The sequence below is a fragment of the Pelobates fuscus genome, chromosome 3 (assembly GCF_036172605.1).
Source record: "Pelobates fuscus isolate aPelFus1 chromosome 3, aPelFus1.pri, whole genome shotgun sequence".
Classification (NCBI taxonomy): Eukaryota; Metazoa; Chordata; class Amphibia; order Anura; family Pelobatidae; genus Pelobates; species Pelobates fuscus.
This window is the reverse complement of record NC_086319.1, coordinates 422,883,545-422,937,988: the sequence shown is the minus strand read 5'-3', so window position 1 is coordinate 422,937,988 and position 54,444 is coordinate 422,883,545. Positions and strand designations below refer to the sequence as shown.

General features: G+C 45.7%; 1 protein-coding gene across 1 annotated transcript; it reads right to left on the bottom strand.

Annotated features, from left to right (window-relative positions):
* Positions 1-16,867: 16,867 nt before the first annotated feature.
* On the bottom strand, positions 16,868-34,096 carry TMEM256 (transmembrane protein 256). The gene is made up of 4 exons (XM_063446084.1): positions 33,992-34,096; positions 28,108-28,145; positions 25,665-25,745; positions 16,868-17,203 (listed from the first exon to the last, which is right to left on the bottom strand). The coding sequence occupies exons 1-4, from the start codon at positions 34,071-34,073 to the stop codon at positions 17,060-17,062; spliced, it is 345 nt and encodes a 114-aa protein (XP_063302154.1). The 5' UTR covers positions 34,074-34,096; the 3' UTR covers positions 16,868-17,059.
* Positions 34,097-54,444: the final 20,348 nt, after the last annotated feature.

The following is a 54,444-nucleotide window of genomic DNA, read 5'->3' as shown; positions in this document are numbered from 1 at the left end:
TCTGCGGAGGGAGACCGACTGTCTCTCCTCCCAGCACAGAGTCCTGCTGTGGGGGAAAGGGGGCTGGGCTCTCTATTCCCTGCTGGATACTCTGCCGCTGGGGAATGGAGACCGGGCTCCCAATTCCCAACAAATCACACTGCCGCTGGGGAGGGAGGACGGCTCCTTCAGCTCCCTGTAACTTGGGCGCAGAGACCACGGTCCCATCTGCGCTGGTGTGGGGCTTACTGTCTCCCCTTGGTGGGTTAGGCTGCCGTGGGAGAGAGGGTATAACAAGCTCCTCTCTCTGGACGGTGAACTGCTGCTGGGGAGAGGGGTTAGCAGGCTCCTCTCCCTGCCACTCTCTCTGCTGGGGAAAAGGGAGACCAGCTGTTTCCCCTTTCATTCCCTTGTCCTGCGGTTGGGGTGCGAGACTGACTGTCTCTGCTCCCTGCAGGACACACTGCCGCTGGGGAGGAAGGACGGCACCTTCAGCTCCCTGGGGTACACACTGCCGCTGGGGAGGGAGGACGCTGCTCTCCTCTCCCTTCACTTCACACTGCCTTCCTGGCACATCACTTTGCTGCTGGGGGGCAGGAACAACAACCTCTGCCCCCTGTAACTCAGCCTGCCGCTGGGGAGGATAGACGACACCATCAGCTCCCGGAGACACACACTGCCGCTGGGGAGGGAGGACGCTGCTCTCCTCTCCCTTTACTTCACACTGCCTTCCTGGCATATCACTTTGCTGCTGGGGGGCAGGAACAACAACCTCTGCCCCCTGTAACTCAGCCTGCCGCTGGGGAGGATGGACGACACCATCAGCTCCCGGAGACACACACTGCCGCTGGGGAGGGAGGACGCTGCTCTCCTCTCCCTTTACTTCACACTGCCTTCCTGGCATATCACTTTTCTGCTGGGGGGCAGGAACAACAACCTCTGCCCCCTGTAACTCAGCCTGCCGCTGGGGAGGAAGGACAACACCTTCATCTCCCTGGGATACAATCTGCTGCTGGGGAGGAAGCACGGCACCTTCAGCTCCCTGGGATACACACTGCCGCTGGGGATCCTCGCAGGACCAGTCTAGGAGGTCCGCTACCTCGGGTCCCGCTGGTTGCTGTTGGGGAAGAGGGCCGGTTGTCTCTTCCCGGGCCTCATTGATGAGTCGCAGGTAATCCCACTCCAGGTTCCATTCCTGGGTGACCAAATACCGTAGGTCTGCCTCGAGGTCAATAGCGCTAGGGAGACCCAGCATGTCTTCTCGGTCGTAACACAGGTCCCAAAAACGAGAGTCGGTAGCTGTCCCAAAGTCCTCATCGTCGATATTATCCCAAAATAGGCCAGGGCCAGCGTAATCTCCGCCTTCTGGGAACTCATACTCTGCCATCTCGGGGACACACTGAGCTGCGTACCACTGTATCGCCTGGTATGCGTCGTCGAGCACCAGTTCTCCATATACTAAGATCTCGAGTCTAGTCACCCACGCTTCTTCGGTCTTTTTCCTCAGGAGGGGCATCCGCTCTGCCATTCGAGCCAGGATTCGCTGCCTTCTGCTGCGGCGCCGATCCCCTCTTGAATACTGTACTTCCTCTAGGGCTTCGTCCCACAATCTGGCTCTGGCAGTCTCTCTGTACATCAACATGTCCTCTTCTGACACTGCTCCAGACCTCCGGAATACGGAACCGTACAATCTATCCTGCAACTTCTCCTCCATTTTCTGAGTTCCTTTGTAGATAGGGTCGCTGTACGGATACTAGCGTTGCCCTCAATTTGTAATCCAGACAGTGTCTCTGAGCTGCTTTACCTCACACTAGGACGCCATCCCACCGCTTGCCACCAATGTAACGGATCACCTGGCACCCCGACTTGGTACCTCCGTTAATGGATGCTCCTAGTGCTTCCTGAGGACTCCAAGCACTCTGGCAGACACCACAATCACCGAATCCGAGAAACCTTTAAATTCTCCCAAGCATATGAATGCTGTAGACCATTGAATAGGAACCATACGAATAGGCTTGTACTCCTAGCAGTCAACTGGAACAGCATGCAATAAATCCTTCCCCCAATAATGAGACGACACATCACTTTGAGGGTAAAACAGGAACTCTGGACTGGCTCATCCAGCCTGGCTTTTATTTCCACTCACACATACAGGCCACACCCAGGGGGAGGCATAAAAGAACCAATGACATAGATGTTACCTCCCACACATCCCCTCCCCTTTGTGTGACACATAATCCCATTATGCATACAGTGTAAAATATACTTTTACACAACTTTCATAACTTTAAAACCATACATCACATTCACATAAAAATACATATCCACAATCAATCCATTCAGGGGAACAACATATTAAAAAATGGCATGAATCCGACCAGGCGTTCAAAAGTTACTAAAAGTATCTTTTGTTCCTTTCTGGCTGGCAGAAAAACATCCCCACAATGCACCCTGGTTTCCTCCCTTCTGCCCTGGAGTTAATTGGAGAAGTAATCCAATTACCCAGGACTAAAGGCAGACTCCATTAACCACATGGTTGCAAAACAACATAAAACACTTTAAAATACATAAAGTCACATTTACACATAACACACAGACATTTCACCTATCCCCAGATAGCTGGGATCTGCACGCACAAAACTACCGAATAGCGCGCAGATCCTACTCACACAGTACAATTGCCATGGAGCTAAAGTCTTTCCCATAGTCTTTCATTATATGAATAGGCTCCATGGTATGGCTATCTGGGGTATCACATTCCCATAAAGTCTGGTCCATAGTCCAAAGGCAAGAGGCGGGCAATCAGCCCCCTCCAAGGACACGTGGCGAGGTCGGTTTCGCCACAACACCTCCTTCAGGATAGGCATCTTGACGCAACTCTATACTGATTCTGTCCCCTCTCCCTATTTTCTCCATTTAGCTTTATCGTCTTTAAGAAACCTCTCCCCCTCTTGCAGGGAGTTGATTACTGTGGCGAAACCAGCTTCGCCACTGTGAACTGGAGAGGCCTGGCTGCTAGCCTCCTGCCCTGCGACTATGGCCCCTGGACATATTGTACTGGAAAAACTATATTTGGGCATGTAATAATGTATATTACTGCTACTGGGCCTTTAAGGGCCATCCGTGGATCTATGGGGACTTTTGGGATACTGTACCTTTAAGACTGTGGAGCGTAGTACAGTAATCCTGCCTTTAATACTTTAATGTCATGTATGTATTTTTGTATGCAGTTTAACCTGGGATATGTATGCAGCATTCATCTGATTGTTCGGTAGAATCACTCCATTCATTGTATTGAGGAAACTACCGAACAACCAGACCACCCAGGACTAAGTGTGCCTCCAATTACCGTTTGCAACAATGTTGCAAACGGGTAATTGGCAATCAGTGTAATGTATTCTTTGTCCTCTGGGTGGCCGCCATTCGGGAAACAAACACGTGGCGGCGGCCATCTTAAACTACCGAACAGCGGTGTTTTGCCGTCGAGTGTCTGGAACTAAAATCGGACACTTGACTAGGCAACCACCGCTGAGACCTCCATACTTCCAGAAATTCGTATAATAACTACCGAATGACCAGCCGTTCGGTAGAAAGAACCCCACAAACAAGGGAATTCATTTAAACCCTCTCCAGGCTCTATAACACAGGCAATTCGTCTGTTTTCATTCCCTTGTTTGTGACCGACCGCAGGGCCAAAATGCATGGAACTGTTTTCGGATACTTTACCCATGCGGTCGGTCAAATCTTTGGAACCTCATATCTCCCGAACCATTCATCCGAATGGGCTGATTCTTGGATATGTTGTCCCCCTGAATAAGGGCTATCAGGGGATACCTGTTTTGGAGGTGTAGCATATGTATTTGGGGTACATCCAGGAATTGGGGAAAAGGGTGTACGGTATAATTATGTTAAGTGCTAATCTAAGGGGAGGAAATGTGGGGGAGGTACATCCATGTGATTGGTTAAATTCATCCTCCCCCTGGGAGTGTCCTGTATGTACTTGTTTGTAATAAAAGCCAGACTGGGTGTCCCAGTCCAGAGTTCTTGCTTAACCCTCAAAGCGATGTGTCGTCTCGGTCTTTGGGGGAATGGGATTGTATGCTGACTGCCAAGAGTGTAAGCCGATGTCTGCTTTTCTTGTTCAGCTGTTCCAGTGTTCGTGTGGTTCCAGTCGGGAGAATGGTGTTTGCAGTAGCTGCCTGTGCATCTGGAAAGGGGATTATCGCCTAAACTGGGTGTTACCCTCTTGTAAGTGAAACGGTCCGTTACAATTACTTTATTATTTTAGTTGGAAAGCCTCATTTATAGGAAATATTTTTATCCCTTAATGCTTTGGTTACCGTTCTAAATTCTCTAAGTTCCATAATAACTTCACCTGATATATCCGGAAAGATTTTCAATTGCTCATATGGAGTCTCAAAGATCTTACTTTCAAAGGCCTTCTGTAATATTTTATGTTTAACTGTAAAAACATTTATTTTCACATCTCGAGGCAATTCCCTTGAAGCATTACGTGAAAAAGGTAATCTGTGGACTCTGTCTAGCATATGGGCCCTCTCAAACTCTGGATTAACCAGAGAGTTCAAAAATGTTATCACGTAATTAGGGAGTTCCGCCTGCCCCACTGTTTCAGGTATCCCTCTTATACGGATATTATTTTGTCGAGAGAAATTCTCCAATCTACTATATTTCTGTTTCAGGTCTAAGAGTATCTCTTTCAATTTCTGTATTTCCGAATTGGAGTGATTCTGTGATTTTATTAGGGAGTCCTGTTGGGTACCCAACTCTACTACATTCTTTGATAGAGTAAAGATCTTTGGTATTTTTAGCAATCTCCTTTGTGAATTCCTGTACTATTGAGCTCTTTAAATCTTTCAATAAATCAATCATTACTTCTTTCATATTAGCTGTCGTAAGATGTTCCTCCCTCTGACTCTCCACCTCTCCTGGCTCATCTACTAGCGATGACTCGGCTGATGTCATGAGGCTATCTGAATGTTCTAAATCTTTTTGCATGTTAAGACTGACTCCTCCGAATTTTTACGTTTATTAATTGGAGAAATAGATTCCTTGTCGGGTTTCCATTTTCTTTCTCCCTCCCTTTCCCTTTAACCCTTGTGCTTTGGTTATGCTTGTTTTTCATTGTGTCCCCTCTTTTACCAGTGGTTATAAAATGCTAAAAGGAAAGGGTCATAGAGCCCTATTTGCAGACTCTATAAATCACATAAGCACACTAGTAGTTGACATTATCAAAGTCCTTCACATGGAAAAAAAAAAAGGGGGGGAGAACCCCGATTAAGCTGTGTTACGACCAGCTTCTGCCAACTTCAGCCACAGGGCCCTTATTATATATATATACTGATCCCTCAGCTGTCAGAGTTCGCTATAGGGGACCTGGGTGCATATGAAAACATAAAGCGGAGTTGTCCCTTCGATCAGTTCTTATATTCCAGTTATACCTGAAGCCTTAATCCACTTTTATTTCATAAGCCGCCAAAGAGTGGGTCCTGTTTAGAAAATTGAAGGAAGCATATCTTTCACATATCAACACTGGGTGCCAAATGTAAAAAAAATGGCTCCAATAATGTTCCAGCTTCATAGCCAAAAAAAGCAAAGAAAAAATGATCCTACACATTTGGATTCATGAGCGAGATAAAAATAACCCACACAGCACATTATCCCCTCTGGCAGTGTTTAGGCGACATTTGAGCTCACTGTTGATAAAAAAAATTACTGCAAAAGGGATAAGGAAAAAAAAAAAAAAAGTTTTCCATAGCAGCAATACTGGGGAGTCATTTTCAGAGCCATCTCTCCAAAAAACAAATCGGAGATAAAAGACGTATATGTATATGATAAATATATGAATGTATGTATTGAAGAGGTCTCACCCACGTTTTCATCCGCAGGTTACAATGGTCAGAGGACGTCAGGAATGCAGGGCAGAGCAGAGATGTTTAAGCACTATTAATCCTTATGGGATGTTAATTCTCAGCTGGATACCGGGAGGGATGAGTTGGGGATAGGTGGGGGCATTCACCCCTCTCTATCTTACCCCCTGTCTCTTCTCCACTCTCAGTGCCGTGCTTTACTTTGTCTGACTTTTCTCACCGGTTGCTTTGCTCTCCTTAGCTCAAGCCTTCTTTCCCCCCGCGTCTCTCAGGACATCCTTTTATACCGGCTTCCTCTTCACACTTTTGGCTTCTAATCTTCTCTTTTTTAATTCTGCTCGCCGCGGCATCAGAGAAAACTTCCACCGAGTCTCTCACTTCACCAGCTGCGTTTAATCAGAGAAGCCTCGTGTTGCACTATCAGACCGCATCTCATGCTGCTCGACCGACCTCTGACATCGCCCGCTAGCGTCCCGCGCTAGCTACTTCCTGGCCGTGGCCACATCCTCTAATCCTTCTTCTTATTGAACTGCACCAAATAGTGATAAAAAGTGATAAGTATCCATCACATTTCCAAGAAGTGAATAAACACATTCTATAAAATGCTAAGTTTACTGTGAATTAGATCACTCACATGACTCTGAGCATTCATCTGCTCTCATTGTGCCAGTTGGCCCTTAAAGTTTGATCATGGATAATATAGCTTTCATATGCCTTCATTGGTGGAATATGTTGTCTACTTGAGCAGTTATAGTTAATCCTGATAGGTTTCAAAAGATATATTAAATAATCACCAGTGGGTATTATGGTCCGCTCTGCAGGAGTGGTCCGTCGGCCGTGGTGAGAAGTCCGAAAGATGTTTGATACGGAGTTAGTTCTGTTGAATTATAATGAGACATGGTCTGTATTTTATGATTCAAGCTCTGGGGTTCAGTAATGTGATGCAGGGGTTCTCGCATGCTTCTAATACACATATATGTGAAGTAGCTGTATGCTCCCTCTTGACTGCTCACTGCACCTGCTGTGGACGTGAGGATTAATACATAGGAGAATGGATTCAGATGGGGCTCATTAAGTAGGTGTCCCCAGACTCAGAGTAATCTGGAGCAGGCATTTGCATGCTTTCCTCACACCCCCAGATATCAGACAGGTGACCAGTAGAACAGAAATGTGAATCCATGGGGTCCCAGCTCCCTCCTCCATACTGCATTGTGGCCTTAAGGAATGCATGAATGGGTCAAGGTAGCTGAAGGTCTACAATTCCCAGAATTGCACATATATTGCAATTCTGGGAATTGTAGATCATTACAGAGACATTCTGAGCACCAAAACAACTTTATCTTAATGAAGCAGTTTTGGTTTATTGATCATCCCCCATTTCTCTGCCATAAAATTTCTAAATTAAACAGGCTGTGCAATACAGGAAGTGTAAACATTAGATCTCACGTTACAGGAAGTGTTTAGGAAGGCTGTGTAAGTTACATGCAGGGAGGTGTGGGTAGAGCTGCATAAATAAAGTGATTTAACTCCTAAATGGCAGAGAATTGAGCAGTGAGACTGCAGAGGCATAATCTATACACCCAAACTGCTTAATTCATCTAGAGATGTTATGGAGAACACTGTGTCCCATTAAGATATGGGGCACTAGTATTTGATACCCCTGCTGTAACTACCATGTTGTGCACCCCTTTACACAAAACCCAATGGTACCACTAGTGTCCACATCATCCAATACAGCGTCCCGTGGTACTCAACCACACTGTAATACAGAAGGTTTACCCCTTAGCAAATAGAGCAGACATTACAGCACTGGCAGAGGAGCTGTGATAAAGAGGTATTCGAGTGTTACACTTCTAGGGGTGATTTGGATTGGAACTCAACTGCAGCTTGAAAACTCCCTAATTACAATAGTGAAGAAATGGAGAATCCTTAAGTATCAATACTGTAGCTTTAAGAAAAGAGAGAATCTCATTGAGTTAAACTTAAATGAATTGCAATAATCCAATAGGAAGAAGTGCAAGTAATCAACAACACAAAGTTCATTATTAAGTATTTCTTCAGAGATGCATTAAGTAACATTCTTTAAGTTCATGAGAATAATCTTCAATAGGAACAATAATCAAGTAGCTAAGGATATTTGCAAAGCAAGAAACAGTTCATAGTGAATAAGCATGATGGGAGTTGTCCTCCATGAGATTAGTAACTTGTAGCAATGTAGATTTGAGTAAGCAAGCATTAGTTCATTAATAAATAATATTCCAGACAATTAGCTGAAATATATACTTAAGGTTAATATGGGTAGTCCTCCAATAGTTCAGAGATATGGTCCACTTGTAAAGTAGCAAAGTATCCGTTCTCCAGTAATCCTTTATGGCATGCAGCAATCCTTGCATTTGCTCAAAGGCTGGACCGGCTTGTCTGAGCTTGTGGAGAGGTAAGTCTGATGGAAGCAGTTCCCAGTAGCTGAGCCTGTGGAGCCCACAGGGGCAGCTCACACGTTAGCTCACACAATCAATCACCAAGCCCCCTCTCTCTGGCCCAGTCTCCCTAAATACCATCAGAGCTGTGTCAGAGGGGGACGGGGTCCGGCTCCTCACTGCTGAGTGCCGAACCCGGAAGTGTTACTCCATGACATCGAGTAGGTTCATGTCTCACATTCATTTCTGTAAGATTTTAGTTTATTAAAATAGGTTCTAAATGCACAGGTTGTTATCTGATCCTTTACATACATGGTCAGTACATACATGGCGACCTTTGCTCGTAATAGCTCCTGTTAATTAAGAAGAGATTCTGTATAAGAATGACTTTACAAGGGAATACTGTATTTCACTGATATTTACCGGATCAATATTCATAATCACATCATATTTCATGGTTACTTTACAATGGCCAATATTCACCTGTCCTAGAGGTGCAGGCTCTTTATTCCCTTTACCTGTCCTAGAGGTGCAGACTCTCTATTCCCTTTACCTGTCCTAGAGGTGCAGACTCTCTATTCCCTTTACCTGTCCTAGAGGTGCAGACTCTTTATTCCCTTTACCTGTCCTAGAGGTGCAGACTCTCTATTCCCTTTACCTGTCCTAGAGGTGCAGACTCTCTATTCTATTTACCTGTCCTAGAGGTGCAGACTCTCTATTCCCTTTACCTGTCCTAGAGGTGCAGACTCTCTATTCCCTTTACCTGTCCTAGAGGTGCAGACTCTCTATTCCCTTTACCTGTCCTAGAGGTGCAGGGTCTTTATTCCCTTTACCTGTCCTAGAGGTGCAGACTCTCTATTCCCTTTACCTGTCCTAGAGGTGCAGACTCTCTATTCCCTTTACCTGTCCTAGAGGTGCAGACTCTCTATTCCCATTACCTGTCCTAGAGGTGCAGGCTCTTTATTCTCTTTACCTGTCCTAGAGGTGCAGACTCTCTATTCCCTTTACCTGTCCTAGAGGTGCAGACTCTCTATTCCCATTACCTGTCCTAGAGGTGCAGGCTCTTTATTCTCTTTACCTGTCCTAGAGGTGCAGGGTCTCTATTCCCTTTACCTGTCCTAGAGGTGCAGGCTCTTTATTCCCTTTACCTGTCCTAGAGGTGCAGGCTCTTTATTCCCTTTACCTGTCCTAGAGGTGCAGACTCTCTATTCCCTTTACCTGTCCTAGAGGTGCAGACTCTCTATTCCCTTTACCTGTCCTAGAGGTGCAGACTCTCTATTCCCATTACCTGTCCTAGAGGTGCAGACTCTCTATTCCCTTTACCTGTCCTAGAGGTGCAGACTCTCTATTCCCTTTACCTGTCCTAGAGGTGCAGACTCTCTATTCCCATTACCTGTCCTAGAGGTGCAGACTCTTTATTCCCTTTACCTGTCCTAGAGGTGCAGGCTCTTTATTCCCTTTACCTGTCCTAGAGGTGCAGACTCTAATTAGGAAGTTCCGATTGAGCAAAGTTTGGAATTCACTATTTAACCAATTTTGAGAGCAGTTGCTGTGGTGTGATGGCTCCACCCAGGGTCCACTGGGTGTAATACAGATCATCACAAAAAATGTTTATTACTATGAAAAGCAAACAGCTATAACCAGCATATATTACATTAGAAAATGTGGGGGTCAGAAACGGAAAATATCAGAATGAATATATATTAAATAGTCCATGCAGCTCTCCATAGACTGAGCACTGAACCCTGCAGCTCTCCATACACTGAATACTGAGCCCTGCAGCTCTCCATACACTGAATACTGAGCCCTGCAGCTCTCCATAGACTGAAAACTGAACCCTGCAGCTCTCCATAGACTGAATACTGAACCCTGCAGCTCTCCATAGACTGAATACTGAACCCTGCAGCTCTCCATAGACTGAGCACTGAACCCTGCAGCTCTCCATAGCCTGAATACTGAGCCCTGCAGCTCTCCATAGACTGAATACTGAACCCTGCAGCTCTCCATACACTGAATACTGAGCCCTGCAGCTCTCCATAGACTGAAAACTGAACCCTGCAGCTCTCCATACACTGAATACTGAACCCCGCAGCTCTCCATACACTGAGCACTGAACCCTGCAGCTCTCAATAGACTGAACACTGAACCCTGCAGGTCTCCATAGACTGAATACTGAACCCTGCAGCTCTCCATAGACTGAATACTGAACCCTGCAGCTCTCCATAGACTGAACCCTGAACCCTGCAGGTCTCCATAGACTGAATACTGAACCCCGCAGCTTTCCATAGACTGAGCTCTGAACCCTGCAGCTCTCCATAGACTGAATACTGAACCCTGCAGTTCTCCATAGACTGAATACTGAACCCTGCAGCTCTCCATACACTGAACACTGAACCCCGCAGCTCTCCATAGACTGAATACTGAACCCTGCAGCTCTCCATAGACTGAATACTGAACCCTGCAGCTCTCCATAGACTGAGCACTGAACCCTGCAGCTCTCCATAGCCTGAACACTGAACCCTGCAGCTCTCCATACACTGAACACTGAACACCGCAGCTCTCCATAGACTGAATACTGAACCCCGCAGCTCTCCATAGACTGAATACTGAACCCTGCAGCTCTCCATAGACTGAATACTGAACCCTGCAGCTCTCCATAGACTGAGCACTGAACCCTGCAGCTCTCCATAGCCTGAACACTGAACCCTGCAGCTCTCCATAGACTGAATACTGAGCCCTGCAGCTCTCCATAGATTGAGCCCTGAACTCCGCAGCTCTCCATAGACTGAATACTGAACCCTGCAGCTCTCCCTAGACTGAATACTGAACCCAGCAGCTCTCCATAGACTGAATACTGAGCCATGCAGCTCTCCATAGACTGAGCCCTGAACCCCGCAGCTCTCCATACACTGCGGGGTTCAGGGCTCAGTCTGAACCCCCTCAGTCTGAGCACTGAAGCTCACCCTAGACTGAATACTGAACCCTGCAGCTCTCCCTAGACTGAATACTGAACCCTGCAGCTCTCCATAGACTGAACACTGAACCCTGCAGCTCTCCATAGACTGAGCACTGAACCCTGCAGCTCTCCATAGACTGAATACTGAACCCTGCAGCTCTCCATAGGCTAAACACTTAACCCAGCAGCTCTCCATAGACTGAATACTGAACCCTGCAGCTCTCCATAGACTGAACACTGAACCCTGCAGCTCTCAATAGACTGAACCCTGCAGCTCTCCATAGACTGAGCACTGAACCCTGCAGCTCTCCATAGACTGAATACTGAACCCCGCAGCTTTCCATAGACTGAGCTCTGAACCCTGCAGCTCTCCATAGACTGAATACTGAACCCTGCAGTTCTCCATAGACTGAATACTGAACCCTGCAGCTCTCCATACACTGAACACTGAACCCCGCAGCTCTCCATAGACTGAATACTGAACCCCGCAGCTCTCCATAGACTGAATACTGAACCCTGCAGCTCTCCATAGACTGAATACTGAACCCTGCAGCTCTCCATAGACTGAGCACTGAACCCTGCAGCTCTCCATAGCCTGAACACTGAACCCTGCAGCTCTCCATACACTGAACACTGAACACCGCAGCTCTCCATAGACTGAATACTGAACCCCGCAGCTCTCCATAGACTGAATACTGAACCCTGCAGCTCTCCATAGACTGAATACTGAACCCTGCAGCTCTCCATAGACTGAGCACTGAACCCTGCAGCTCTCCATAGACTGAATACTGAGCCCTGCAGCTCTCCATAGATTGAGCCCTGAACCCCGCAGCTCTCCATAGACTGAATACTGAACCCTGCAGCTCTCCCTAGACTGAATACTGAACCCAGCAGCTCTCCATAGACTGAATACTGAGCCATGCAGCTCTCCATAGACTGAGCCCTGAACCCCGCAGCTCTCCATACACTGAACCCTGAAGCTCTCCATACACTGAGCACTGAAGCTCACCCTAGACTGAATACTGAACCCTGCAGCTCTCCCTAGACTGAATACTGAACCCTGCAGCTCTCCATAGACTGAACACTGAACCCTGCAGCTCTCCATAGACTGAGCACTGAACCCTGCAGCTCTCCATAGACTGAATACTGAACCCTGCAGCTCTCCATAGGCTAAACACTTAACCCAGCAGCTCTCCATAGACTGAACACTGAACCCTGCAGTTGTCCATAGACTGAGCACCGAACAAACATGTATTCCCCTGTTCGGGAACCGAACAGAGTGCGTTTGGTCCCCCCGTTATTGAATAAGAACACCGACCACCCCTGGCTGTTAACCGCAATTAAGGAGTACTTGAGTGCTTTCCCTGGGTGGCCGGCGTTTGTATAACTGAACGCACAGGTTCATAGAGCCATTTTGTCTCCCGAATGCGGGCAGCAGTACATGGTCATCGACAGCGTGGAACTGTTTTCAGCTACGCGACCCCGCAAAGACCAGGTAAACTGGTACAGCTGCCCATCCAACTTCCTGAACAGTTATGAGAACGACGTTCGGAATGTAGAAACTACCGAACAGGGGGAGCATTCATATCCTAAAAGCCAGGGGGAGCAATCGTCTGTGTTCAAGCAAGAACCCCCGAATGATGACCAATTGTTGCCTTGTTTTCTCTGGAACAGTTTTGGGGTATCACCTCGTGGCCGACTGGTCAAAACATCATTCAAATGGCGTTCCTGAACCACCGAAAGGATCTAAGTGATATTTTGGCAAAGTGTGCACTCAGACCCCAATTATTTGGGGATATGTCTTTCGTGGGTTTCTGATGTATTAAAAAGTATTTTTGGGGTGTTTTCAAATATAGTAGATTTTTCTGTACCGCTGAGATAATGGAGCTATAGATTTTTCTTCTCACACAATTAACGCTCAGGCACAGAGGATCTTGGGAGGAAAAGCCCTGCATTTTTGTATAGGAGACCCCATGTAGGGGTCTGTGAATAAAAGCAGTGGGTGGCCAAAATAAAATAAGTTGACTCCGAAAGCGGTATGTCCTCCAGTTACTGGGGGAATGGGCTATAACCAGTGCTTCCGTTCCAGCTCCAGAGGATTGCAGCTCTGTTACAAGACTGAACCCTGCAGCTAACAAGGAACCTAAACCTACACTTCGCCTACATCTCAGGATCTAGCAGATATTTGGTCAAATGAGTTTTCAAAGATGGAGACTAGTGGGAAAGCATTGGGTGGTCCATGGTGCAAAGTTTATATGCCTTGGTCTTTTAGAATATAATTTGAAGAACTAATTAAAGAAAAACTATAGCATTAGGAATACAAACCTGTCCACCCTACATCAGATTTTGAAGGGATTAAAACATATTTTTTTCAATTTGTCAGACATGTCCCCACAATTATCCCTACAACTTTCCTCTTTCCACTGTCGAGGTGCTTGCAAGGTCTCCTACTCCCATAAGGCGTTGTGGGACCTAATGTGCATCACTCGCAATAAAATTAAAAAAATGTCAACATTTTAGACATCCACATTCAAGGAGTGAGTGTTTAACTCTGTTAGGTAGCAGGAAGACAGCCACTAAAGGTGGACGTAACCCTGCAATATAAACACTGCAGTTTGAAAAGTTTTTACATTGCAGGGTTAAACAGGCACTTCATACAGACCACTTCAATGAGTGCCTATAGTGTCCCTTTAATAATATATAGGAGGCAGTAGTTGGGTAGTCTGTAAGATTTTTTCAGCTCAGCCAACTAACCAAGATGTAGGTGTGATGGAATAACCCATCACTTGTGATAATCTACTTGTTTGTTTCTCCGTATCCCTTGTTCATTTCCCGAACAGAGATTTGTATCTCCATTTTTATACTCCCGAGACCCAGACCACCCCCTGGCTCATTAACCTCAAAGAATGTGTTTAACTCAAGTGCTCTCCCTGGGAGGCCACCATTTGTATAATCGAACACATGCGCTTTGGAATGGTGGCCATCTTGTCTGCCAAATGCAGGCAGCGGTACTTTGTCGTCGGACACTGTACCGCTGCCTGCTCCTCCAACAGACAATCCAGGAGAGCGCTTGTGGCGGACCTGGCATCAGTTCGGTTGCCCGAACCCATATTGAGGTCTTTCGAGCAGATCCGTAGCCCCCGATCGTGAACCAAACAGAACTTGTGTGGTCCCCGCCCCCGTTATTGACTTAGAAAACCGACCACCCTTGGCTGTTTACCGCAATTAAGGAGTACTTGAGTGCCTTCCCTGGGTGGCTGCCGTTTCTATACCGAACCCCGGTCAAGATGGTACTGCTGCCTGTATAATTTCCCGAACAACTACACAAACCACATTTGGGAGATATGATGTACCGACTGGGGAGAGCCAGGAGGAGCGTTCGTTGGTGTTCATGCAGGAACTCCCGAACCAAGACCGGCCATAGCCCTGAGTACTCTGGAACTATTTTAGGGCATCACCTCGTGGCCTGCCAGTAAACTCTTCTCCCAAATAGAGATCTCGTTCCACCGAACCAATCTGAGCATTGTTCGGATATGTTGTGCGGTCAGATACAGGCTATTCGGGGGATATAAGAATTGTTGGGTTCCTGTAATGTTTTATTATGTTTATTATGTTTAGTATTATATATTTTATGTATTTCATGTAACGGAGAGATAATTAAGTTATCTAAAATTCCCAGCCCAATTATCTCTCAGACCCAGAGCATCTTGGGAAGATTCCCTGTAAACTTGATCTGGAGACTCCATAAAAAAAAGCCATGTGTGGGCTAATAAACATAAGTTGACGCCCAGAACTAACCAGCGCTCCAGAGATATTCAATCTCAGCATTGCAGCTCCGCTATAGCGCTCTTCGGGGAAAAGACTCTGAACTACAAAGAACATTCGTTCCCCAAGAGCCAGGGAAAACATTCTGTTTTCTTGCATGATCCCCTAAAAGTTGATTGCCCGCTGCCTCATATCCTCTGGAACGGTTTTGGGCTACAACCTCGTGGCAGGCCAGTCAAAACTTTACCTCGTGGAGATTTCGCTACACCAAACGGCTCTGAGGGCTATTTAGACAACTTGAGCGCTCAGATCCCGGCTATAGGACATGTGGGGTTCCTGCGTAGAATTAATGGGGTTTCGGGTTGTTTTTGTGTAAAATTGTTTTCCTGTACCTGAAAGAATTACCAGGCTTAGGGCTCAATTATCTCCCAGACAACTGGGAGGAGTTTATTGTAGCGGAGGGCAGGTATTAAAGACCACAATCTCCGCTGGTTCCACGAGTACATCCACAGTCAGCGCTGAAGGGTAAGACAAATCCCCAAATCCTCCCAATAACCGGACGAAACACAGTCTGGGAGTCAACTAACTCGTTTTATTCACAGCTGGCATATTTATACAGTTCCCCATGCAAGGGGTTTCCAGACAGTAAATCCAGGGGATTTCTCCCATCATACATTGTAACTTTCCCAACAGGCTGTGCTGCACGAGAAGGATACACCCACTAAAATGGACGATTAAGTGGATTATCCCCTCGTGCAGCAGAACTGACAATCTATATTAAAATACGGTTTTCACATTTTATTCGGTAGATTTAAATGACCGAACGTTCGGCAGGTAGCTGGGGTCTGAGCGCACCTTTCGTGAGAATACCGCTCAGATCCCGGCGGAATTGACCGAACGCCGCACAAATATAACTTTACATAGAAGTTCCCCTCAATCTGTCGAACATATCCAGGGGAACGATTCTACCGAAAAACCGGGCTCCCGAATGGCTTGGAAGTGCAGCGGTGCTCGCATCATCGAGTAGCCGTTTTTGGTTCCAGGCACTCGACGACCAAGCACCGCTGCCAAATAGACGAATCCAAGATGGCCGACCGCCGCATGGTCGGTAGTCGAACGACGGCCACCCAGAATAGTCTATAATTACCGATTGCAACATTGTTGCAATCGGTTAACAATTGCCACACGACCCTAAGTGTGTGGTCTATCAGGGGAGCCCTTATTCGTTCGGCGAACGGCTTAAGTCACCGCTGTTCGTCGAACGAAGTCTTTGTATGCTGGTAGCTTACGGCTGCCAGCATGCGAATCGCCCTAACATAACACATACACAGCAAATATACATGGCACATAATACAGCCTCCAGACAACCTTCCCAGATTATAGTTCCACAGTGGCTAGGTTTGCCACATTTATGTTATGCTCTATGGAGAGTTTAAATACTGGATGTTTTGGCAAAATAAACCCGATCTACTCCCAACATTAAGTCTCGGCTAATTTATGGGGTAAAGCTATACTAGCTATAACCACTACTGCGGTTTAATAGAGCTATTTAACACTGGAAAAGGGAACCCGTGGTGGTGATACTCTGGTGGTCTGCCACAGTAGGTTTAGAGGACATTCAGACCGAGTGTTTGACCGGACACCCTTCTTCAAAGTCCAGCCTCCACTGTAACATTTAATATTAGATACCATCAGGTCCTTACAAACCTGTATAAATCATTTTCAAGTTTGTTACCTGAAAGAAATGCAGTTTGACTGGCAGATTTCAAACAAGTTTTACAATCTTTTTTTTTTTTTTTTTTAAATGCAAATTATTTATTTACATGAACATTAGGTTTATTGTGATTGTATAAAAAAACATAATCAATTCCTAATCATCATGATGAATGTAAGCAGTGATGTCAGCTTGTGGCGTTAACCCACTTTCTGTGCAGCGTCAGGTTTATCGCCTCTTCTGATTGTCAAATCTCACGCTGGCCCCTGCACGCTATGCAATCTGGGAAAAAACACTTCAGAGCCAAGCATAATCTTCTACCGACTCAGTCAAGATGCCTTCACAGAGCCATTGCTGCCCACCCCAAGATCAGGAGGGTGCCACCATACGGTGCTGCCTTGGTGAACGTGGAGTCCCCGGTCAGAGCGTGATAATAGAAGGTACCGGAGAAAAGGACCATTCCAGATGTCAAAAGAGAACCAGCCTAAAGAGACAAAAGTAAAGTGTCATTAACAAAGGACGGATTAGCTGCAAGGGTAGAGGCAGACTCCGAACTTCCTCCTGTCATAATGCAGTGGGAGGGGCAGACGCACAGCGCCCCCTGCCTGTCACCCAGCAGGTAAAGGAACAGACTCACAGCGCCCCCTGCCTGTCACCCAGCAGGTGAAGGAACAGACTCACAGCGCCCCCTGCCTGTCACCCAGCAGGTGAAGGAACAGACTCACAGCGCCCCCTGCCTGTCACCCAGCAGGTAAAGGAACAGACTCACAGCGCCCCCTGTCACTCTGCAGGTAAAGGAACAGACTCACAGCGCCCCCTGCCTGTCACCCAGCAGGTGAAGGAACAGACTCACAGCGCCCCCTGCCTGTCACCCAGCAGGTGAAGGAACAGACTCACAGCGACCCCTGCCTGTCACCCAGCAGGTGAAGGAACAGACTCACAGCGCCCCCTGCCTGTCACCCAGCAGGTGAAGGAACAGACTCACAGCGCCCCCTGCCTGTCACCCAGCAGGTGAAGGAACAGACTCACAGCGCCCCCTGCCTGTCACCCAGCAGGTGAAGGAACAGACTCACAGCGCCCCCTATCTGTCACTCTGCAGGTAAAGGAACAGACTCACAGCGCCCAGTCAACCAGCAGGTGAAGGAACAGACTCACAGCGCCCAGTCAACCAGCAGGTGAAGGAACAGACTCACAGCGCCCCCTGCCTGTCACCCAGCAGGTGAAGGAACAGACTCACAGCGCCCCCTATCTGTCACTCTGCAGGTAAAGGAACAGACTCACAGCGCCCCCTGTCTGTCACTCTGCAGGTAAGGGAACAGACCCAGAGTGCCCCCAGTCTGTCACTCTGCAGGTAAAGGAACAGACTCACAACACCCTCTGTCTGTCACTCTGCAGGTAAGGGAACAGACTCACAGCGCCCCCTGTCTGTCACTCTGCAGGTAAGGGAACAGACCCAGAGTGCCCCTGTGTCACTTTGCAGGTAGACAACTACTAGAAGAGGAGTTAACCCTAGCAGGCAATTATTGCACTAGATGATATTAATAAATACAAAAACAAAACAAGTAAAAAAGCAATATATACACAATGCTTAGGGCTGGCTGGTATGGTAGAAAGCGATAAGTGGTGCTATGCCAGGCTGTATAACACACAATGCTTAGGGCTGGCTGGTAGAAAGCGATGAGTGGTGCTATGCCAGGCTGTATAACACACAATGCTTAGGGCTGGCTGGTAGAAAGCGATGAGTGGTGCTATGCCAGGCTGTATAATACACAATGCTTAGGGCTGGCATGGTAGAAAGCGATGAGTGGTGCTATGCCAGGCTGTATAATACACAATGCTTAGGGCTGGCTGGTATGGTAGAAAGCGATGAGTGGTGCTATGCCAGGCTGTATAATACCCAATGCTTAGGGCTGGCTGGTAGAAAGCGATGAGTGGTGCTATGCCAGGCTGTATAATACACAATGCTTAGGGCTGGCTGGTAGAAAGCGATGAATCGTGCTATGCCAGGCTGAATAATACACAATGCTTAGGGCTGGCTGGTAGAAAGCGATAAGTGGTGCTATGCCAGGCTGTATAATACACAATGCTTAGGGCTGGCTGGTAGAAAGCGATGAGTGGCGCTATGCCAGGCTGTATAATACACAATGCTTAGGGCTGGCTGGTAGAAAGCGATGAGTGGCGCTATGCCAGGCTGTATAATACACAATGCTTAGGGCTGGCTGGTAGAAAGCGATGAGTGGCGCTATGCCAGGCTGTATAATACACAATGCTTAGGGCTGGCTGGTAGAAAGCGATGAGTGGCGCTATGCCAGGCTGTATAATACACAATGCTTAAGGCTGGCTGGTAGAAAGCGATGAGTGGTGCTATGCCAGGCTGTATAATACACAATGCTTAGGGCTGGCTGGTAGAAAGCGATGAGTGGTGCTATGCCAGGCTGTATAATACACAATGCTTAGGGCTGGCTGGTAGAAAGCGATGAGTGGTGCTATGCCAGGCTGTATAATACACAATGCTTAGGGCTGGCTGGTAGAAAGCGATGAGTGGTGCTATGCCAGGCTGTATAATACACAATGCTTAGGGCTGGCTGGTAGAAAGCGATGAGTGGTGCTATGCCAGGCTGTATAATGCACAATGCTTAGGGCTGGCTGGTAGAAAGCGATGAGTGGTGCTATGCCAGGCTGTATAACACACAATGCTTAGGGCTGGCTGGTAGAAAGCGATGAATCGTGCTATGCCAGGCTGTATAATACACAATGCTTAGGGCTGGCTGGTATAGTAGAAAGCGATGAGTGGTGCTATGCCAGGCTGTATAATACACAATGCTTAAGGCTGGCTGGTAGAAAGCGATGAGTGGTGCTATGCCAGGCTGTATAATACACAATGCTTAGGGCTGGCTGGTATGGTAGAAAGCGATGAGTGGTGCTATGCCAGGCTGTATAATACACAATGCTTAGGGCTGGCTGGTAGAAAGCGATGAGTGGCGCTATGCCAGGCTGTATAATACACAATGCTTAGGGCTGGCTGGCTGGTAGAAAGCGATGAATCGTGCTATGCCAGGCTGTATAATACACAATGCTTAGGGCTGGCTGGTAGAAAGCGATGAGTGGTGCTATGCCAGGCTGTATAATACACAATGCTTAGGGCTGGCTGGTATGGTATAAAGCGATGAGTGGCGCTATGCCAGGCTGTATAATACACAATGCTTAGGGCTGGCTGGTATGGTAGAAAGCGATGAGTGGTGCTATGCCAGGCTGTATAATACACAATGCTTAGGGCTGGCTGGTAGAAAGCGATGAGTGGTGCTATGCCAGGCTGTATAACACACAATGCTTAGGGCTGGCTGGTAGAAAGCGATGAGTGGTGCTATGCCAGGCTGTATAATACACAATGCTTAGGGCTGGCTGGTAGAAAGCGATGAGTGGCGCTATGCCAGGCTGTATAATACACAATGCTTAGGGCTGGCTGGTAGAAAGCGATGAGTGGTGCTATGCCAGGCTGTATAATACACAATGCTTAGGGCTGGCTGGTAGAAAGCGATGAGTGGTGCTATGCCAGGCTGTATAATACACAATGCTTAGGGCTGGCTGGTATGGTAGAAAGCAATGAATGGTGCTATGCCAGGCTGTATAATACACAATGCTTAGGGCTGGCTGGTATGGTAGAAAGCAATGAATGGTGCTATGCCAGGCTGTATAATACACAATGCTTAGAGGTTGGTACCAAAATGATGCTAACTGCAAGAGAATTAAAAGTCTGGGACTATTGTAATAGCTCAGAAAGGGCTGGACTTGGCTGGAAGAGCAGAGCCCGGGATAACAAAAATACAAACCGACATGTGTAACATGAATAGAACACACAGCACCCAGTCATGGATATGGAGATGTTAACTAGAAGGACAGCTTGCACGATTGCTTGTGTACAACAGAAATATGTGGCATAAGAGATAGGGACCCAGACAATCGCACAGTAAACGTAAATATTGCACAGACAGAAAGCCAAAAATGAATGGGCGTCCCCAGGGAATCTTTTATTGTTATACTGAATATGCAATCACATTACTCCCAATCCTGCATAACACTTATTATGCTTTATATCAGATAGACGGCGACACCTTAACATCCATACTTCATAAAACGACAAAATACAGCACACGCAACCTCGGCTTTCTGGGCTGGAAAGCAAGACTGACGCTGGGAAAGCTGTAATTTATAGTAAAAACCAAAGGAAAAAAGTTACCTGTGCTCTCTCCTTAATCCCTATGTATATTTAAACAAATGGAGGTTTTTTTAGTTACCTCCAAGGACCACTGGAGGGAATGCCCGCCTGCCAACGTCAAGGCAGACCCCCCTAAGCGGGTCCTAACACTGACCCTTCAGCCTGCTTCCTTGAGCTTCTGGCAAAGATCTCTAATGAGACAGAAAGGGGTGTTTTTTATATACACCCCTATATACTTATTAACCCTTAATAGGGAACACATGGGATGGGCGGCAGCATTGTAACCAGGCTGTGTGATACAAAAAGTGAATACAAATACAAAAAGTAAAGTCCTGCGCTCACTCCCATCACTACTGGGCGGCAGCAACGACCACAGTACACATCAGCTAATACATATAGTAAAAACCAAAGCACAAAGGTTACCTGCGCTCTCTCCTTAATCCCTATGTATAATTAGACAAATGGAGGTCATTTAGTTACTCCAATGGCCACTGGAGGGAATGCCGCCTGCCAACGTCAAGGCAGACCCCCCTAGGCGGGTCCTACACTAACCTTTCACCTTGCTTCCTTGAGCTTCTGGCAAAAATATCTCTAGTGAGACAGAAAGGGGTGTTTACCTGTTCACTTTTCACTTTGTATCACACAGCCTTGTTACAATGCTGCCGCCCATCCCATGTGTTCCCTATTAAGGGTTAATAAGTATATAGGGGTGTATATAAAAATACCCCTCTCTGTCTCATTAGAGATATATTTGCCAGAAGCTCAAGGAAGCAAGGTGAAGGGTCAGAGTAGGACCCGTCTAGGGTGAGTCTGCCTTGACGTTGGCAGGCGGGCATTCTCTCCAATGGCCATTGGAGTAACTAAATGACCTTAGTTTGTTTAAACATATATAGGGATTAAGGAGAGAGCGCAGGTAACTTTTTTCCTTTGGATTTTAGTATATATTGGGGCTGATGTGTACTGTGGTCGTTGCTGCTGCCCAGGGGTGATGGGAGTGAGCACAGGACTTTTATTTTTGTATTTCTAAAGCTGTCATTTAATTTACTCTCCAATGCAGAATTTGTCATTTGTTTTTTGTAAAAGACGTGCGTAAAATCTGTACCCTGACAGAATAAGCTCTGTAATACTGTAGCACGTTTAGTTTCTGTAGCTAACTTCGCTCTATGCCAACGCAGCAGCATGGGGTTACCAAGTAGCATGCAGACAACACGTTCAGACCCACTGCTTTCCTTCACACTGCCAGTGCTTACAGGCACTCCGGCATGGGAGTCTACAACTACTTGTTCATTTCAATTCACCTTCCCAAGCAGAGCATGATACAGAATGCACTAACAAGTACAGTGATTGAGAGAACAATGGGGCTGGTATCACACAGTTACAGTACAATCTGTGGGGGATATAGGAGTGTCATTGCCTGCAACAAATGGATTCTCTCACTCCTGAACCCTGTGGGCACTGATCAGCTCCCAAACCCTGTGGGTACTGATCAGCTCCCAAACCCTGTGGGCACTGATCAGCTCCCAAACCCTGTGGGCACTGATCAGCTCCCAAACCCTGTGGGCACTGATCAGCTCCCAAACCCTGTGGGCACTGATCAGCTCCCAAACCCTGTGGGCACTGATCAGCTCCCAAACCCTGTGGGCACTGATCAGCTCCCAAACCCTGTGGGCACTGATCAGCTCCCAAACCCAGTGGGTATTGATCCGCTCCCAAACCCTGTGGGCACTGATCAGCTCCCAAACCCTGTGGGCACTGATCAGCTCCCAAACCCTGTGGGCACTGATCAGCTCCCAAACCCTGTGGGCACTGATCAGCTCCCAAACCCTGTGGGCACTGATCAGCTCCCAAACCCTGTGGGCACTGATCAGCTCCCAAACTCTGTGGGCACTGATCAGCTCCCAAACCCTGTGGGTATTGATCAGCTCCCAAACCCTGTGGGCACTGATCAGCTCCCAAACCCTGTGGGCACTGATCAGCTCCCAAACCCTGTGGGCACTGATCAGCTCCCAAACCCTGTGGGCACTGATCAGCTCCCAAACCCTGTGGGCACTGATCAGCTCCCAAACCCTGTGGGCACTGATCAGCTCCCAAACCCTGTGGGCACTGATCAGCTCCCAAACCCTGTGGGCACTGATCAGCTCCCAAACCCTGTGGGCACTGATCAGCTCCCAAACCCTGTGGGCACTGATCAGCTCCCAAACCCTGTGGGCACTGATCAGCTCCCAAACCCTGTGGGCACTGATCAGCTCCCAAACCCTGTGGGCACTGATCAGCTCCCAAACCCTGTGGGCACTGATCAGCTCCCAAACCCTGTGGGCACTGATCAGCTCCCAAACCCTGTGGGCACTGATCAGCTCCCAAACCCTGTGGGCACTGATCAGCTCCCAAACCCTGTGGGCACTGATCAGCTCCCAAACCCTGTGGGCACTGATCAGCTCCCAAACCCTGTGGGCACTGATCAGCTCCCAAACCCTGTGGGCACTGATCAGCTCCCAAACCCTGTGGGCACTGATCAGCTCCCAAACCCTGTGGGCACTGATCAGCTCCGAAACCCTGTGGGCACTGATCAGCTCCCAAACCCTGTGGGCACTGATCAGCTCCCAAACCCTGTGGGCACTGATCAGCTCCCAAACCCTGTGGGCACTGATCAGCTCCCAAACCCTGTGGGCACTGATCAGCTCCCAAACCCTGTGGGCACTGATCAGCTCCCAAACCCTGTGGGCACTGATCAGCTCCCAAACCCTGTGGGCACTGATCAGCTCCCAAACCCTGTGGGCACTGATCAGCTCCCAAACCATGTGGGCACTGATCAGCTCCCAAACCATGTGGGCACTGATCAGCTCCCAAACCATGTGGGCACTGATCAGCTCCCAAACCCTGTGGGTACTGATCAGCTCCCAAACCCTGTGGGTACTGATCAGCTCCCAAACCCTGTGGGTACTGATCAGCTCCCAAACCCTGTGGGCACTGATCAGCTCCCAAACCCTGTGGGCACTGATCAGCTCCCAAACCCTGTGGGCACTGATCAGCTCCCAAACCCTGTGGGCACTGATCAGCTCCCAAACCCTGTGGGCACTGATCAGCTCCCAAACCCTGTGGGTACTGATCAGCTCCCAAACCCTGTGGGTACTGATCAGCTCCCAAACCCTGTGGGTACTGATCAGCTCCCAAACCCTGTGGGTACTGATCAGCTCCCAAACCCTGTGGGTACTGATCAGCTCCCAAACCCTGTGGGTACTGATCAGCTCCCAAACCCTGTGGGTACTGATCAGCTCCCAAACCCTGTGGGTACTGATCAGCTCCCAAACCCTGTGGGCACTGATCAGCTCCCAAACCCTGTGGGCACTGATCAGCTCCCAAACCCTGTGGGCACTGATCAGCTCCCAAACCCTGTGGGCACTGATCAGCTCCCAAACCCTGTGGGCACTGATCAGCTCCCAAACCCTGTGGGTACTGATCCGCTCCCAAACCCTGTGGGTACTGATCAGCTCCCAAACCCTGTGGGCACTGATCCGCTCCCAAACCCTGTGGGCACTGATCCGCTCCCAAACCCTGTGGGCACTGATCCGCTCCCAAACCCTGTGGGCACTGATCCGCTCCCAAACCCTCTGAGTACTGATCAGCTCCCAAACCCTGTGGATATCGGGTTGCATGCTGCTGTGTGAGGACCTCTGATTTCAGTGGAAGCAGCTGGGTTATTGCAATTGCCGCCATTAAATTGTCCAGACTCCCGAAAACGACCTGCCAGGAGGAGAGCTGCGGAGACAGTGCAATTCTCTCTCCCCAGATCCTCTCCTTTGCTGAAAGGGGCGAATTATGAGAATCAAAAATCAGCAGCTCCCAATAATCCCAGGCAGCATGGGAAAATGTATGTCACGGTGCTTCCCTAAATTTAAAAGAAGTCTAGCCTTAACTTAATCATAGTGTAAAAGCAAATAGAAAGCATGTATTTTAAAAAGATACTTGGAGGGTTTATTATAGAGAAAGGGGGTTCTAAACACTTTACCAATTTAAAGGACCACTCTAGGCACCCAGACCACTTCAGCTTAATGAAGTGGTCTGGGTGCCAGGTCCTTCTGGGGTTAACCCATTTTTTCATAAACATAGCAGTTTCAGAGAAACTGCTATGTTTATGAATGGGTTAAGCCTTCCCCCTATGTCCTCTAGTGGCTGTCTCATTGACAGCCGCTAGAGGCGCTTGCGTGCTTCTCACTGTGATTTTCACAGTGAGAGCACGCCAGCGTCCATAGGAAAGCATTATGAATGCTTTCCTATGTGACCGGCTGAATGCGCGCGCAGCTCTTGCCGCGCGTGCGCATTCAGCCGACGGGGAGGAGAAGAGGAGGATCGGAGGAGGAGATCTCTCCGCCCAGCGCTGGAAAAAGGTAAGATTTAACCCCTTTCCCCTTTCCAGAGCCGGGCGGGAGGGGGTCCCTGAGGGTGGGGGCACCCTCAGGGCACTCTAGTGCCAGGAAAACGAGTATGCTTTCCTGGCACTAGAGTGGTCCTTTAATGTTCTGCATCACTGACATTTACATTGAACAATTTACTAAACAAAATGTAACAAAAAAAAATCAGTGGGGTATTTGTTTAAATTTTTTTATCAAAATTATGGATAAACCATGAGACACTCACACCCCTGGATTATCTGTACCTAATTATCTAATAATTTCCAGAGTGCTGATTTCAATTAATATTGTCCTTGCATGGTTTAATAGAGTCCACGTACCAGCAGGGGGCGCCTGCAGTGAGGGACAGCCAGTAGAGCCAGGCTGTGCAGGAAGTGATATTGGTTCGCAGTAGCAAAAAGCTGTGGAAAGAGAAGAGAGATTAGTAAATTGGTGTAATCAGAGATAATCCCCCCAAATCATGAGCCCAAGCCGCCCGGGCACTTCCTTACAGAGGATTCACACTTAGGCATCCATTCCTGATTGTCCATTTACAATGCAGGTGCTCGCATGAATGGAAGCCTCGCAAACAATGCAGTGTTTACACAACACAGAGGTGGTGTGGGGGATTCGGAGGCCGCAAGGACCTCACCATGGCAAGGAAAGAGTCTCTCTAAACTCAGCGCGTTAACCTCTTAAGCACCAAGGCCTCTGTTTAACTATCTCGTTTCCCCAATACTGTGTGACCTACGGTGTGTGAGGAATGATATCTACGTTTCATGCCACTCACAGCCCGTTTGTACAGGCGTTACTTGCTCTGTGTAAAAGTTCTATGGGATCTCTGGAAGCCGGTTACTTAAAACATTAATATGATGCTGTATAAGTCGGTGATGACGTATGTGCACAGACCTCGTGTTTCTGGGGAGTTGGGGTCGCGTGTCCATTGCAATCCTTACTGGCTCCACCTCTCACTGGGTGGGAGGGCGTCATGGCTTAAATCACCCCTTACAGGAGTACAAGATATTACTTGGTACACGCTATCCTACCAAACAGCCTTTCTGTACGAGATATTACCCGGTACAAACAGCCTTTCTGTACGAGATATTACCCGGTACAAACAGCCTTTCTGTACGAGATATTACCTGGTACAAACAGCCTTTCTGTACGAGATATTACCTGGTACAAACAGCCTTTCTGTACGAGATATTACCTGGTACAAACAGCCTTTCTGTACGAGATATTACCTGGTACAAACAGCCTTTCTGTACGAGATATTACCTGGTACAAACAGCCTTTCTGTACGAGATATTACCTGGTACAAACAGCCTTTCTGTACGAGATATTACCTGGTACAAACAGCCTTTCTGTACGAGATATTACCTGGTACAAACAGCCTTTCTGTACGAGATATTACCCGGTACAAACAGCCTTTCTGTACGAGATATTACCTGGTACAAACAGCCTTTCTGTAAGCGATATTACCTGGTACAAACAGCCTTTCTGTACGAGCTATTACCTGGTACAAACAGCCTTTCTGTACGAGATATTACCTGGTACAAACAGCCTTTCTGTACGAGATATTACCTGGTACAAACAGCCTTTCTGTACGAGATATTACCTGGTACAAACAGCCTTTCTGTACGAGATATTACCTGGTACAAACAGCCTTTCTGTACGAGATATTACCTGGTACAAACAGCCTTTCTGTACGAGATATTACCCGGTACAAACAGCCTTTCTGTACGAGATATTACCTGGTACAAACAGCCTTTCTGTAAGAGATATTACCTGGTACAAACAGCCTTTCTGTACGAGCTATTACCTGGTACAAACAGCCTTTCTGTACGAGATATTACCTGGTACAAACAGCCTTTCTGTAAGAGATATTACCTGGTACAAACAGCCTTTCTGTACGAGATATTACCTGGTACAAACAGCCTTTCTGTACGAGATATTACCTGGTACAAACAGCCTTTCTGTACGAGATATTACCTGGTACAAACAGCCTTTCTGTACGAGATATTACCTGGTACAAACAGCCTTTGTGTACGAGATATTACCTGGTAATGTCAAGCACCCATCAATATTATGATGGGAAGAATGGGAGCGGAGGGACAAACAGAGGCCATGAACAGGGGCACAACTTACACCAGGTTTTACCGAAAGTGAGAACTGTGAGGAATTAAAGGGACTTTCAATATGAATCTCACAGAGATACTTTACATTGATTGGTATTAATCAGTAATTTACACGCATTCACTTCCAGCGCCCTGTCTGAATATAGATTGATTCGAATAATTAAAATACAAACACAATCTGGGTGATAGCGGATTATCTGAGTAACAAATAAATATCCTCTATAAAGAGATTATAATCTGAGTAATATATATTACAATCTGCATAACAATGACAATATAAATATCTACATCATAAATGTTTAGAAAGGGTAGTGTACCAAGAAGGGAGCTGGGATGGGTACAACACCCAGATAAAGGAAAATATCATATGGAAAATAAAAAACTAACAGGACATGAACACCATGGGATTTGCCGTTGGGCAATTTTATTTGGATATTTTTTTTTTTTCTTCACATATGATATTTTCCTTTATCTGGGTGTATAATGTTTCCTTTGCATTTGTACCCATCCCAGCTCCCTTCTTGGTACACTACCTTTTCTCCCCTTCTATCTGTGTACCAATATTATCTGGCTTACCTTATTTCTTCTGTTTTCTATCTAGATTATATTAATAAAAAAATCTGGGTATATAAAGCAATATAATCACCTCCTTCAGGTAGTCATCTGCATTACTCTGTCTGAGACCTGCAATAAAGAAAGACAGAAATTAGGACAATATATATATTTTTTTCTTCAAATACACATAATGGACACCTTCTCCCATGATGCTTGGAGGCTGGTCCCATGTAAATTGAGCAAGCGGGGGTTTACCTCCACCTTTGATAGGACTGGAAACTAGCAGCAGTCCATGTCAGAGAGGTAACTGTACATGATCCACTGAGGGGAACCTGAGATTCCTTTACTAGTTAAATGGACACTATAGTCACCAGAAGGACTGCAGTCTGTCCCTGCAGGTTAAGCATTGTACACAGAGAAAGCAGAGTTTACATTGCTGCCCATGGTCACCTCTAAGGGCTGTCACTCAGACAGCCTCTAAAATGGATTTCCCGTACAAGGTCCTGCAATCTTTGCAAGATTCAATACATCTCCACGAGAAGATGCTGATTGGCACAGCGATTTGCCAATAGGGAAGATTGAGGATCTCAGCCAAGAAAGCAAGATGGACACTGGCACACCGATGGACTAAAGGTAAATAAATGTCTTTACTCCATTAACCACTTAAGGAACGCATACGTACAAAAAGCGGTCCATAGGACCGCGGACGTACCTAGTATGTCCACAGCAAATATCAGCCATCCTTATACTTACCCGATTTTCTACAGTGCCCTGCCAATGATCAGTATTGCTTCCGGTTTGGGTGTGGGACTGACTGACAGCCCAGACAGTCACCCCTCTGCAAATTAGGCCCCCGCGGGCCATGTGATCGTTCTGAAAGACGCAATAGGCATCTGTAAAAGATCACCTGGTACCCTGACTGGGTACCTCCGCCAAGGGCCGCTTCCTAGCTGGTACAGTGGGTAAAACCTCAGCATTCTTGCCCTCAAGTCGCCGTGGCTTGACTGGGGTCCTGGAACCACCACCTCCTTCCTGGAGCCGAATAGGGAATTCGCTCTGACACCCCCAGGCACTGGACGACACTCAGTCCTGAGAGCTCTGGAACCGAATAAGGAATTAGCTCTAGTCCTTACAAGGACTTTCACCGTTGAGTCTCCTGCAAGCTGGAACAGTAGACACAGGAGTAAATCTTCTTTTTTCCTCCAATAACAGGACGACACACAGTTTGGAGTATAAGCTGGAAAATATAAGTTTAATGGAGGCACGCTGCCTTTTATACAAGTGTCTGAGTGTATTGTACGTGTTTATTGGTTGTTTTACAAAACCCTGGGTGGGGGGGTACTAATGTGTAAGAATGTGTATATAAGAACAATAAACACACAGCTCTGCCTGATTCTGCTTGAACCTCAAAACGAAGTGTCGTCTCATTATTGGGGGAATTGGATTGTATGCTGTTTCAGACCGATTGCCAGGAGTGTAAACCTTTCGTATGTTTTTTCCTATTCGTCTGTTTACAGCATTCGTATGGTTGAAAGCATTCGTATGCTTCTTCGGTTCGGTGGATTGGTGTCTACAGTAGCTGCCTGTATATCTGGAAGGGAATATCTCCTTGTGAAGGATTGTCCATGTACTTGCCTGTGGGCCCTCAGTTAAACCCTCTCCCTGCTGTTTTAATACCTGTACCTGCTCGGTTTAAAATGTATAAAAGAAATGTCTGTGTGTTATGTGTAAAAGGTGACTTTATGTATTTTATGGTGTTTTATGTCTTTTTGCAACCATGTGCTCAATGGAGTCTGCCTCTAGCCCTGGATAATTGGATTACTTTCCCCATTGTCTCCAGGATAGAGGCCTCTGTAAAACCTGTTTAAACCAGATTGCCATGCTGCCAGCCAGGGACCAAAATATACTTTTACTAACTTTTGAACCCCGGGTCTGATTCATGCCATTTTTTAATATGTTGTTCCCCTGAATGGATTGATTGTGAATATGTAATTTTTATGTGAATGTGATGTATGGTTTTAGAGTTATGAATGTTAGGTAAAAAGTATGTTTTAAACTGTACGTATAATTGGGTTACCTCTCAAGCTAAGGGGAGGAGATGTGTGGGATGTAACCATTGTTTGATTGGGTAATTCATAATTGTTTGTGGGCGTCTCTCTTGCAGGAGAGAATTGCATAAAAGCAGAGTGTGTGTCATTAAAAGTCAGTCTTGTTCCAGCATTAAGCCTTGGCTCATGTGTGGATTATTTGGCGATACCAGCAAGTTATTACTCTGTGGATTACTTGGTGATTTTATTTTATGGGAAGAAGGGAATGCTTGACGGAGTAACGGATTGTACCGTCACACTCCTAAACGGCTGTTAACCCCTTTTATGCCTGGGGGTGCCGTTACAATTATTATATATTATTGATATTGTCATTCTATAGCAGGTGATATCTGACCCATTATAATTATTAATTATATATTAATTGATATCATTCTATAGCAGGTGAATACCATAGAGAATAAACAAAAAAAGAAAAAAATGCCATTCTACCTGTGTATGATTTACTGAGAAGATTATAGGCTTAAAAAGTAACTTTTAATAAATAAATATAAAATAAAAATATGTTAAAGAAAAATCATATGAACAGCAGGAGTGAGTGGAGACTATACAGTGAGTAAAACTGTGACTACTTATACAAGCTGTAAAAGTGTAAACATAATAACACTAATGCTGAAGCAATACTGTTTTGCTATAATATAACATCAGTGTATTCCCAAGTAATAGAAGTGATACTATATTAAATATCACTAATTGCTGTAACAAGAGGGGGGAGATAAGACGACTGCTAAACCAGTGCTGTCAATAGTTAAAAGATTTATGGATAAGTAAATCCCTACATGATAGTACAACTAACGACATGGGTTAGCTCCACATACAATAATTGATAATGTTCTATGGTGCTTAACCTCAGAAAGATCCAAGATAATGGTTCAGCTAAGACAGATTTCTGACAGACGGCGATTAGCCAGTTAAATGTCACAAAAGCTGCCTAGATCATAGCAGCGTATTGATAATAAATAAAGGTTGCTGTCAAGCAGTAAAGTGTAAAATAAGGGGTTGCTGACCTGGCTCCGTTTTTTCTCCAAGATACCTAGCAGTATATTCTAGTGTAACAACGAGTTATCTGAGTTATCTTATGCTTTACCACAGTGGAGAACAAAGTAGTAGCTCAGCTGTGAAGGACTGCTGACAGGCAGCAGTTAACCGGTTAAAAGTCACACAAGTTGCCTAAGTGCTAGCTGCATCTAAATAATAGGTCAAAGTGTAAAGAGAGGGTTTGCAAACAGTTTTAAACAGGTTGCCTAGGTAGTAGAAAATGTACAGACAGTGACAGAGGAAGGCGTATAGAATAAAGATTCCTGAGTCTTGTGCCTTCGAGGGCACCCCTTAATAAAATACCTGGTCTTATCAATCTCCCCCCATAAACATAATAAAGGAAAAAGAAAGAGAAATAAAGTATGTACAGAGCACATAAATTAGTGTTAAGAGTCTCCAATATGCACTCCTGAGATGCTGGACATGAATGAACTTGATGTCGGTAATTTAGCAATTGATAAGCAGAGAGTTAGGTGCCGACACCAATAATGTGTCAGTATGTGTCCAGAGCCCCTGACGTGCACGTTTCGTCAGTGAAGCTCATCAGAGGTTGTCGTTAGTTGTACTATCATGTAGGGATTTACTTATCCATAAATCTTTTAACTATTGACAGCACTGGTTTAGCAGTCGTCTTATCTCCCCCCTCTTGTTACAGCTATTAGTGATATATAATATAGTATCACTTCTATTACTTGGGAATACACCGATGTTATATTATAGCAAAACAGTATTGCTTCAGTATTCGTGTTATTATGTATACACTTTTACAGCTTGTATAAGTAGTCAGAGTTTTACTCGCTGTATAGTCTCCACTCACTCCTGTTGTTCATATGATTTTTCTTTAACATATTTTTATTTTAGATTTATTTATTAAAAGTTACTTTTTAACCCCTTAAGGACACATGACATGTGTGACATGTCATGATTCCCTTTTATTCCCGAAGTTTGGTCCTTAAGGGGTTAAGCCTATAATCTTCTCAGTAAATCATACACAGGTAGAATGGCATTTTTTTCTTTTTTTGTTTATTCTCTATGATATTCACTATTTAGGGGTTCCCCCCTTTTTGTGCCCTCTACCTCGTGATATCTAAATTTTGGCCCTAGGTTATTTCTTTTCATTTTCTTCGTATTCTATAGCAGGTGAGATCTTACCCATTATAATATATAATATATATTATCATTCTATAGCAGGTAATATCTGACCAAATACAATGTTACATATTTATTATTATACAACAGGCGATATCTGACCCATTATAATATTATTATATATTTATTATTATTATTATTCTATAGCAGGTGATATCTGACCCATTATATTATTATTCTACAGCAGGTTATATCGGACCCATTTCGTTATATATTATTATTATATTATTTATTATATTATTATAATTATTATTATATTATTATTACAGTATGGCAGGTGATATCTGACCCATTATTATAATTATTATTATATTATGTATTTATTATATTAGTACAGGATGGCAGGTGATATCTGACCCATTATATTATTATTATATTATAATTATTATTATTATATTTATTATATTATTATTACAGTATGGCAGGTGATATCTGACCCATTATATTATTATTATATTATTTATGATATTATATTATTTATTATATTATAATAACAGTATGGCAGGTGATATCTGACCCATTATATTATTATAATTATTACAGTATGGCAGGTGATATCTGACCCATTATATTATTATTATATTATTTTATTATTATATTAAATATTATATTAGATTTTATTATATTAATTATTCTATTATTGCAGTATGGCAGGTGATATCTGACCCATTATATTATTATTATATTATTTATTATATATTATTATTATATTTATTTATTATATTATATATTATTTATTATATTATTATTACAGTATGGCAGGTGATATCTGACCCATTATTATATTATTATTATTATTAAAGTATGGCAGGTGATATCTGACCCATTATATTATTATTATTATTATTACAGTATGGCAGGTGATATCTGACCCATTATATTATTATTATTGTATTATTATATTTTATTATTATATTATTATTATTAATTATTATATTAAATATTATATTATTATTATATTAATTATTCTATTATTATTGCAGTATGGCAGGTGATATCTGACCCATTATATTATTATAATTATTACAGTATGGCAGGTGATATCTGACCCATTATATTATTAATATATTATTTTATTATTATATATTATTATATTAAATATTATATTATTATTTTATTATTATATTAATTATTCTATTATTATTGCAGTATGGCAGGTGATATCTGACCCATTATATTATTATATTATTTATTATTATTATTATATTATATTTATTATTATATTATTTATAATATTATTATTATATTAATTCTATTATTATTGCAGTATGGCAGGTGATATCTGACCCATTATATTATTATTGTATTATTATATTATATTATGTATTTATATTATATATTAGATTATTATTATATTAGATCATTATATTAGATATTAGATTATTATATTAGATTATTATTATTTATTATTATATTATTATTGCAGTATGGCAGGTGATATCCGACCCAATATATTATTATATTATTTATTATATTATTATTATTATATTATTTATTTTATTATTATTATTTATTATATTATATTATTTATTATTATTTTATTATTATTATTTATTTTATTATTATTTTATTATTATTAATTATTATTGCAGTATGGCAGGTGATAATATCTCTGTACAGTCAGTGTGATGGTATCCGTTTCCCTCCCCCCACACGGTGTTACCCCGGGGGCCAGCTGCTCACCGTGTGCTCCATAGGCCGCGGCCCCTACGGCCAGAGCCCCCGAGATCCCTCCGACCCTCCCCCACAGCCTTCTTCCCGCCATCTTTCCGGCTCCCAGCGACCAATCACTGAGCGAAACGTCACCGCGCGACAACACGTGACATCAGAACGTAACGCTCGGAGCGGATTGCGGAAATGCGGCCTCCTGTCCCTGACCGGGGGCGGGGCTCTGCTGTTTAGAACTCTAAGCCAGTCACAGCATCGCGTGACCGCCGTCATAGCTAGCTACGTCACCAGTAGCCCGATCGGGGACAGGGGGCGGAGAATGAGGGAACCAGGGGCAACGCTTGCGCTCTAATGTAACCATGACAACGTGTAAGGCGTTTCCTGAGTGATGTCACGGCCGCCATTTTTATTGAGGGCAAGGCCTCCCTAAGTACACGGCAGTATTGTAAAACTCCCAGGTTATATCTGCCATGGCCCCGTGTTCTCTGTGTCCCCTGTGTTTGTTCTCTGTGTCCCCTGTGTTTGTTCTCTGTGTCCCCTGTGTTTGTTCCCTGTGTTTGTTCCCTGTGTTTGTTCTCTGTGTCCCCTGTGTTTGTTCCCTGTGTTTGTTCTCTGTGTCCCCTGTGTTTGTTCCCTGTGTCCCCTGTGTTTGTTCCCTGTGTTTGTTCTCTGTGTCCCCTGTGTTTGTTCCCTGTGTTTGTTCTCTGTGTCCCCTGTGTTTGTTCCCTGTGTCCCCTGTGTTTGTTCCCTGTGTTTGTTCTCTGTGTCCCCTGTGTTTGTTCCCTGTGTTTGTTCTCTGTGTCCCCTGTGTTTGTTCCCTGTGTTTGTTCTCTGTGTCCTCTGTGTTTATTCTCTGTGTTTATTCTCTGTGTTTGTTCTCTGTGTTCCCTGTGTTTGTTCCCTGTGTTCCATGTGTTCCCTATGTTAGTTCCCTGTGTTTGTTCTCTGTGTTCCCTGTGTTTGTTCTCTGTGTTCCCCTGTGTTTGTTCCCTGTGTTCCCTATGTTAGTACCCTGTGTTTGTTCTCTGTGTTCCCTATGTTAGTACCCTGTGTTTGTTCCCTGTGTTCCCCTGTGTTTGTTCCCTGTGTTCCATGTGTTCCCTATGTTAGTTCCCTGTGTTTGTTCTCTGTGTTCCCTGTATTTGTTCTCTGTGTTCCCCTGTGTTTGTTCCCTGTGTTCCCTATGTTAGTACCCTGTGTTTGTTCTCTGTGTTCCCTGTGTTTGTTCTCTGTGTTCCCTATGTTCCCTATGTTAGTACCCTGTGTTTGTTCCCTGTGTCCCCTCTGTTTGTTCCCTGTGTTCCATGTGTTCCCTATGTTAGTTCCCTGTGTTTGTTCTCTGTGTTCCCTGTGTTTGTTCCCTGTGTTCCATGTGTTCAATATGTTAGTTCCCTGTGTTTATTCTCTGTGTTCCCCTGTGTTTGTTCCCTGTGTCCCCTCTGTTTGTTCCCTGTGTTCCATGTGTTCCCTGTGTGTGTTCCCTGTGTTTGTTCCCTGTGTTCCCTATGTTAGTACCCTGTGTTTATTCTCTGTGTTCCCCTGTGTTTGTTCCCTGTGTTCCCTATGTTAGTTCCCTGTGTTTGTTCCCTGTGTTCCCTGTGTTTGTTCCCTGTGTTCCCTATGTTAGTACCCTGTGTTTATTCTCTGTGTCCCCTCTGTTTGTTCCCTGTGTTCCATGTGTTCCCTATGTTAGTTCCCCTGTGTTTGTTCCCTGTGTCCCCTCTGTTTGTTCCATGTGTTCCCTATGTTAGTTCCCTGTGTTTGTTCTCTGTGTTCCCCTGTGTTTGTTCCCTGTGTCCCCTCTGTTTTTTCCCTGTGTCCCCTGTGTTTTTCCGTGTGTCCCCTGTGTTTTTCCCTGTGTCCCCTGTGTTTGTTCCCCTATGTTTGTTCCTTGTGTTTGTTCCCTGTGCTCCCCTTTGTTCCCTGTTTTTTTCTCTGTGTTTGTTCCCTGTGTCCCCTGTGTTTGTTCTCTGTGTTTGTTCCCAATGTTTGTTCCCTGTGTCCCCTGTGTTTGTTCCCTGTGTTCCCTTGTGTTTGTTCCCTGTGTTTGTTCCCTGTGCTCCCTGTGTTTGTTCCTTGTGTTTTGTTCCCTGTGTTTGTTCCCTGTGCTCCCTGTGTTTGTTCTCTGTGTTTGTTCCCAATGTTTGTTCCCTGTGTCCCCTGTGTTTGTTCCCTGTGCTCCCCTGTGTTTGTTCCCTGTGCTTGTTCCCTGTGTTCCCTTGTGTTTGTTCCCTGTGCTCCCTGTGCTCCCTGTGTTTGTTCCTTGTGTTTTTTTCCCTGTGTTCCCTGTGTTTGTTCTCTGTGCTCCCTGTGTTTGTTCCCCTGTGTTTGTTCCCTGTGCTCCCTGTGTTTGTTCCCTGTGTTTGTTCTCTGTGTCCTCTGTGTTTGTTCTCTGTGTCCCCTGTGTTTGTTCCCTGTGTTTGTTCTCTGTGTCCTCTGTGTTTATTCTCTGTGTTTGTTCCATGTGTTCCCTATGTTAGTACCATGTGTTTGTTCCCTGTGTCCCCTCTGTTTGTTCCATGTGTTCCCTATGTTAGTACCCTGTGTTTATTCCCTGTGTTCCCCTGTGTTTGTTCCCTGTGTTCCATGTGTTCCCTATGTTAGTACCCTGTGTTTGTTCTCTGTGTTCCCTGTGTTTGTTCTCTGTGTTCCCTATGTTCCCTATGTTAGTACCCTGTGTGTGTTCCCTGTGTCCCCTCTGTTTGTTCCCTGTGTTCCATGTGTTCCCTATGTTAGTTCCCTGTGTTTGTTCTCTGTGTTCCCTGTGTTTGTTCCCTGTGTTCCATGTGTTCAATATGTTAGTTCCCTGTGTTTATTCTCTGTGTTCCCCTGTGTTTGTTCCCTGTGTCCCCTCTGTTTGTTCCATGTGTTCCCTATGTTAGTTCCCTGTGTTTGTTCCCTGTGTTCCCTGTGTTTGTTCCCTGTGTTCCCTATGTTAGTACCCTGTGTTTATTCTCTGTGTTCCCCTGTGTTTGTTCCCTGTGTTCCCTATGTTAGTACCCTGTGTTTGTTCCCTGTGTCCCCTCTGTTTGTTCCCTGTGTTCCATGTGTTCCCTATGTTAGTTCCCCTGTGTTTGTTCCCTGTGTCCCCTCTGTTTGTTCCATGTGTTCCCTATGTTAGTTCCCTGTGTTTGTTCTCTGTGTTCCCCTGTGTTTGTTCCCTGTGTCCCCTCTGTTTTTTCCCTGTGTCCCCTGTGTTTTTCCGTGTGTCCCCTGTGTTTTTCCCTGTGTCCCCTGTGTTTGTTCCCCTATGTTTGTTCCTTGTGTTTGTTCCCTGTTTTTTTCTCTGTGTTTGTTCCCTTTGTCCCCTGTGTTTGTTCTCTGTGTTTGTTCCCAATGTTTGTTCCCTGTGTCCCCTGTGTTTGTTCCCTGTGTTCCCTTGTGTTTGTTCCCTGTGTTTGTTCCCTGTGCTCCCTGTGTTTGTTCCTTGTGTTTTGTTCCCTGTGTTTGTTCCCTGTGCTCCCTGTGTTTGTTCTCTGTGTTTGTTCCCAATGTTTGTTCCCTGTGTCCCCTGTGTTTGTTCCCTGTGCTCCCCTGTGTTTGTTCCCTGTGCTTGTTCCCTGTGTTCCCTTGTGTTTGTTCCCTGTGTTTGTTCCCTGTGCTCCCTGTGTTTGTTCCTTGTGTTTTTTCCCTGTGTTCCCTGTGTTTGTTCTCTGTGCTCCCTGTGTTTGTTCCCCTGTGTTTGTTCCCTGTGCTCCCTGTGTTTGTTCCCTGTGTTTGTTCTCTGTGTCCTCTGTGTTTGTTCTCTGTGTCCCCTGTGTTTGTTCTCTGTGTCCCCTGTGTTTGTTCTCTGTGTCCCCTGTGTTTGTTCTCTGTGTGCCCATGTTTGTTCTCTGTGTCCCCTGTGTTTGATCTCTGTGTCCCCTGTGTTTGATCTCTGTGTCACCTGTGTTTGTTCCCTGTGTTTGTTCTCTGTGTTCCATGTGTTTGTTCTCTGTTTGTTCCCTGTGTTCCATGTGTTCCCTATGTTAGTTCCCTGTGTTTGTTCTCTGTGTTCCCTGTGTTTGTTCCCTGTGTTCCCTGTGTTTGTTCTCTGTGTCCCTTGTGTTTGTTTCCTGTGTTTGTTCCCTGTGTTTGTTCCTTGTGTTTGTTCTCTGTGTTCCCTGTGTTCCCTGTGTGTGTTCCCCTGTGTTTGTTCCCTGTGTTCCCCTGTGTTTGTTCCCTGTGTTTGTTCTCTGTGTCTTCTGTGTTTGTTCTCTGTGTTTGTTCTCTGTGTTCTCTGTGTCCTCTGTGTTCCCCTGTGTTCCCTGTGTTTGTTCTCTGTGTCCTCTGTGTTCCCTGTGTTTGTTCTCTGTGTTCCCTGTGTTTGTTCTCTGTGTTCCCTGTGTTTGTTCTCTGTGTTTGTTCCCTGTGTCCCCTCTGTTTGTTCCCTGTGTTCCATGTGTTCCCTATGTTAGTTCCCTGTGTTTGTTCTCTGTGTTCCCTGTGTTTGTTCCCTGTGTTCCATGTGTTCAATATGTTAGTTCCCTGTGTTTATTCTCTGTGTTCCCCTGTGTTTGTTCCCTGTGTCCCCTCTGTTTGTTCCCTGTGTTCCATGTGTTCCCTATGTTAGTTCCCTGTGTTTGTTCCCTGTGTTCCCTGTGTTTGTTCCCTGTGTTCCCTATGTTAGTACCCTGTGTTTATTCTCTGTGTTCCCCTGTGTTTGTTCCCTGTGTTCCCTATGTTAGTACCCTGTGTTTGTTCCCTGTGTCCCCTCTGTTTGTTTCCTGTGTTCCATGTGTTCCCTATGTTAGTTCCCCTGTGTTTGTTCCCTGTGTCCCCTCTGTTTGTTCCATGTGTTCCCTATGTTAGTTCCCTGTGTTTGTTCTCTGTGTTCCCCTGTGTTTGTTCCCTGTGTCCCCTCTGTTTTTTCCCTGTGTCCCCTGCGTTTTTTCCCTGTGTCCCCTGTGTTTTTCCCTGTGTCCCCTGTGTTTGTTCCCCTATGTTTGTTCCTTGTGTTTGTTCCCTGTGCTCCCCTTTGTTCCCTGTTTTTTTTCTCTGTGTTTGTTCTCTGTGTCCCCTGTGTTTGTTCTCTGTGTCCCCTGTGTTTGTTCCCTGTGTTCCCTTGTGTTTGTTCCCTGTGTTTGTTCCCTGTGCTCCCTGTGTTTGTTCCTTGTGTTTTTTTCCCTGTGTTCCCTGTGTTTGTTCCCTGTGCTCCCTGTGTTTGTTCTCTGTGTTTGTTCCCTGTGACCCCTGTGTTTGTTCCCTGTGTTCCCTGTGTTTGTTCCCTGTGCTCCCCTGTGCTTGTTCCCTGTGTTCCCCTGTGTTTGTTCCCTGTGCTCCCTGTGTTTGTTCCTTGTGTTTTTTTCCCTGTGTTCCCTGTGTTTGTTCTCTGTGCTCCCTGTGTTTGTTCCCCTGTGTTTGTTCCCTGTGCTCCCTGTGTTTGTTCCCTGTGTTTGTTCTCTGTGTCCTCTGTGTTTGTTCTGTGTCCCCTGTGTTTGTTCTCTGTGTCCCCGTGTTTGTTCTCTGTGTCCCCTGTGTTTGTTCTCTGTGTGCCCGTGTTTGTTCTCTGTGTCCCCTGTGTTTGATCTCTGTGTCCCCTGTGTTTGTTCCCTGTGTTTGTTCTCTGTGTTCCATGTGTTTGTTCTCTGTTTGTTCCCTGTTTGTTCCATGTGTTCCCTATGTTAGTTCCCTGTGTTTGTTCTCTGTGTTCCCTGTGTTTGTTCCCTGTGTTTGTTCCCTGTGTTCCCTGTGTTTGTTCTCTGTGTCCCTTGTGTTTGTTTCCTGTGTTTGTTCCCTGTGTTTGTTCCTTGTGTTTGTTCTCTGTGTTCCCTGTGTGTGTTCCCCTGTGTTTGTTCCCTGTGTTCCCCTGTGTTTGTTCCCTGTGTTTGTTCTCTGTGTCTTCTGTGTTTGTTCTCTGTGTTCTCTGTGTCCTCTGTGTTCCCCTGTGTTCCCTGTGTTTGTTCTCTGTGTCCTCTGTGTTCCCTGTGTTTGTTCTCTGTGTTCCCAGTGTTTGTTCTCTGTGTTCCCTGTGTTCCCTATGTTAGTTCCCTGTGTTTATTCTCTGTGTTCCCCTGTGTTTGTTCCCTGTGTCCCCTCTGTTTGTTCCCTGTGTTCCATGTGTTCCCTATGTTAGTTCCCTGTGTTTGTTCTCTGTGTTCCCTGTGTTTGTTCCCTGTGTTCCATGTGTTCCCTATGTTAGTTCCCTGTGTTTGTTCTCTGTGTTCCCTGTGTTCCCTCACCAGCCCAGAGGCACTGACATGAGGCCGCTGCTGGGGAGGGAGGGAGGCAAACAGGGGAGAGGACCGGCGGAGCTTTAGCCAGCAGCTCCGCCGGGTCCTCTCGCGAGGTCTGAGCGTTGCCGCGGTTACCACGGCAACGCTCAGATCTCGCGAGAGTGAACTCTAGCCTGCAGGGGCTAGAGTTCACTCTCACCACTGGGCCACCAGGGAAGGCAGCATGGCAGCACGGCACCCCCCCCATGGCAGCACGGCGATATAACTTTTTTTTTTTTTTTTTAATTAATATACACACAGCACCCCAGACACACACACAGCACCCAGACACACACACAGCACCCTCAGACACACACACAGCACCCAGACACACACGCAGCACCCAGACACACACACCGCACCCTCAGACACACACAGCACCAAGACACACACACAGCACCCTCAGACACACGCAGCACCCAGACACACACGCAGCACCCAGACACACACAGCACCCTCAGACACACACACAGCACCCAGACACACACACAGCACCCTCAGACACACGCAGCACCCAGACACACACACAGCACCCTCAGACACACTTACAGCACCCAGACACACTTACAGCACCCAGACACACTTACAGCACCCAGACACACACACAGCACCCTCAGACACACGCAGCACCCAGACACACACGCAGCACCCAGACACACACACAGCACCCTCAGACACACACAGCACCCAGACACACACACAGCACCCTCAGACACATGCAGCACCCAGACACACACACAGCACCCTCAGACACACATACAGCACCCAGACACACACACAGCACCCTCAGACACACACAGCACCCCAGACACACACGCCGGCCCTGCTGTGTGTCTCCATGGGCCGGTGGGTAGATCAAAGATCTCCCTCACCGGCCCAGAGGCATTGACATGCGGCCGGTGCTGGGGAGGGAGGCAAACAGGGGAGAGGACCGGCGGAGCTTTAGCCAGCAGCTCCGCCGGGTCCTCTCGCGAGGTCTGAGCGTTGCCGCGGTTACCACGGTCACCACTGGGCCACCAGGGAAGGCAGCATGGCAGCACGGCACCCCCCCATGGCAGCACGGCGATTTTTTTTTTTTTTTTTAATTATTAATATCAAAAGATATTTTTTTAATTTAAATAAAAAATACATTCACACACACAGCACCCAGACACACACACACAGAGCACCCTCAGACACACACAGCACCCAGACACACACAGCACCCTCAGACACACGCAGCACCCCCTGACACACACAGCACCCTCAGACACACACACAGCACCCTCAGACACACACACAGCACCCAGACACACACAGCACCCTCAGACACACACACAGCACCCAGACACACACAGCACCCCCAGACGCACACAGCACCCTCAGACACACACACAGCACCTCCATTCGAAGTGCCAATTTAAAAGTGCAAACCCTTTCTCTGGGAGTTAAAGGGCCAGCAGCAGCACAACAAAAATCCATTATGTTGAAATCTGCTATTTCAAGGGCCAAACCTCCCAGGGACCATAATCACAGGGCAAGAGGCTGGCAAGCAGTCCTCTCCAGACACAAGTAGCGGGGCTGGTTCCGCCACAAGGGGTGGCCGTCTAACGTTAGGAAACTGTCACAGGTGCCGAGTCTAACTATGGAAACTGCCACAGGGGCCGCGTCGAACGTTAGGAAATTGTCACAGGTGCCACGTGTGTTTTTGTGTCGCATGTGTTTTTGTGTCTTTGTATGTGTGTCTTGTGTGTGTCTGTCTGTATGTGTGTGTGTTTTTGAGTCTGTCTGTATGTATGTCTTGTGTGTGTGTGTCTGTATGTGTCTGTCTATCTGTCTGTATCTTTGTATGTGTGTCTGTCTATATGTATGTGTCTTTGTATGTATGTGTGTCTGTCTATATGTCTGTGTCTTTGTATGTATGTCTTGTGTGTGTGTGTCTGTCTGTATGTATGTGTCTCCTGACACTGCTCCTGACCTCAGGGATACGGAACAGTACAATCTATCTTGCAACTTCTCCTCCATTTTCTGAGTTCCTTTGTAGATAGGGCCGCTGTACGGATACTAGCGTTACCCTCAATTTGTAAATCCAGGGAATGGTGTTACCTTGTAGCTGTCCTTCTGGGCTGTGGGAATGATCCCACTGCTACCACCAATTGTAACGGACTGTTTTGCTCACCAGAGGTTAAAAACCGTTTAGGCGATATTCCCCTTTCCAGATGCACAGGCATCAACTGTAAGCACCAATCTCCTGAACTGCAAACTCTATGAATCCTGGAAACAGCCGAACAGGAAAACCCTACAAAAGGGTTACACTCCTGGTAGTCAGCATACAATCCAATTCCCCCAATAACGAGACGACACTTCGTTTTGAGGGTTAAGCAGAATCTGGCTGTCCTGGCACATAAAGCCTCTCTTATTCCCAATACAAAACCACAGTACAGCCCACAGGGTTTTACAGAACAACCAATCAGTCCGTACAATACACACAGACACTCCCATACAAAATCCTCCCCTCTGCCTGTGATATGATTACTGAACACAATGGGTAATCTCATTATCACAGGCAGAGGAATACCGTTTTTACACAATATTTATAACTTCTAAAATATACATGTCACAAACATAAAACATACATTTTCATAATCAGCATGCGAGAAATAAACACATACTCAAAAATCAGGGCAATCATTTCAGGGGTTAAAAAGTTAGATGGAAGTCCTTTATGACCGACCGCAAGCACATTTTCCTGCCCAAAACAGTTCCATAGATTTGGGCTGTGCGGTCGGTCTATTTCAGGCTGAAAAAATGACTAAGTCCCATTCGAACGAGCGTTCAAATCTTTGAACGGGACTTAGTCTCTGCGGCTGCAAAATCACCGTTGGAGAAGGTAAGGCTCAGCGGTGTTCGCGGAACTATGTAGCCGATTTCAGTTTCATGAATTTGGCTACACATACCGCTGACCGCATGGAATGAACCAAGATGTCCGCCTCCACGTGCTCGTTTTTCGAATGGCGGCCACTTCGACTACTTTGGCACTTCAACGGCATTCGAAGTGCCAATTTAAAAGTACAAACCTTTTCTCTGGGAGTTAAAGGGCCAGCAGCAGCACAACAAAAATGGATAATTTTCGCACTGGAGCCCCATGGGTTGTGTGTACGCCACTGCTTAACATATGGATAAAATTATAACTGTAAGGATTATAGACCGGTGTAAGTAAAAACCTACACCTACAGGTGGAGCACTGAATAAATAATGCATATGTGGGGTAAACTTACCACACGTAACTTGATTAAAAGTTGGGTATAAGATACATGTAAAAGAAAAGACAAAAGATACAATATAGTGCAGAGGGTACTTAGAATAGAACACATTATATAATATTGTAGTCAGGACACTCACATTTAAAGGATCCTGTGTGTAAGTACTGGCTCCGTAATCACGCTGGTGTGCTTTTATGGCAGCATCACACCTCCAATTCGTTGTGAAGTGGTTCTCATAAAGATAAAAGAAACAAACCAATGTGTAGTCTGTTGATATCTGAGGTGGAAATGTAAACAAGAAACAAATGGGGTGCTCACCTTGTTCTGAGCCTAGTAATCCCGGCTCTGAGGTGTGCAGGTACTGTGCCAATTTTTGTGGGGATGGCACTACCCCTGTGAAGATTCCTGGAGGCTCCAAAAGGACTCAGATACAATGACTTTGATAAAAATAAAATGTAAGTAAAAAATTTATTTAAATTATTTATTTTATTTATTTATTATTGCCATTTATATAGCGCCAACAGATTCCGTAGCGCTTTACAATATTATGAGAGGGGGATTTAACTATAAATAGGACAATTACAAATAAACTTACAGGAACAATAGGTTGAAGAGGACCCTGCTCAAACGAGCTTACATTCTATAGGAGGTGGGGTGTAAAACACATTAGGACAGGAATATACACTCAAATAAGGTGGGCTGCCCTTTAGGAGAGGGCAAGAGACAGGTATGTGAGGTAAGGGTTAGTCTTGGAGGCCATAAGCTTTCCTAAAGAGATGGGTTTTAAGGCACTTCTTAAAAGATGCAAGACTAGGGGAGAGTCTGATGGTGGTAGGCAGGCTATTCCATAGGAAGGGAGCCGCCCGCGAGAAGTCCTGCAAGCGCGAGTTGGCCGTACGAGTGCGGACAACGGACAGGAGGTGGTCACGGGCAGAACGGAGAGACCGAGAAGGGACATACCTATGGATCTGTGAGGAGATATAAGAGGGGCTAGAGTTGTTCAGTGCTTTATAGGTGTGAGTTAGTACCTTGAATTGACTCCTATAGCATACAGGAAGCCAATGTAAGGACTGGCAGAGGGGTGAGGTGTGAGAGAAACGACTAGAGAGGAAAATCAATCTAGCAGCAGCATTCATTACGGACTGTAAGGGTGCAGTACGGCTATTGGGAAGACCAATCAGGAGAGGGTTACAATAATCCATGCGGGAAATTACTAGAGCATGGACAAGCTCCTTGGTAGTATCTGGTGCAAGAAAGGGGCGGATGCGGGCTATGTTTTTAAGATGGAATCTACAGGATTTGGCAACATGCTGGATGTGAGGCTCAAAGGTGAGACCAGAGTCAAGTATGACGCCAAGACAGCGCGCTTGCAAGGATGGACTAATGTTGGTAACACAAACTTGGAGGGAGAGCGAAAGATGAGGATCAGTATTAGGAGGAGGAAAGACAAGGAGCTCAGTTTTTGAGAGATTGAGTTTCAGAAAGCGGGAGGACATCCAGTCAGAGATGGAAGAAAGGCAAGCAGTGACACGTTGCAGGACGGCAGGGGAGAGGTCCGGGGAGGAGAGATATAGCTGGGTGTCATCAGCGTACAGGTGGTGGTGAAATCCAAAAGAGGTAATAAGTTTGCCAAGAGAGGCAGTATAAAGAGAAAATAGAAGGGGACCAAGGACGGAGCCTTGGGGAACGCCAACTGAGACAGGGCAAGGGGAGGAGGTATCATTAGAAAAGGAGACACTGAATGAGCGTTGGGAGAGATAAGAGGAAAACCATGAGAGGACAGAGTCACAGAGACCAAGCGATTGAAGAGTTTGAAGAAGGAGAGCATGATCAACGGTGTCAAAGGCCGCTGAGAGGTCAAGAAGAATTAGTATGGAGTAGTGGCCTTTGGATTTAACTGCGATTAGGTCGTTAGTAACTTTGATAAGGGCAGTCTCTGTAGAGTGGAGAGGGCGGAAGCCAGATTGAAGGGGGTCAAGGAGAGAGTTGGAATTGAGGAAATGAGACACACGGGTAAAGACAAGTCTTTCCAGAAGCTTTGAGGAAAAAGGGAGCAGGGATATGGGACGGTAGTTAGAGGGGGTGGATGGGTCGAGGGATGGTTTTTTTAGTATAGGTACTACAGTGGCATGTTTAAGGTCAGCAGGGACGATGCCAGAAGAGAGCGAGCAGTTGAAGATGTGTGTTAGAGAAGGCACAAGACAAGTGGAGAGAGATCTAATAAGGTGAGATGGGACAGGATCGAGCGGGCAAGTGGTGGGGCGAGAGGAGCAAAGAAGAGCAGCCACCTCTTGGTCAGTAGCTGGGGAGAATGTCTGAAGGGTAGGAAAGGCATGATCTATGTGTGTGTAACGAGTATATACCCCTACACGCAGGATCCAGCAAAACAGAAGACAGCACAGAGGAGAGATACGTCTACCGGACCTTAGAGTGGCCGGACTCGACGTAAAGGAGAAGTACAGAGTCAGGAGCGATCCGAGGTCAAGGGCACAAAGAGACAGCGTAAACGAGAACTAGCCGGGGTCTGGTACACAGGAATCAGCAAGCCGGCAAACAGTACAGACAAGGATAAAGCGAAAACGAAGTCAGAATACAAAGCCAAGGTCAAGTACGGAGAAACACAACTGAATACAACAAGCACTAAAGGGAACTGTAGCAGAAACCACGATAGGGCAAGGAACTAAGGGAAAAGGGTAAGTATAAGTAGTCTTCAAACTAACGTGATTGGCTCCTGTCACTTCCACTCCCCCAACAGGTAAGTGTATGGGGTGATTGGCGTGACAGGAGCCAATGGGAGCCTTTTTGCAATTTAGGCTCCCACTGTCTCTTTAAGAGCGCGCCCGAGATTCGCGGCGCGCTCTTAGCTGCAGGCGGGACACGTGACCGCTTCTCGCGGTCACTGCCCGCCTTCCTGTTTGAGCAGTCGGATGAGCCGCGCGCGGCTCGTGCAGCCGCAGGACCGCGCGCGGCTTGAAGAGAGGACCGCGGCCGGCCCCCGGATAAGGTAAGTACCGCTACAGTACCCCCCCCTGAGGACACGCCCTCCGGGCGGGCAGGACCAGGTCTGGCAGGAAAACGCGAATGGAAAGAACGTACAAGGCGGGGAGCATGAACAGCATCCGCAGAAATCCAACTGCGCTCCTCAGGCCCATAACCCTTCCAATGTACCAAGTACTGAAGCCGACCACTGAGGAAACGAGAGTCAATAACAGCAGACACTTCGAACTCCTCATGACCCTCCACAGAGACAGGAGGGGGAGGGGGTGTACTCCGGGTATAGCGGTTGCGTACGTAAGGCTTCAACAACGAGGTGTGAAATACATTGGGTATACGCAGATTTTTAGGCAGACCCAAGGCATAAGAAACGGGATTAACCTTATGTATAATGCGATAAGGACCAATGAAGCGGGGAGCCAATTTCATAGAAGGCACCCGGAGGCGAATATTCCGTGTGGAAAGCAAAACCCTGTCCCCCACAACATAGGAAGGAGCCGCTCTGCGATGCTTGTCAGCCTGAGCCTTCTGGCGGGCAGCAGAGTCCACCAAAGAACGCTGAACCTGCTCCCAAGTATTACGCAAACCAGCCAAATGCTCATCCAGAACTGGCATGCCCTGTGAGGAGAATGCAGCCGGAAGAACAACGGGATGCTGGCCATAGACAACGTAAAAAGGGCTTTTGCCGGAAGAATCATGAGTGGCGTTATTCCGAGCAAATTCAGCCCAAGGGAGCAGGTCAGACCAATTGTCCTGATGGTGAGACACAAAACAACGGAGGTACTGCTCCAGAGACTGGTTGGCACGTTCAGCAGCTCCATTAGACTGGGGATGGTAAGCGGAAGAAAATGAGAGGGAAATACCCATCTCCGAACAAAAGGCTTTCCAGAACCTGGAAATAAATTGGCTACCCCTATCGGATACAATAGATAAGGGAATACCATGTAATCGAAACACTTCTTTAGCGAAGATAAGAGCCAGTTCCTTGGAAGTGGGCAACTTGCGAAGAGACACAAAGTGAGCCATTTTGGAAAACCGATCTACTATCATTAGGATGACTGTGTTACCATTCGAAGGGGGTAATTCAACAATAAAATCCATTGATAGATTAGACCAAGGTCTCTCGGGAACGGGTAACGGATGCAACAGCCCACAAGGAACTCTACGAGAGGTTTTCATACATGCACAAGTAGAACAAGCACTTATATAGTCAGTAACATCCTTACGTAAGGTATCCCACCAGAAATACCGAGAAACGGCTGACACTGTTTTGGAAATACCAGGATGTCCAGCAGTCTTAGTATCGTGATACAGTGACAGAATATCCCGTCTCTCGGGAACGTCAACGAACAATTTATCATTAGGCCTCTCGCCAGGTGCCATGCTCTGTTTCGCTTGTATGGCCTGCAAGAGGGACGAGGAAATAGACAATATAGTAGTTGCTATTATCCTGTCTGGGGGAATGACAGGAGTGACATCAATCTCCTGTTTGTCAATAGTCTCGAATTGTCTGGACAGAGCGTCCGCTTTAGTGTTCCGGTCGCCTGGCCTATAGGTTATTATATAATTAAAATGAGACAAGAACAGTGACCACCTAGCCTGCCTGGAAGACAATCTTTTAGCTTCGCTAAGGTAGGACAGGTTCTTATGATCCGTAAATATGAGGATGGGATCCTTAGTGCCTTCTAACAAATGTCTCCATTCTTTGAGTGCTAAAATGATAGCAAGGAGTTCGCGATTACCCACATCATAATTCCTTTCTGCTTTGGACATTTGTTTAGAAAAGAAGCCACAAGGATGCAATGGCTTGTCAGGAGACTCTCTTTGGGATAAGACAGCACCTACCCCTATATCGGAAGCATCAACCTCAAGTATATATGGCAATGAGGGGACAGGATGCTGTAAAATAGGGGCAGAGGCGAACGTAGTCTTAAGAAAGTCAAAAGCCTGAAGTGCCTCAGTAGACCAGACACGTGTATTGCCATCCTTTTTAGTCATACGAGTAATAGGCGCTACTATAGACGAAAAACCTTTGATAAAACGTCTATAATAATTAGAGAAACCCAGAAAACGCTGGATGGCTTTCAGACCTTGCGGCAGAGGCCATTCTATGACCGCAGCGAGCTTCTGGGGATCCATCCGAAAACCCTCAGCGGAAATCAAATACCCTAAAAACTGGAGATATCAATGGTCTACCATCTATGGCCTCAACGGCCAAGGGTATCTCCTTCTCCCTGATGGGAATATTGTTTTTCTTTACAAAACCAGAGTCTATAAAATTCTCAGCTGCCCCAGAGTCAACCAGGGCGTATATGTTTTCAACTATACAACTCTCTCCCATATGTAAAGAAACAGGGAGAAGCAGTCGGTTAGGAGGCAATGTAGGAGACTTAGAAATCACACCCAAGGCCAGTCCCCTATAAGGTCTTAGGTGCGAGAGTTTTCCGGGAGCAGAGGACACTCCTTTACCATATGTTCTCTCCTACCACAATATAGGCAGAGTCCCTCTCTTCTCCTATGTAATTTTTCATTATCAGAGAGTTTGGCAACCCCTAATTGCATTGGCTCCTCTTCAGATACTTTTACACTCTCCGGTGGATTAACTCTGGGGTGAATAGGCGTAACAAAACTTCTATTCCTGTTCTTGGTATAGAGCCTGTCCCGAATCCTATTATCTATATCGATGAGGTAGTCAATAAGGTCCTCTAAGGCAACAGGAAGTTCCTTAGCCGCTACCTCATCCAATATAGAATCTGATAAGCCTTCCATGAAGGCAGTAGTTAACCCATTATTGGTCCAATCGACCTGTGAGGCAAGGGTACGAAACTGTATAGCGTAATCAGCCACAGACCTAGAACCCTGTTTAACCCTCATTAATGCTCTAGCGGCATTCTTAGACCTTTTCATAGTGTCAAAAGTTCTGCGAAAAGCTGTTAGGAAACTGTGAAAGTTATGCACCATAGGTCCATTAGCCTCCCAAATAGGGTTTGCCCATTCAAGTGCTTTGTCGGTAAGTTGGTGCATAAAGAACCCAACTTTGGACCTCTCTGTGGGAAATGAACGTGGATACATTTCAAAATGAAACTCTATTTGGTTAATGAACCCTCTGCATGTCTTAGAATCCCCTCCATACCTAGGAGGAGGCGTTAAATGTGCTGTAGCATTAGGCATAGTCGATACTTCAGGAAGCAGGGGTGCAGGAGGGTTAGGTGCGGTTGCTGGAATGGTTCTAGCTAAGAGCGTCTGGAGAGCCTGAGCTATTTGATCCATACGGTGATCCTGCTCTACAAATCTAGCCTCATGGGTCGCCATCTGTTGAGCTAAATCTGCGGGGTCCATGGCCCTATCGTAATGTAACGAGTATATACCCCTACACGCAGGATCCAGCAAAACAGAAGACAGCACAGAGGAGAGATACGTCTACCGGACCTTAGAGTGGCCGGACTCGACGTAAAGGAGAAGTACAGAGTCAGGAGCGATCCGAGGTCAAGGGCACAAAGAGACAGCGTAAACGAGAACTAGCCGGGGTCTGGTACACAGGAATCAGCAAGCCGGCAAACAGTACAGACAAGGATAAAGCGAAAACGAAGTCAGAATACAAAGCCAAGGTCAAGTACGGAGAAACACAACTGAATACAACAAGCACTAAAGGGAACTGTAGCAGAAACCACGATAGGGCAAGGAACTAAGGGAAAAGGGTAAGTATAAGTAGTCTTCAAACTAACGTGATTGGCTCCTGTCACTTCCACTCCCCCAACAGGTAAGTGTATGGGGTGATTGGCGTGACAGGAGCCAATGGGAGCCTTTTTGCAATTTAGGCTCCCACTGTCTCTTTAAGAGCGCGCCCGAGATTCGCGGCGCGCTCTTAGCTGCAGGCGGGACACGTGACCGCTTCTCGCGGTCACTGCCCGCCTTCCTGTTTGAGCAGTCGGATGAGCCGCGCGCGGCTCGTGCAGCCGCAGGACCGCGCGCGGCTTGAAGAGAGGACCGCGGCCGGCCCCCGGATAAGGTAAGTACCGCTACAGTGTGATTGAGAAACAGAAAGGCAAGGAGGGGAGAATTCTTTAAATGTAGACAATGACATATAAAATAATACTTGCAATAATAAAAAAGTCCTTATTGCAAGTATTATTAACTTGGTGGTTCTTACACATATATACCTTGATATATTATCTAAAAGTGCTGTATTTTTATTGTTGAGATAGTTAGATCTCTCCGTGCTGGATTTACTCTTGAGTTTGTTTGGAGCGCTCACACACCTTTATACATTTTTGTTCAACACACTATTCAGTCGCTCTCTTGTGTGGTGAAGCAGCCCTAATTGATTTAATTCAACTTATTACTTATTTTTTATTCGTTTATATTCAACTACTGATCTTTTATAATTTTGCTGGGAGCTTTGAGCAAAGAAAGTAAAGCAAATATGAAGCCTCCTGTCTTGCCATAAATTTAGTTAAGGTAAAGCGAACTTTGCACATTATGCAAATAATGTGGCATGTTCCCATTCTTCTACACTCACTACATACGCCTTTTTCTCTGTCCCAGACTGTATAACAGGAGCTTCTGTCTGCTAGTAAGAAGGTTAGAAGTGGACCGTCGAGTGCTAGGGGACAGTCGTTAGAAAGCACAGAGCTAGCACATTATTAGGCGCATTTATGCCAAGCTCAGGATGCCGTCTGCACTGTATGCCCTTGGTTGGTCACCAGCAGTCTCATACTCTCGGTCGACGCAGAAAAGGCATTCGATCGGGTGGATTGGTCACTGCTCTGCGCCACCTAGGGTTTGGTCCAAACTGGATACGATGGATGCAAGCCATCTACTTCACCCCCACAGCACAACTCAGGATCAATGGGCAACTATCAGAACCCAGTACACATTAGAAACGGCACGAGAGAGGGGTGTCCCCTCTTCCCCCTGCTATTTATCCTAGTTCTGGAACCCTTTCTAAATGGAATCAGAGATAACCCAGATGTCAGAGGCATACAAATACTGGATGTCAACTATAAGATCTCCGCATTCGCTGACGATCTTCTTTTCATGATACAATCGCCGGACATATCGCTACCCCCACTATTGGAGGAAATCTCCCTATACCAAAAACTTTCTAACTTCCAAGTAATTTTGCAAAAAGTAAAATCATGCCAATACACATAGCCCCTTGCTTACGCACACGATTGCAGGCCACATTCCCCTTTACTTGGGCAGACAAGGCCATTACATACCTAGGAGTACGCCTATCAGCAGACCTTACGACTATCTTTGACGTAAACTACGAGCCGCTACTTCAGTCCCTCACTATAGACCTACAGACATGGAACAATCCACATTACTCATGACTCTACAGAATAAATATCCTCAAAATGAACATACTCCTCAAGATACTCTATTTATTCCAAACTCTCCCAGTAGCGATACCTAAGCCATTCTTTGCCAAACTCAGGCAACTCTTCACCAATTACATTTGGGCACACAAAAGACCCAGAATCCCCTACGAGACCCTTACCAGACATAAATCTGACGGAGGCCTGGGACTCCCACATATAGAAAGATACTAATCAGTCATTTTGACCAGAATCCACGACTGGTCCACACACCCACCAACACGCCAATGGGCGACTCTAGAAAGCGTGATGTGCCAGATCCCTCTCCATACACTGCCATGGCAATGAGCGACCCTGATGCAGTTGCTCTCTCACCACCCCCTGCACCCTACAATTCTCCCCACGCTCAGGTCAACATCAGAGGAACCGAGAGCATATCACCCCAACCACCCCCACTTTACCCCATCACTCACAACCCCTTATTCACTCCGGGAATGCAACCCAAGGACATACCAACGATATTGCCGAACTCTAGACGTGCCATACCTAACACTAGACTCGGTGGTAGACAATGGTGCCGTGCGGTTCTTCTCGGACCTAATAGGCTCTGATGCCCCAAATGCAATGCAAGCATTTCATTATACCCAATTGACCCACTTCCTGCAGACCAACCCCTCTCTAGTGAAGAGCTCCCGCACAGTGTCTGACTTCGAGACAGAATGCATGACCCACAATGTCAAAACAAAACACCTCTTGACCTTCTACAAATGCATTCAAGCAGACCACGCCACCCAACTGCCCCCATACACAGACTCTTGGTCTAAGGACCTCAGTGTACAGCTCACACTACCCCAGTGGAGAACCACCTTCTCACAAATACACATGACATCCACCTGCACCAATATACAAGAAAGTGGATATTAGAAAATCTCCAGATGGTACTACATGTAAAACAGTACCCCCTTTGCACAGGTTTTATGGGAAGTTACAGGGTCAAATATAGCATGTTACATTTTTCAGTTTTTTCACACTGAAATTTGTCAGATTAGTAATGTTACCTTTGAGACCGTATCGTAGCCCAGGAATGAGAATTACCTCCATGATGGCATACCATTTGTAAAAGTAGACAACCCAAGGTATTGCAAATGGGGTATGTCCAGTCTTTTTTAGTAGCCACTTGGTCACAAACACTGGCCAAAGTTAGTGTTAATATTTGGATGTGAAAACTGAAAAACTAATTTAAACGCCAATTTTGGCCAGTGTTTATCTATATTTAGATAAGTATATATATGATCTAAGTATATATTTTATTTTAAACTGTTTTAAAATATTTTATTAATATTTGTCTGTTTAATTTAGAATTTCGTATTCCTGTTCTGATAATTGTAAAGTATATAATATAAAATAATAAAGTGGAGATTAAGGATTGCCTACAAAGGACTGGTTTTATTTATACTTTTTTTTACTATATAGTTCACTTTTAAATAGTTTTATTTATTCTGTTTATTAATAAAGATTCTGTTTTAATACCCAGTCACTCTTGAGCTCCTTATACTCTCACCATCACTCTGCTGTTCCTGATCTACATATATCCCTAGGTGGGGATTGTTCCACCTAAAGCTCCATACACTAGAGCAGGTCATGTAAGTAGGCCAAATATTATTTACTTATCCTACTTTTACATACGTACTGTACCATTGGTATACATCCTTATTTTTTTCATATGATGAATCGCACTACCTTGGGAATCTGATACCAGCAAAAAGAAATCCTTAGACGGGGATTGTTCCGTCCAGGCTCCTAAAATAGAGCTTTATAAGCTCTGGAAAACGTGAGTGCCCCTTTGGAATATATCTTTATAACCATATTATTCATAACATACTGCACTATCATTGTACTTTTATTTCCCTTTTTTTAAGAGTAAGACACACAATTGCGAAATCTGCTGCTACCTGTGTATGTATGATTTTATTATAATAATTCTTAGCGCTGTCCACCTAATTTACTTGCTTGTTTTGTTCTATTGTTCACAAGGTAAAAGGAGCTCCTTGTTGGTGAATAGCTGCTTTATTGGATAGAGAGCACTTATCACTTTTTTCACTATCTGTTCTGATAATTGCCTGCTACAGCCTGCATCAGCCTCCTGTGTGTGATTAAAGTTCAAATAACAGATCTGATTGAAAATTAAACCATCTTTTCTTGTTTTGTCAATCTTTATTTTATGCGTGCATATGAAGAACAAACAATCTTACAATGCCCTAACAGCATTGGTAAGGCAAGCGAGGTACATGTGTACAGTAACATTTAAATAAACAGGTTAAATCATGCATACCCAGCAGTTAGGTAGAGCTATGGCGGAGTACCGAAGTATTTAGCTGACTGGGCATGTTGGATACTAGGAGTGGTCAAATAACATGCTTTCGTACGATGAGAGTGCGAGGATGTAATACAAGAGGAGAGTTGCTTAGCCGACTAGCTCACTTGTTTAGCGTGATATAAGGATGTGGTCAGAGGTGTGTAGACACAAAGACAAGAGTTAGGACAAGCGGTCTACCTAGTAATAGGTGTCATATAGTGAAATGTACAGCCTTGTGGCAGGTATTAGTTTAACGGCTTCTTTGTGTTGTGTCACAATTCAGGCTGTATGCTAAGTCAGGTAGGCTAAGGTGAGATATTAAAAACTAGAGGGAACCTGCTAGACTAAAGGTAACAACAAC

Coding starts and splice junctions, on each gene's coding strand:
- TMEM256 (XM_063446084.1), bottom strand. CDS start 34,073: ATGGCGGGAAGAAGGCTGTGGGGGAGGGTCGGAGGGATCTCGGGGGCT. Junction 28,146..33,991: donor CGCGGCCTATGGAGCACACG/GTGAGCAGCTGG, acceptor TCTTTATTGCAG/GTCTCAGACAGAGTAATGCA. Junction 17,204..25,664: donor ACTGCAGGCGCCCCCTGCTG/GTACGTGGACTC, acceptor TTGTCTCTTTAG/GCTGGTTCTCTTTTGACATC.